This window comes from Microcaecilia unicolor, chromosome 2 (assembly GCF_901765095.1).
Source record: "Microcaecilia unicolor chromosome 2, aMicUni1.1, whole genome shotgun sequence".
In the NCBI taxonomy this organism is placed as follows: Eukaryota; Metazoa; Chordata; class Amphibia; order Gymnophiona; family Siphonopidae; genus Microcaecilia; species Microcaecilia unicolor.
In genome coordinates, this window is record NC_044032.1 from 278,911,976 (window position 1) to 278,984,064 (window position 72,089).

Here is a 72,089-nt window from a genome sequence, read left to right on the forward strand (position 1 = left end):
GGTGGTGGGAGGCGGGGCTGGTGGTTGGGAGGCGAGGATATTGCTGGGCAGACTTATACGGTCTGTCCCAGAGCCGGTGGTTGGGAGGCAGGGATAGTGCTGGGCAGACTTATACGGTCTGTGCCCTGAAAATGACAGATACAAATCAAGTAGCACATATGAGTTTATCTTGTTGGGCAGACTGGATGGACCATGCAGGTCTTTTTCTGCCATCATCTACTATGTTACTATGATACTATGTTTCTGCTCTGGCTGTGGTAGAGTGGGCTTGCCTTGAGGGTCCTCTGGTGTATGGGCTGTCTTCCTGCTTCTGCTGTCCTCCTCCTCCTTAGCTACAAGTACATGCCGCGGCCCATCATTTAAAGGGTGTCACGCCTGGTCTCCCTTCCAACCAGGACCTGGGTGGTTCCTGCTTGGCTTGCTTCCCTGGGGCGTAGCCGGAGTTCTGTGCTGGGGCAGAAGGCTCTGTATTACACTCTCTCTGGGACAGCAAAGGAAACCGGTGGAGTTTTGCAGTTAACAAAACCAGAAGGCGGCAATAAACTCTTCAAGCAAATTGTTCTTTAATCAATTTATTTTCAGGAAAACATCTGACACAATCCTGCTTCACATCAGCATTGTTTTAACTCCATCTCATTCCTTCTCTTCAGGTTTTAAGATAACAGTCCATACTCAAGGTAACAGTCCATGCTCAATATCGCTACACATAGAGTTTTCAGGCACCACAGTAATCCTAGCTTTCAAACTCTGGGTCGACTGCACTCTGGTTCACTTATTACAGTCCACTCCCCTAGTAATGCTTCTTGCCATATGCCTTAGGGAGTTTGTTAGCAAGGCTCTTCCACATCTTCCTCCCAAACTTTATTATGCTTTCTTCCCACTTCTTACACCAGTCTGGCCACACCTGACCCATAAAGCTTTTACTTTTCCTTGGAGGCTCGAGCTAGAGCGGAGACATCCATCACTCTACTCCCCCCTCTTTCTCTTCCTCTACCCCATTCTTATCCTACTCCATAGCCTCCTCCACCCCTGACTCCTGCAGCTGTTGCTCATCACTTTGATTAGATCACATTTCCCAATCATTCCCTTGCCCCTCTGCTTCCTGCGAGTCATGAGTTTTACCTTGCCCTGGTGGTTTCTGGGGACTACGGTTCTGTCTCCTATATTGCTCTCTTATCGAGTTTTTCTCCACCAGAGGGCGAACATTTCCTCCAGGGGGAATCTGGGACTTGTGGTCCCTTACCCTGGGAGGAAAACTCTCCTCCTGTCTCCTCCTCCACCTGCTCACTGTAGTGCTCTTGCTATCCTGCTCACAAAGGCCAGCAGCGCGGGACCAATCTGGAACCAGCCAGTGACAACATCTGCCAGGGCCTACTTAGCGCATTGTTGGATTTCCCCATGTTGCCCATGCAACACTGCTCGTGCTGCCTCTGTTGGCCTCCAGTTCCTGCCAAGTCCACCTAGTCTCCAGTTTCTGCTTCCATTTCCTGCCAAGTCCGCCTTGTCTCCAGTTACTGCCTTCAGTTCCTGCCAAATCCACCTTGTTTCCAGTTCCTGCCAAGCCTGCCTTGTCTCCAGTTCCTGCCAAGTCCACCTTGTCTCCAGTTCCTGCCTTCAGCTCCTGTCAAGTCTGTCTTACCTCCAGTTCCTGTCTCCAGGTCCTGCCTCAGCATTTCTGGGTCTTCCCTGGTCCCAGTTCTGCCGGGCCTGCACCCAAGGGCTCTTTTAGGGCCATCAGCTTGTCTACCCTACTCCAGAATGACTCATCTGCCATCTGTCTGAACTTCCTGGGTCTGGGTTGGGGACCCAGCAGCAGTCCAAGGGCTCACCATCTAGACTTGTGACAATTCTAACTTTCCATTCATGTTCAAGGTTGTAGAAAAGCTGGCTGCCACGCAATAAATTGATTTTCTTGATAAAACCAACACTATACACCCCAAGCAAATTGTTTTTTGTACCCAGTACACCGAATGTGCACTCCTTGGCCTAAGTAAATACATTTAACTTACCTTAGACAGTGGTAGGGATAATCTCTTTGTTTGGATCTGTCAGCTGCCTTTGACTTGATCAGGCATTCTTTGTTGCTCTTTACACCTTCTGAGCTTCATAACCCTAGGGTTAAATTTCTTGGTTCCACTCTTATCTCGCTAAGTTCCTTGTTCACTCATCTCAAAAATCCTCCTTTCCCTTGCTTGTTATCTCCAGAGTTCCTCAGGGTTCCATTCTGGGCCCACCCTTCTTCAACAATTTCATTATACCACTTGCTTTCTTGATTCAGTCACTCAGCTTTACTTTTTTAATCTATGCAGATGATATCCAGATCCTCCTCCCCCCACACCCTTGATGCACACTTACCACATACTATGGCCACCATGTATTCTATTCTTGATAAAATTGCTAGTTGGCTAACTTGAATGAATTGAAGCTAAAAACAACGTAATCTGCAACCATTACCCTTATCTAAATTACACTTAGCTGGCTATATCCTTTTGGATTACAATTTTCTGTTGGAACCCAGACACAAGGAGCTCAAACAATAGCAGAGGGTTGGAGTGCCCTTTTGGAGATGGGCCGCTCAGATCTTCCTGCATCAGCAACCATGAACTAAGCCCCGAGTTCGCCTACTAATTCAAAATCGACGTGGCAGAAGGTCTGCGAAGGTGGGGGCCGCAGGCCTGCGGGGCCACGGTCGGAGACGAACTCTGCTACCTGATCCGACTAGAGTTCTGGATTGCTTCACTCTACAGTTATTTTTTATAGTGTCATGATACCTTGTAGGTGGTACAGAGATGACACGAACTCATGAAGGGGGAGGTTTGATGTCTTATTGAATGCGCAGAGAATGAGCGGAATGTGAGAGTATGTGTGTGTGAGATGATTAATACAGTGTGGGTATATTGCTGAGTACATGGAAGTCAGGGTGAATATAAGCCAACAGTTGGTGAGCCATTCTCTGGTAATGGCACACTTTCTCAGGGAGTTCACTGGCCAGTAGTAGAAGGGGCCAGTCAACCGGGGATAAGGGGAGGGAGAGCGAGGAAGGGAGGTGAGTTGGGCTTGTGGGTGGGGGTCATGGAATGTTAATGGTTTGAATGATCCAGGGAAAAGAAGTATTATTTTTAGAGAGCTACGGTGTCTCAAATGGGGCGTGGTTATGCTCCTGGAAACTCATTTGAGGAAGAAAGACATACTAATGCTTCACCGTAGGGAGTATGGCGAGTTATACACCTGCTGAACCCAGACAGGGAAAAAACGGGAGGTTTGATGATTTATATAAGATCGGGGATTCCTTTTACTAAAGAGAACACCTTTTTGGATGACTCTGAGAGATGTTTGTCGGTCAAAGGCCGTTGGTATGATGAACCAGTTACCTTTGTAAATTTGTATGCACCAAATATAGGGCAGGGGAAATTATTTGAGTATTTATGTGGGACTGTTTCCCATTTTGTTTTGGGGAGGGTGATTATGGGTGGTGACTTTAATTTAACCCTGACATCTTTAGATCACTCCAGTGAGGGGGGGAGTACTGCCTTGGCTCATAGAAAGAAATTATTGCATTTGGTTAAAGATCTAGATCTGCTTGATTTATGGAGACTTCAACATCTGGGTCAGCGCTCATACTCCATTTATTCCCATGCACAACAGACGAGAATAGACACCCTCTGGTGTGGCAAAGCCTTGTGGGGTCAAGTGCAGGATACAGAGATTGGGAGCATACATGGTTCTGATCATGCTCCAGTGTGGGTTAACTTACTTGGTTTACATGGAAAGACACATCACACTTTTTGGAGGTTGAATGAGTCGGTGCTGGGGAATGTGAAGATCTGCTATGAAATTTGCGAGCTGATAAAAAATTATGTGGAACTTAATGATACAGAGGAAGTTTCTGATGGTATCCTGTGGGATGCTCTCAAGGCAGTAGTTCGAGGGCACCTTATAAAGTGGGGAGCGAGGGGTAAGCAAGAGAGATATATTAAAGAGCTGGAGCTTCACATGAAACTAGTGCAGCTGGAATCTAAGCATCGGGGGGGGGGGGGGGGGGAGATACCAAACCATTACCTCAACTGTTGGCCTGTCACCTAGAATTACAAAAATTACAGGTAGATCAGATGGAATTTCATAGACGGCTAGTTCAACAGAGATTCTATGAATTTAGCAATAAGGCGGGAAGAATGCTGGCCCGACATCTTAAAAAGCGCCAGATGCAGCATACCATTACTAAAATCAAGGGACCGAGGGATGTTTTATACTATCAAGACAGGGAGATTAGAGAACAGTTTGTGCAGTTTTGTACTAATCAGTATGCCAAACGGGAGGAGGCCTCATTGTCAAAGATTTAAGATTATTTAATCAGGGATGGGCTAAAGGGCTTAGTTGAAGCTGATAGGGATGGGCTGGAGGCCCCAATAACTGTTGTGAGATCTTGGGGGTGATTAGAGGCCTCAAGGGAGGAAAGGCTCCAGGGATGGATGGTTACACCGCAAAGGTTTATAAGATTTACTCTACAGAACTAGTTCCTCTTTTGTGGAGGGTGGGCAATTCTTGTTTTGCAAATCACTCACTGCCCCCTACTACGCACGAGGGCAGGATCTCTGTAATTTTAAAGCCTGGGAAGGACCCTATGGTGTGTGGTTCCTATCAACCAATTTCTCTGCTCACACATACACGTGAATTACATATTGTAGTTTTGATTTTGGTAGTACTTTCTATTAATAATAGTAATCAGAGATAAGAAACCAAGGTGCCTTTTTACTACAGTGTGCTAAGATCTGGGCGCAACGCGCTGTAATGCAGGATTTTACCATGTGCAAAGCCAAAATCTAATGAAGCACCTAGAAGGGGGTGTTCTTTAGGTTTTCCTATTCAGGCAGTGCACTGTTGGCATTTATGTAGGCATGAATGCAGTGTTAAAATAGGAACAATTACTGCTTCCTATTTACGAGGCAGTAAGTGCTCCCATGTTGACTGTGTATTAACCAGAGTGCGGTAAGTGTAACACACTAGCTGGCTAATGATGGACTTGAGAGAATCCACTGCTTACATCTCGGATAAGCAGCATGACATCTGTTTTATTCTTTTACCAGCTATTTGGACCTGGATTGGCCACTGTTGGAAACAGAAGACTGGGCTTGATGGACCTTCGGTCTGCCCCAGTATGGCAATGCTTATGTTCTTACGATTCCATACCAACTCCCTACCTTTGGCATTCTCCCTGACAGAAAAGTTCAGGAAAAAAAGCTGTAATGGGCACTTTAACACATGGAAACAGGTAAACTACTGCAAAACCCAGTGCCGTTCAAACCCGGTAAGCGGGGTAAGCACCGCAGGGGGGCGCCTACCTTCAAGGGCAAAGCTGCGGCACTGCGCTGCCATACCGCGCCGCCCTTGGTGCTTTAAATCTTTAATTTACCTCCGTTCCAGCAGCCACATCATTTGAAAGCCCTGCCCCGTCTCTAGCCTTCCCTCCCTTCATGAGTTCGTTCCGCAGTCCCGCCTTCTGACGTCATTTCCTCGAGGGCGGGACTGCAGAACGAACTCACGAAGGAAGGGAAGGCTAGAGATGGGGCAAGGCTTTCAAATGATGCGGCTGCTGGAACGGAGGTAAATTAAAGATTTAAAGCACCAAGGGCAGCAGGGGATGGGGGCGAAGGAGAATCGCTGGACAGGGGCAGGGTAGGAGAAGAGAGAAAGGAGATGCTGGGGGGTCGGGGGCGTGCGGGTGCCGGAGGGGGGGTGCGCGGGCACCAACTCATAGTCTGCAGGGGGGCGCCAGAGACTCTAGGACCGGCCCTGGCAAAACCCCTTAACGTGGGCGCACAGTAGCCTGTTTCTGTGCATTTTCCATGTGTTAAGAGCTCACTGCCTTTTAGTAAAAGATCTCTTAAAGAACAAGTTTCCTATTTGACTTCTCAAAGGAACAAATGAGTCCAAAGCATCCGCTCTTCTTAATGCACAAAACCCTGCTAATTTACAGTTCCTTTTCTCACTTAAGCATGTATTCTTTTCTCACATTTTTCCTGATTAGCAAACAACCTAATTCAGGCTATTTGAAAGAAAAATCTGTAATCTGCACTTCTAGTGCACATCTGAACAATAAAACTTTTCATTGTGCTTTATGTTGCAGTTCAGCTTATGGAGCATTAACTAGAACTGAGAGGTTTAGCGTCATCATACACTGTCTTATCCTGATTTTAAACCCCCCAGATGAATAATGCCTGAGCAATGCCACCCAAAGTACAATAAAGGTCTCATCAAAGCAAATTAGTTTGATGTAGATAAAAAACACTCACTTTCTTAAATCCTAAAGATTAGGTTTCATGTATAATTTATGTTAAATTCATGAATATTTCATTGTAGTTAAAGTTTGATTGAGTCTTTGTGGTGCCCTTAATTGTAATTACTTACTAAACTTGGATATCCAACCTATTTTGACTGAGGGAATTAATCTCTCTTCATAAAGTACGTATAATCTTTAGCTCATGAAAACATAAACCGTTCACAAAGCGTCCCATCAATTTCTTCTAAACAGGCAACACTTTTCAATAAGTTCAAGTCACAAAGTGAAGTGTTTCATGGATTTCGCTTCTCAGAACCGCTGTGCATATTAGCTGAAGACATTTTGTTTTGTAAGATGATAACTGGAAAAAAAATTGAGAAAGCTCAAAACATATTGCATAAATCACAGGCATCCAAACATGATAGCCCTGTGTGCAAATCCACTAAATTAATAGAAGAAAAATGTAAATGCCACGAGAATGAGAGTTCTCAGTGCTTTAACTAAAATGCAGTCAATTAGATAGCTAGGGGGAGACTTTATAAAGCATTATGGTATATGCTTGTGTATGTAAAGGGTTGTCCATTTGATGCCATATTATAAAGAAGAATAGAAGTATGTACCTGCAAAAGGAATGTGTTCTGGGCAGAAAATAGACATACACAGGTATCTACATAGATTTTATAATATCAATATGACACTGTTATGGAATAAGGTCCCAGGGCAACTTAGGTGTTGTCCAACATTGCAACAGATTAAGAAGTTATTAAAGACTCATTTATTTATGTAGGCTTTCCTTACAACGTAAATGACTTTGTGGGGAGTGGTAGATGGTATCAAGCATTTGTGATGGAAGATAGATGGTAGGGAGGTCTTTTGATATATTGTGATAAGTATGAGGCTGTCCTATCCGGGGTCGGCCACTAGAGGGCACTAGTAGAATAGATGGAGGTCGCTAGGACCGGGGAGAGCCCTGGGAGGTCCACAGGTGTAGGAGGTTATGGGCTGGGTCCTGTGTAGCTAATTAACCACTTTATACCCCACCTGAGGGGGGAAAGGAAGAGAAGTGAGCTGGCAGCAGAAGAAGGGAGATCCCCCTGGAAGATACTGGCTAACCCTATGGACTTGTGGTGGACTGTGTGTCCAAAGGAGATCAGCAGGCTGGAAATCCTGGGGTAAGAAGTCCCTAAAGCATTAGTGTTTGACTGTGTGTCCTCAGTACTTATAGGAACTGTGTGTTCAGTGAAAGGACTGTGTGTCCAAAGAAGAAAGGACTGTGTGTCCAGAACTGTGTGTTCAAAGAGGGGGGGACTGTGTGTCCAGAACTGTGTGTTCAAAGAGGGGGCTGTGTGTCCAAAGAAGAAAGGACTGTGTGTCCAAAGTACTGAGAGAAGCAGGCTGCAAAGCCTGGGGTTGAGAGTCCCCAAAGTATTGGTGTAGTACTGAGCCCAAGTATCTGTGTGGGGAGGCTCAGTGTGAAGATCTATGAAAGCATAAAGTATTAAGCTAGAAGAAGTGTGCCCAGGGGCTGGAATAAAGAGTTGCCTGAGAAAGATGCAGTTGGTGAGACCTGTTTAATTTGCTTAGTGGGAACCAGGTCACCCTGAGCGAGAAGGGGGATATCACATATGTTGTGTCATCTATTGCATGTTATGTATTTGTACCTTTTTTGTTAAATTATATATGTGGTCATTTTTGTAAGCTGCTTAGTGTTAGGTGGTGGTATTTGTTTTTTTAATAAATAAATACATTTCATAGAGTAGTCACACCATATATGACATGTTTTGTTTTATCAGGCTACATCAGGAGTGGATATCACATACATAGCTTTAATGTGCTCTGTTGATGTAAATGTCGTTCTTTGTAGAAGGTATTTATTTACGCATACAGTAGAAGAGGTTGATACAATTTTACAAGTGCTTTTATTGGTATGTTCTATTTATGTGACACTCACCTCTGATGCAGATTTTAAATTAAATCAGAGCAACAAATTTGTGACCCGATATTCAAAGGCATTTATCTGGATGACTGCAGTTTATGTCCAAGCCTTAGCTGTCGCTGAATATCCTTACAGACTGCGTCAAAATTATCCTCGTGCCAGGCCAGTGCATGGGTGGAGCAGTGAGTTATCCAAATGGTGGCAATATTCAGCCCTTTTCTCAGCTCACACATCTTCCTATCCCATCTCTATAAAATTACCCCACCCCCACCCCCTCCTTTCCCACTGCATTAAAGTGGATATACTTGAGGCACTAGATTGCGTTCAAAATCTGTACCTTAGTCCACAAAATCGTTCATGGGGAAGAACCAGCCTACATGTCAGATCTTATAGACCTGCCCACTAGGAACGCAAAAAGATCAGCACGCTCATTCCTCAATCTCCACTACCCCAACTGCAAAGGATTAAAATATAAATCCATATACGCAACCAGTTTCTCCTACATCTGCACGCAACTATGGAATGCACTACCGAAGGCCATTAAAACAACGCAAGATTTAACTATCTTCCGAAGGCTACTGAAAACTGATCTATTCAAGAAGGCATACCAATAATACTCATTCTCAATACATAATAATAAAGACTACACATGAACTAGAAAAACCGAACTCTTATCACTTGACTGACTGACCTCTTTCACTTTAACCCTTATGCTGAATATAGTTTCACTTTAACCCTTATGTTGAATAATTTCTCTACAGTCGATGACCTAATGTATGTTACATTCCTATTTGTCACATAGAAATTAATATGCACTACCACAATGTATTCCTCTCTATCACGTATGCATGCACCTTAATGCAGCGACTTTTGTATTCTGTGACCCAGAAATGGCAATCGCCATTACGGCAAATGTAAGCCATATTGAGCCTGCGAATTGGTGGGAAAATGTGGGATACAAATGCTAATAATAATAATTATTATTATTATGGTATAAGAAGCAGAGTAATAATGCTCAAGGCAAGGTTGACTACAGGGGCAGTTACGTTTGTGGCATTAAGCATTTGGGATGCAGAAATCTGAGAGATCAGCATTTGATTTGGGATGAGGAGCTACCCAAACATCTCATGGTGATTATATCCAGTGATTTCAGGGTAGCAAAGTAGTGCAAAGTGATGGTGGTCAAAGTTAGGGGAGTGTTAGTTTGCACAAGGAAGGCATTGCTTACATAAAAAGGAAGTGGTTATGCCGCAGTGGAGTTCATTTGGGAGACCTCACCTGGACTATTGTGTCCATATTTGGAGGAAAGTATAAGGGACCACATACTGGAGAAAAAAACCCCTTCCCTTAGACTGTTATGATAAAGATTTCAAAGCTACTAAATGACTGATCTAGTGTAATACCCACTTTTGCCGACAGGTTCCCTTTATCACAGCAGTGTACAGACATTCCTATCTGTGGTGCTAATGCTTTTTTTTTCCACTTCTAATTGTGAGGATCTGTCAAGTTACATATTTTCATACATTATCTAAGTGCATTTATTGTCATTTACACTTTCATGCTTTTTGTACAGTAATAATAATAAGCTTGATTAATCAAGGATTTTCTTCCGTTCTTTGCCTACTGGAATAATTCATATAAATTAGGATGAAATTTGAAGCTCAAAACACTAAATGGTTTTACTTAGTTGGAAAACAATGGTTCAGAACAACTCATAGAAAATTCCTTATAAATTGTGCGATTATCAGTTTGAGCAGAAAATATCTGATTCTATACAGGTCACCCTCATTTAGGTGCAGATCCCAGGTTTGTACGCAAACTAATTATTCAATAATTGGTGTCAATTGGAACTGATTTGGAGTTACGGGTGAATCTGTCCTGCGCCATGTCCTATAACATGCATGCCTACATTTTATGGCACGCAAATCCAATGGGAGAGTGGCCATGGGAGGGGCATGGGCGGGTCACAATTTAGGTGTGATGTGGTAGAAGAGTGTAGTTTATGCTCCCAGTCGCCATTAGTTGCATGCCAGCATTTACACCAGGTTTCAGCAGGCATAAGTGCTCGCTCCTGAAGTTGGGGGCCCTTTTACTAAGGAGCACCTAAAAGTGGATTGCGCTGGTGTAGCTGCGTGTTTTGGACACGCGCAGGTCCATTTCCTCAGCACGCCAAGGAAAAAAAGGATTTTTTTTTTATTCCAGAAAATGGACTTGCGGTAAAATTACAACCAGCACGCGCCCATTTTCGTCCTTACTGCCACCCATTGACTTAGCGGTAAGGTCTCACACGCTAACTGGGAGGTAAGCGGCCAACACACATCAACTGCCAACTACCGCTGGGTAAGCGCCATGTGGTAGAAAATAGAAATTATTTTCTACTGTGTGTTTTGTGCAGGCATCAAAAATGGAATAACCGTCTGGGGCACATGGTAGCCGGGTGGTAGTGCCAATTTGACGTGCATTGGATGCACCTAGGCACCTACAAAGTTTGTAAAAGGGCCCCTAAGCTAGTATTCTGCAAAGAGCGCCCTCTGCAGAGCGCTCTTTGCAGAATACTAGTTTAGCGCAGATCTTCCCAGCGCATAACTTTGGGCTCCATTTACTGAATTTTCCCCTTAGCGCCTCTTGAACAAGTGAGTTGGAAAGTATGACCAATGCTGGGCAGACTTCTACAATCTGGGTCCCCTCAATGGCAAAAAAACAGATTGGGATCAAGGCTGGAGTGGGCTTCGACAGCAACTCCAGTAAATGGGAAGTAGGATCAGTGCCGGGCAGACTTCTATGGTTTGTGCCCCATAATTGGTAGGGAGAGACAGAGATTAAGTATGCCAGTGTTAAAACATGAAGAAGTGGAACCTGTGCGGTGTTGCCAGATTCAACTCTGACCATCTTGTTGGGCAGATTGGGTGGACCGTGCATGTCTTTATCTGCCGACATTTGCTATGTTACTATCAGGCTTATTTTCGAAAGGGATCGCCGGCGATCTCCGGATCCCGGCCAAATTAGTATTATCGAAAGCCGATTTTGTCCGGCTTCAACTGCTATTTTGTCGCGGCACCGGCCAACCTTCAAGGGGGCGTGTAGGTAGGATAGCGAAGGCGGGACAGGGCGGGGTGGGGGCGTGGGTACGAGATGGCCAGCTTCACCTTATAATGGGAAAAAAAGAGGCCGGCTCGAACGAGCATTTTGCCGGCCGGACTTGGTCCATTTATTTTTAGGACCGTTTGGAAAAAGTGCCCCAACTGACCAGATGACCACCGGAGGGAAGCGGGGATCACCTCCCCTTACTCCCCAAGTGGTCACCAACCCCCTCCCACCCAAAAAAACAACTCTTTTGCCAGCCTGTATGCCAGCCTGAAATGTCATACCCAGCTCCTTGACAACAGTATGCAGGTCCCTGGAGCAGTTTTTAGTGGGTGCAGTGCACTTCAGGCAGGTGGACCCAGGCCCACCCCCCCTACCTGTTCCACTTGTGGTGGTTAATGTAGAGCCCTCCAAAAATCCCCAAAACCCACTGTACTCAAATGTAGGTCCCTCCCCCCTTCACCCCTTAGGGCTATGGTAATGGTGTAGAGTTGTGGCGAGTGGATTTGGGGGGATTTTGGGGACTCAGCACACAAGGTAAGGGTGCTATGCACCTGGAAGCTCTTTTTGTTTTGTTTTTTACATTTTTTTAAGTGCCCCCTAGGGTGCCCGGTTGGTGTCCTGGCATGTGAGGGGGGCCAGTGCACTAAAAATGCTGGCTCCTCCCATGGCCAAATGCCTTGCATTTCGCCTGGTTTGAGATGACCGGGCCCGGTTTCCATTATGGCTGAAAAATGAAGCCAGCCATCTCATATAAACCCGGCGATCCTTCTCTAAACCCGGCGAGCGATTTGGCCGGCGCCAAGCGTATTTCAAAAATATGCTTGGCTCTGCCCGCTTACGGCGCTGGCCCTGAAGATAGCCGGCCATCGATTTGGCCAACGCCGTTCAATTATGCCCCTCTATGTTAACCTGTACTAACTGCCCAGGTGATACAATATCATGGAAAAAGCATATGGGGATGACTCCTACCCCCTACATGTCTCCCACTTAGGCACTGCATACTTCTAGTAGCGCTATAGAAATGATAAGTAGTAGTAGGACTGCATTTGGAAGGGGAATCCTAGACATTACCCAAGCCCAGAGTGCTTTATTTTAAGAGGGTGATGCTAGGCATATGGAGAACAGCTTTGATAGGGATCACTTTTTTGCATTTTAACAGCAAGGTAATGCTGAGAGAAAGAGAGAGTTCGGGATGCCACTGAAATTGGTAGGGGCAGATTCACACTGGGCAGTGGAAGGGGAAATGTAACTGGGCCACCAGGAACCTGTGGCTTTTTTCAGGGGGCCTTGGATATCAGGGACCAATGGATAAGAGGTGCCATTTTTTTAAAAAGCGTTTCTCATATGTTAATTTGGCTGGGAACATACATTGTTCCTGATCATGGCCACACATGAGAAATTTCTCAGGGAATGTAGCTAAGGGATTTAAATGAGCCAGGAGATCATTTGAATCCCATAGCTAAATTTTCAAAAACAGCTGCTAAGCCATGGATTTTTTTTTCACAGCTCTGTATATCAGCCCCTCTGGGAGTAATTCTATAACAGTATGCTTACTTACATATGGCTGCCTAGGGCACACCTGAAATGAAGTAGAATATATTTCTTTTATAGAATGCTAGAACTGGGTATATATGCGAGTAGGTGGGCATATGCTTATCTGTGAAAAATGGTCTATGAAATTTATTTATTTAGTTATTGGTATCTATATTCCACATTATCCCAAACATATATCAGTTCAATGTGACTTACATTATTAAGTAACAGTATTATAATGCACAAGATATCAAGGAGTTAAGATTTCAGAAGTGCATTAGGGCAAAGTTTGACCAAGTGTAGTAACAATAATGGATATGAGGTAATGATTGAGATCTTTAGCCCATCTTTTGCCTTTTGAATAGGAAATTATTTGCAATAATTTTCAGAATAGTACTTAAGCAGATTTTTGGCATTTACGTGCAAAAAGGCACACATTCGCACATATATACTGCAGCTCCTTGTGACTCTGGGTAAGTCACTTAACTCTCCATTGCCCCTGATACAAAATAAGTACCTGAATATATGTAAACTGCTTTGAATGTAGTTGCAAAAACCTCAGAAAGGCAGTACATCAAGTCCCATTTCCCTTTCCCTTCCCCTATATTCCAGTATTCCAAAACATTTACATGCGTAAGCGGTGTGTAAATGGTGGCGCCTATGTCATAGAATTTCATAACTCTATAACACAGATGCTAAATTGTATGCACCAATGATAAAGGGAATGGAACGACTTCCCTATGAGGAAAGGCTGAGAAGGTTAGGGCTCTTCAGCTTGGAGAAAAGGCGGCTGAGGGGTGATATGATAGAGGTCTACAAGATCATGAGCGGAGTGGAGTGGACAGATGTGAAGCGTTTGTTTACACTTTCAAACAACAACAAAACCAGGGGACACAAGATGAAGCTAGAATGTGGTAGATTTAAAACAAATAGGAGAAAGTTTTTCTTTACTCAGCGTGTAGTTAGACTCTGGAACTCGTTGCTGGAGAATGTAGTGACAGCAGCTGGCCTTACGGAATTTAAAGGGGGTTTGGACAGATTCCTGAGGGAAAAGTCCATTGAACATTATTTCTTTGGGGGGGAAGGGGGATTGCTGGGTTCTTGAAGCCTGGATTGGCCGCTGTCGGACACAGGATGCTGGGCTTGATGGACCCTTGGTCTTTTCCCAGTGTGGCGGTGCTTATGTACTTATGTACTAATTACACTCGTAAATGTTTAGAATAATAGCATTTATGTGGATATGTGGATACATACACATCTAAATTCTGCCTAAGCACTATTCTGTAACATACGCTTAACTTGCAGAGCGCATATTTGCAATGGAGGAGTACACATGGGTGAAATATGGGCAAAACTCAAATTTATATACATAACTTATAGAATTCTATATGTTGTGCATGCATTAGCAACATTAGGCACTAATACTTGCACCAGTTCTATGGCTAGTTTAAATGTTTGTGCCTAATTCAGTGTTCTTCAATGCAAGGTCAATGGGACAATGGCGGCCCTTGGGGACATTTTTGGCAGCCCGCGTAGGAGCTTTTTATTTTTTTTAAATGGGAGACCATGTGATGCACTGAGAGGATTAGACATACTGCTTTTCCTCTCTGGAGTTCCTGCGTCTTGTCAGCCCTAGCCCTGCTGTAGTAAATTCTGTTTTGGGGCGTCTTGCCTCCATTTCACTCATTGGAGATCTTATGGAAAAATATTTGAACTTTTCGGGAGGTGAGATGTATGGCAAGGGCCTGAAAAGGGAGAAAGAAATATTGAAAACAGCCAATGGCCTCGCGGCGGGACCAGCATTTACGGAACAGCAACTCACCCAGTTAACGGAGGTTGTTGACCGGGTGATTGAGCCGCACCTTGGGCAATTGTCGGGGGAGATTGCACATATTGAGGCCCTTCTGGCAGACACAAATCGAAGGACTGGAGAGTTGGAAAATTAGATGTCTTCTTTTGAGAACACCTCTACACGGGTGGATAAGACTATTGAGGTGCTGAAAAAACAGGTCAGAAAATATAGTGACAAAATTGATGATCTCAAGAATCACTCTCTTCAAAGAAACTTACTGATTGTGGGGCTTCTGGACCAAATTCCTCAGTGGTCCCTGTAAAACTGTCAGATAGTGCAGAGTCACTGTGCTTAAAAAGTGTGCATAGAGTGGGCCGCATACAATACAGATGCCAGTAGTCATCATTAAACTGCACAACTACATACACAAGGTGGAAATTCTCCAAGGCTATTGACAGAAGTGGGATACCTTAAAATATAAGTATGAGCACATAAAAATCTTTCATGATTATTCAGTCTCCCTGCAGGAACCTCAGCAGAAATTCATTGTCCTTTGCACTGTGCTCCACGAGAGTAACATCCATTTTATGTTTCTTTATCCAGCATTGCTTAAAGTCTATGTAAATGGACAATGGAAACTGTTTGACACCTACAATGCAGTACAAGACTATGTTAACCAATTGCAGGGCCTGAGTAAAGAACAAACTTGATGCTAGATTTTGTAGTTGTATGAGATTATTGGATCTCCTTGGGCTGAATCCCTTTGTTAAAATGCTGTAGGTTTGACATTGGTGGGTCTGGGACTGGATGAGTCATGGTGTCATTATTTCCACATATCTTCCTTATTATCCATGATTGGAACTGTGGTATGGGTGGGGTTTGGTGGGACATGGGAAGCCTTGCCTTAAACATGGTTTCTATCTTTCTACCAAATGGATATGTGGTGGATGTGGTTGGGTGAGCATGAGGGAGAGGGAGGTGGTGGAGAAGGGGGGCTAGGTTGTAGAGTGGAGGGGGGAAAGAAGAACAGCAGCACAGCAGTTTGATATGGTTGGGCGAGGCCTTACACACTGAGTACATTTTGGCAGTTTGTCCTGGGGACCTTTTGTTCAGTAGGTTTAGTTTGGGAACTGGAGTATTCTGGAATGGGAGGTGGAGGCTAGGCAACCCTTGTTCCTTTTATAGATTGCAATTGGCTATTTAACATCTGATCTGAAGTAGCGGCTCTGACTACTAGTGCTTGCAGAGTGTGACCTGGAATGTGGAGGGCATTATATCACCAATTAAGCGGACAAAGATCTTCACCATTCTCCATCGTAAAGGCATGGACAAAACGTGCCTACAGGAGATGAGGCTCACGGATATAGAGCACCAGAATCTTCAGCGTCAGTGGGTTGGAGATGTGTATTTTGCCTCGTCTGAAATTCGTAAGGGAGGGATGGCGATATTGATAAGAAAAACCTTACCCTGCACGGTTACTGTTATTTGTAAAGATGAGAATGGTCATTTCCTTTTATTAAAAATTGGGGTACAAGGTAGGGAAATTTAACTTTTGGTGGTATATAGACCAATCCCCTTTGAAAAATCTTCTTACCCCATGTTGCTCAAGCGGCTGCTACCCTATTCTGATAAACTGCTGGTAGTGGTGGGGGCATGAATCTAGTTATGTATCCTGGGCTGGATAGCACATCAACAGTGAGACTAGGAGGCTCTGGGCCCTTGCAGCAAAGAGTTCTTTTCTTTTTGGAACTGCTTTAGGAGTAGACGCTTGGCATTTGTTTCACCCAACAGAGAGGGATTTTACGCTTCGCTCTCGGGCTCATGGCACACTGTCCTGCCTAGATTACATTTTTGTGAGTAGGGAATTGCTTGCTTCCATCTGGGCAATGACAGTGTACCCTAAGACTATATTTGCAAGGGAGGTGCTGTGTATTAGTAGCTAAAAATTAAACTCTGGTTTGTATGCTCACTTATCAGAGTGCTCAATGCTGCCTGAATGAAAATCAATTGTTCTTTAGTTGCGGTGACAAAGTCCATATGTATACCTTCTTAGCCTAATGCAACTGTTTTTCTAAGTTAACAATCTAGGCTGCTATTTTTTTTCTTTCGCATACTGGTGTAGGCAATGATCTCACCTCAAAGCAGTGCCTTAGTAGTGTCCCAAAATAACTGGGGTTCTTCCAGGTGCTGTGTATTAGTAACTATAAAGAGCTCCAATTTTTCCTTTGGATATTTCTAAAAAGCCCCATCCCTGACCGGGTAGGTAGGAAACCGCCACTCTGTAGCTGCCTGATAATGAGATGGAGTGGGCTGAGCTAGACACCCCATCCCATTATCAGGCAGCTACAGGATGGCACTTTCCCACCTATCTGGTCAGGGATAGAGCTTTTTTTTAAAATATCTATAGTTTTGTGCACAGTATTCAAGTAAACCACAATGGTGACAACATGCGTTTAGATAGCATTATGACGTTTTCGTGATGAAAGCATTTTTGAAAGTAACCTTTTCTTTGGCAGGTTTTAAATGCTGCTTGGCAGCAATGCACATATACTGCTCATAGGTACCATTTAAAGAGAAGTGACCCCTAAGGCAGGCAGTTTTCCACCAAAACACAGGCCTGTGTCAGGTCCTTCATTTTAGGGCTTAATAAAGAGTTTGTGTCTGTATTCCCCCAGCTTGAGAGTCTTGTGTCACCCTCTGCTCACCTTTGAGCTTCATAATACTCATAGTGCAGCACTTCTTTCTTGAGAGCAGCAGCAATCCCACCATGTAAATACACGTGGAGGGGCATTTTCAAAAGGGACATCCTTGCAAAATGGCAAAATCCATGGGCGGGGAAACCTGTATTTTCGAAACAAGATAGACGTTCATCTTTTGTTTCGAAAATACTGTCAGGGACGTCCGAATCCTTAAATTTGGATGTCCCTAGACATGGATGTTTCTGACTTTTGGCGATTTTTGAAACCAAAGATGTCCATGTCAAAAATATCCTAATGCAAGCCATTTGGGCATGGGAGGAGCCAGCATTTGTAGTGCACTGGTCCCCCTGACATGCCAGGACACCAACCGGGCACCCTAGGGGGCACTGCAGTGGACTTCATAAATTGCTCCCAGGTGCATAGCTCCCTTACCTTGTGTGCTGAGCCTCCCAAAATCCCCCCAAAATCCACTACCCACAACTGTACAGCACTTCCATAGCCCTTAGGGATGAAGGGGGGGGCACCTAGATGTGGGTACAGTGGGTTTCTGGTAGGTTTTGGAGGGCTCGCTGTTTCCTCCGCAAATGTAACAGGGGGGGGGGGGTATGGGCCTGGGTCCGCCTGTCTGAAGAGCACTGTAGTACCCACTAAAACTGCTCCCGGGACCTCTATGCCATCTGAGGCTGGCACGATATATTTTGAAAGATGTTTTATGAGGGTGGGAGAGGGTTAGTGACCACTGGGGGAGCAACGGGAGGTCATCCCTGATTCTCTCCGGTGGTCATCTGGTCATTTCGGGCACCTTTTTGTGCCTTAGTCATAATAAAAACACGTCCGGGTGAAAACATCCAAGTGTTCATCAGGGAGATCCTTGTTTTTTTCGATTATGGGTCAAGGATGTCCAAGTGTTAGGCACGCCCAAGTCCCGCCTTCGCTAAGCCTCCGACACGACCCCTTGAACTTTGGCCGTCCTTGCGACGGAGTGCAGTTGGAGACGTCCTAAATCGGGTTTCAATTATACTGATTTGGATGTCCCTGGGAGAAGGACGTCCATCTTCCGATTTATGTCGAAAGATGGACATCCTTCTCTTTCAAAAATGAGCCCAATAGTGAATCTGTCTATCTTTCTACAACTGCATTTATTTCCAGTTGGGTCAAAGGTCAGCTCAACAGCATCATTTCTTAATCCCATGGAGGAATGTTTTGAGCGTCACAGAAGCCCAGCTGCAAGAGTTGCTGCTGAAGAAATCAAACGAAGTAAAAGAGTAGTTTGCAAAGGTCTACACTCCTTATCATTATTAGAATATTGTAGAAATGAGATGATACCTAGAGGTATTAGAATAAATAAGGAACCTAAAATGTATAATGATGATGAGGATTTTATGATGAAATGGGATGCAATACTTAACAAATGCTCCCATGATTTGATAATTTTAATAGTACAAACTGCTCCCAAAAAAAAGCTGAAAAACTGAAAGAGAATTTAAATAAAGAATTGATTTTTTTTAAAGAAAATGATATATGTTTTAAAGAATTATATAAGGATTTTAATTTAGAATTAGAGTGATTTAAGAAGGATGTATAGAGCTTTAAATATGAGAAATATAAGCATGATGAGATGAATTATAAATATAAGTCGGTGTATCCATGGCAACATAAGAAAAATAGACCAAAGTTTAATGAAATATGAGATAGAAATAGGAATGCACCTGGGACAGAACATAAACCAGTAGCAACAGCTAAAATTCCAGGCATAGAAAGGAAATATAAAAGAGTAAGAAGTGATTCAGAAGAAATATTTGTCCCTTTAGCATCACTCTATACCACTTCCCACCCCCACCACCACCACCACTCTGTCATAATCTTTCAGAGCAGGTTTTTCAATTAAGAAAAATTTGGAAGAAAGGTTCAACCACAGACACACCCTTACAAAATCCACCACAAGTACACAAGGAAAACTATTGTATTATACAGGGAGAGGGAGAGGAGGAAGGGGAAGGGGAGGCCCAGGAAAGAATCAATTCATGAACTTCCAGAACAAGGAACTGGAAAAATATTAGAGATAGAATCAACTCAGAGTAAAACTTCACTTCAGAGAGCATATAGTTTGTCCAAATGAGAATTAAACACAACAGAATTAGCAATATTGGAAAAAGGAATGTCTTTTTTACCTACACATAAGTACAATGCAATGAACACTAGAGTGGATTTGTTCAAATTAACAGGAAAATTAAAATCATGGACTATTTATTACATCAAAATGCTCAGTATTGATATATCAATAGTTAAGAAAAACAGTAAATGGAATCCCCCGGGGTCTATAAATCCAATGATTCAGACCTGAGAAGTTCTGAGAGAAGAGGAAATTTCTCTGGTAAGTGAACACAATTTTGCTTTGTGCTTTGGGAACTTAAAGATTGGGGTTTAAAGGAGGAATTGTAGGTTAGTGATAGACAAAATAAAAATATAAAAAAGCAAATTTTATCAACTAATCTCCATAGTCTTTTCCCCTTAGTTTTAAAAACTGTGTACCACAGCATTAACAGATAGATTCTAGCAGGCACTGCAGGATCTAGTATGACAGTTGAGCTTTTGATCAGCTGCAGCCAACACGTCTTCCTGGATATTTAAGACGCCAGTTTTTTGAGGCACTTCGTGCAGCGGCTGTGCTCGGAGCCTGTAGCTAGGCAAGTCTAATTGAGTTATATGCCTGGCCTCATGTCGTTTTTCAGTTCTCATGTCTTTATTAAGCAGGGAAATGGATGATTCATGCAAGGATGATGATTTATTTTGTTATTCTTGCATTGTGTTATAGGTTTTTACAGAGCCCCATTGGAGTAGGGATTACCAGTTTAGAAGTGGCGTCCTCATCCCCTGAAGAAGCCCTTAGGTGAAATGGATCCGTCGAGTGTGGATACTTGTCCTAGACACTGCAGTCAGCTAAGTGGTTTTTCTCTTTCTCTTATTTGAGACCTTAAGACATTATTGAGGCACAATTGAGTGAATTGCAAAAAAACAAAAAATAAAAATAAATTACACATTGGAAGGATAGGGGGGGGGGGGGGGTTTGAGACCAATGATTAAAGAATTGATGGTGAAGTCTCCTTTTTGAATATTTCAGCAGTTTTGCTGTGTCACCCTTTCTGGGGTCTTTTCCCCCATTTTTTTTCTTTTTTTCCTTCCCTGCTGAGCATGTCTTTTTAATCAAACCACATTTTGACACTAATCTGTTCTTGGAGGCCCTTTGTGCTTTTTCCCACTAGTTGGTTTGTTTTGCTGTGCTCTGATTCCCTCTCTTTCCTTTGCTGACTTTATTTGAAACAATCTGTATTTAATATGTAAACCACTTTGGTTGTACCACAGGAAGGCGATTTATCAAATGTTTAATCTTTAACCTTATCTGATTGGCTTGGTTTCTTTCACATATAATTGTACCTTAAGACCACAACGTTGTTAACTTATAGACCTGACGATAGTGGCCATCCCTAAATGTATGTCCTTCGACGCTAACTTCTAGTATTCTATAAATAAATCTTGGTACCAAAATGCTGTTATAGAATTGCATGTTCTCTCGCCTCTTTTTGTCATTCCTGCTTTTGGGTGCTGTGTAGTATGAAGGCCAGAGTCTTCTTTTCAGAAACTGTCATAGCACTTGCATCAGTAAGGGGTCCTTTTTCAAAAGCGCTCTGAAAAATGGCTTGCGGTAGTGTAGGTGTGGATTTTGGTCACGTGCAAAATCATTTTTCAGTGCACCTGTAAAAAAATGCTTCTCCCCCCCCCCCCCCCCCCCGAAAATGGACATGCGGCAAAATCAAAGTTGCCACGTGTCCATTATGGGTCTGAGACCTTACCGCCAGCCATAGACCTAGCGGTAAGGAATTTGGGCGGTAATACGTGCATCAGATGCCACTTGGCGCGCATCCGCTACGTGTGACAGAAAATAAAAAATATTTTTCAGACGCACGTAGCGGATACATACCAAAACTGAAATTACCGCAAGGGCCATGTGGTAACCGGGCGGTAACTCCAATTTGGTGCGCATTGGGCACACGTAGGGTCCTACGCGGCCTGATAAAAGGGGCCATAAAAGAAAAGATCAATGCAGTTTGAAATATGACACAAGAAAAATTCTTTTTCTGCCAAAGCTCTTTCCCCGAGATCAGTGCTGCAAGGAATAACTGCTGTTCCTAGGGTTAGAGTTTTCTGTCTCTGCTTCCCTAGGCAAAGGCACAAACTGTGTGAGTGTCAGACTTGGATCAGATATAGAAATGTTCTGCCACTGTGTTGCTGTCAGCAGACAAAACGGGACACGCTTGATGGTCTTCAGGCTTGCTGTTCTGTGGACTGACTGGAACAGGATTTCTTTATGTGAAATCTCTGCAATTACAGAAAATGTTTCTTTCCTACCTTGGGATATGTATTGAACTCTCTCTCTCTCTCTTTTCATAGCAGTTCACTATCTTCTTTTTTGGTGGGTCTTTGGTAGGTTCTATGTTTGTTTTCTCAGTATGAGGAAAGTATAGATAATGATCTTTAGGTTTTTTTTTTTTTCATTTTTAATTTCTAGTTTTAAATAGATATACTTACAATTCTGACTATGCAGAGAAAATCTGCAAATGCACTAGTCAGAAAATAAGAAATGAACTCATACATCAACTCTACAAGAAAAAGAGAATAATACAAACCCAAAAGGATGAAATCATGAGGAACAAGGAGGAACTCCATCCACACCATAGGAACCAACTTAAAGAGGACCTACATAACATCCAAAGAGAAAAGCAACACATGGCTATCTGCAAGAAAGAAATAAAGCTATCTTTTCTCCTGCAGGATCACAGAGAGAAAAACAGCCTATATTTGGATAACCACAGCTCTGCAGAAACAACATCCCCAGACACCTTGGAGACACTTGGATATACATCTGAGGCATGTGAAAATCAGAGCCCAAACAAACCAAGGAATACTGATCACACCTTCAGCAATGCAGATCAGATGGGTATAATAAACCTCTCGAACCATCAATTAACACAGCATGAAGTCTCTGTACTCTCCAAGGGACTTTCTTTTTGCCCATCTAGCAAACTTGATGAAATCCAACTATATTCAGACCTAGAAGAATTCTTCAGAAAAATGTGCCTTAGAGCACATTTCCACAATAGAGGGACACCAAACAGACCGGAATACAGTCTTAAACAAAAGAACACTTATTTCACCCCACAGGAGGGACAAAACTACAAGCTGAATAATTACATAGAAAGTTTCAGACATAGGGTTAAATCACAACTCTCCAACAAACAAAAAAGAATTCTGTACAATCTTACCCCACCAGAAAGAGCGGCCATAAGAACTCTACAAACTAACGAACGCATTATCATCAAACCCGCAGACAAAGGAGGTGCAGTGGTAATTATGGACACATAAAAATACATTGAAGAGGGACACAGACAGCTCTCAGACAACAAATACTACAGGAAACTAACTGAGGACCCCACACAGGATTATACAAAGCAGCTAAAAGATCTTATCAGAACATTTCCTACACAAGCACAGCCACATCTGAAGAAACTCATACCAAACCAGCCTTCTGTGGGCACATTCTACATGTTACCCAAAATCCACAAACCTGGAAACCCAGACAGACCAATCATATCAGGTATTGGCACGCTCACGGAGGAAATATCTGGACTCATAGAGGGAATTCTGAAACCTCTCGTGCACAAAACTAACAGCTTCATACAAGACACCACAGACTTTCTGAATAAATTGAAAAATATCAAACAATTACCACCAAACACCCTTCTGGTCACGATGGATGTAGAATCACTATACAGCAACATTCCACATGCGGATGGCATAGCTGCATGTGGAAGACTCCTAAAAAAATCCACACTGGACCATCAATACTCACCAGAAACTATTACAAAATTAATCAAATTCATTTTAACTCACAACTACTTCTACTTTAACAATGATATCTATCTACAAATAATGGGCACTGCAATGGGCACCAGGACAGCACTACTACTACTAGTACTACTTAACATTTCTAGAGCGCTACTAGGGTTACGCAGCGCTGTACAATTTAACAAAGAGAGACAGTCCCTGCTCAAAGAGCTTACAATCTAATAGACAAGTGAACGGTCGGTCCGATAGGGGCAGTCAAATATGCCAACCTTTTTATAGCTGAGCTGGAAGAGACATTTCTGAATACATACCAGACCAAACCTCTAAAATACTACCGGTACATCGATGACATTTTTATGATTTGGACGGAGGGGGAAGAAACTCTGAAACAATTTTACTATTCCTTCAATACATACCATCCTACAATCAGATTCAAAATTGACTACTCCCCAGAAAAAGTCAATTTTTTGGACACCACAATCTCAATCAGTGATGGCTGTATACAAACATCTATATACAAGAAACCCACAGACAGATGCAGCTACCTCCACAACTCCAGCTTCCACCCTTCACATACAAAAAGATCCACTATTTACAGCCAAGCCACAAGATACCACCGTATCTGCTCGGACCCAGAGGATAGAGACAGACACCTTGAAACCCTGACTGCATCCTTCAAACAGAAAGGCTACAACCCCAAAATAATCTCCAAGAATATTGCCTCCTCCCTCAAAACACCCAGGGAAAATCTGCTACAGTACAAAGAAAAAAAAGCCACAGACAGAATTCCCCTTGAAGTGACATACAACCCAGAGCTGGAGAAACTGAGGAAAATCATAAGAGACCTACAGCCACTACTTCAGGAAGATGAATTACTGAAAGAGATATTCCCATCCCCACCCGCGCTGGCCTTCCGACAGCCACCAAATTTAAAACACAAGCTGATCAGAAGTAAACTCCCAACGCAGATGGAAAAAGAAAAGGGCACGTTTCCCTGTAACACAGCCAGCTGCAAACTATGCCAAAACATTTCACAAGACCCCACAGTCATTCACAAAGGAAAAATATTCAACATAAAGGACTATTTTACATGCTCATCTTCCAATGTGGTATATATCATTCAGTGTAAAAAATGTAACGAAGGATGCTATATTGGAGAAACAGGCCAGATGCTTAAGACAAGATTCAATCTGCACAGACATCACATGAAAATAGCCGGTGCCAGTCAGGCCCCCACCCCTGTGGGCCAACACTTCACAAGACCAGAACACTGCACCAGTGATTTCACAGTAAGAATACTGAAAGGTAATTTTAAAACAATATAGGAACGTAAGACCTTTGAAATAAGAATGATTGAATATTTTGACACCCAACAAACAGGACTTAATAAGGATCTGGGTTTTCTAACTCATTATAAAACATAAAGCTGTATTTCTCTGTTTATTTCTCTGTTTATTACCCTCCTCTCACCTACCAACACCCATTCTGATAGAATATCAATGAAATGCTTTGATGTCCCCATGCATACCCCCACCCTCCCACTCTGTCAGACTGTCAAAGTAATGCTTTGATGTTTCTCTCATATATACTATCTGCTACCACATTTGCTTATTTCCGATCTGAGGAAGAAGGGCAACCTTCGAAAGCTAATCAAGAAATGTATTAAGTTATGTCCAATAAAAAAAGTATCATCTTATTTTCTTTTCCATGTTTTATTTTGTTTGATTTCTAAGGATGAAAGAATGAAATTATGAGATAAGGGAGGATCTTGTCTTTCTTTTCTCAAGAATACAACAAGTGGGTTACCCCTGGGGCTCACAGGAGTTATGGCTTCCAGCTGTAGGGGCTACGGCCTGCAGAAAGTTTACTCATGAGAGTGCTTTTTTCTTAAAGTCTCTAGCTTGTGAAATCCGCTTCCACTTTCTGTTTGGTCGGAGCCAACTGTTACTAAATTTAAGAACTTATTCAAAGCACATTTCTTTAATCAGGCATTCGGGTTACCAGAGGTGTAAGATGCTTGGTGATGTTCTATCTACAGTGGTTCTTAGAAAATGTTATTTTTTTGGTATTTTTACTATAAGTCAAAGTGCATTCGCAATTCTCATCAGCATGGAGTGCAGACTGTGGTGTGCCTCAGGGTTCTCCTCTGTCGTCTATCCTTTTCAACCTTATGATGGCCCCACTGGCAATCACATTAGCTGAATTGGGACTCAATCCGTATATCTATGCTGACGATGTTGTAGTATATACATCATTCTGTTCTAAAGTATCCAAGATTATTAAGTCCATCGAACACGTCCTGCATGTTATGGACTCTTGGGCAAACGCTTTTCAACTAAAGCTTAATACAGAAAAAACACACTGCCTTGTTCTGTCTTCCCAGCGCAAGTTAAATTCACCCAACTTCTATTGTTGTTAACAATCTGATCCTTCCTATCTCTGATCATTTGAAGATTTGAAAGACAAGTAACGGCGCAAACACAGAAGATGTTCATCATGATGTGGAAGCTGAAGCGGGTACGCCACCCCTTCGCGAGGCATCTCTTTAGAAATATGATACAATCATTAGTGCTTTGTCATACAGACTACTGCAATGGTACGTTAGCAGGGTGTAAAGACTTTGTTTTGAGGAAATTACAGACTGCCCAAAATACAGTGGCAAGACTTATCTTCAATAAAGCCCGGTTCAATAGCGCAAAGCCTCTTCTTGCTAAACTTCACTGGCTTCCAATCAAGGAGCGAATTGTATTCAAGGTTTGCACCATGGTACACAAAATCATCAATGGGGTTGTGCCAAATTACATGCTGACCATGATCAACTTGCCTGCCAGAAATGCTGATCCAACATCGCGATTATATCTCACCTTGTATTACCCAAGCTGGAAAGGATGTAAGCATGGCTCTATTCAGGCGCAAGCTTTCCATTCATCAGTGCGCAAAACTGGAATGCACTTCCCAGAGCCATAACCAGTCTGAGTGACTACCTTCTCTTTCGCAAGGCACTAAAAATACATCTGTTTGCACAAATATTTTCTACAAGACCTATGTAGGACTGTAACCCCTGCAAGCATGCAAACGTGGATTCTGGTTGGACCCATTCTTTTGTACCGTTCTATGTAAAGTGTCTTTTCGTTCTTGCACTTTTGCTCTTCATTTCTAATTTGTCTCTGATATCACCCAGAGAACTCTCTCTCTCTCTGGTTTTGTAAGCCACATTGAGCCTGCATGTTTGTGGGGATAATGTGGGGTATAAATACATTGATAAATAAATAAGTGGTGTGCTCTTATGGAGTTCCTTTCAGATTGCATTTTTGTTATGTTTTTATTTATTGTAAACTGCTGTGAGATAGATAATCAGTATATGAAGTTTTAATAAAGTAAACTAAACTAAACTAAACATCAAGGGTGCAAATACAAGATGTGTGTGTTTCTAGGATTCAACTAATCCAGTCAAATTTTTCAAACAGTTCTTTTAAAGTAGGGTTTGACACACAGAAAGAGACATTTCTAAAATAAGATGCCAGATACATATATACATTTATGTGCAGCCAGCAATCTTTTTATTTATTTATTTATTTATAATTGAGTTATACATCTTATCCAAGAAGCATAAAAAGAAACTAATTCAATTTTTAAACAAAACAATCTATACTTGAGACAAAAATAAATGTCTCAGTAAAAGAAATAATCATTGTTACATCGACCTCAAAATTGGAAATACTTAACTAGATCCTAGATAAGGTAACAAATTAAGGTAATTAAATATTTTTTCAGACCGTTACATATTCCGGGTACATTCTCAAACTATCTTTCAGTGCCCATATGAGATCCTAAACTTTAACATTAACATTCTCAGCCTCTTTAGCTAACAAAAAATCTTCGAGTTGTTTTGGATCCATAAACTGATAACTATTCTGAAGGTAAATAAAACGACAAATACAAGGAAATTTTAGGGTAAACGTTGCCCCCAGATTTAAAGCAGCCAGCAATCTTATGCATACTTTCAGATGTTGTTGAAGTGAGCATTTCCAGGGGTAGAGTTGGGCATAGTTAGGGTTGATGCATGTATTCTGCAAAATGCATGCATTTTTATGCCTGCTGCTGCTTTATACAGATATAAGCAGCAACTTAAAGTATATATGCATTTTCTCTTTCTAAAGTTAAACCAAGCTGAAGTAGAGGGTGACACAAGGACCAGCCAATGCAAGAAATGTTGCTTGGGATAGTTAACATTGGCACTTGCACTGCATCTGCTCAAAATATTCACACCTGAATAAATCAAATGACAGCTTGTTTTGTTGGGAAATTAATTTGTCCGTAGCTTTATTAACAAATCAATATTATAATCATAACATATAAGATTAACTTGTCAAACTCAGTACGATCTTCATTTCACTTTATTGACTTCCCAAAGTTAGTCTGTGCCGACCTAGCTTTACATAATATTTTATTAAATTCTCAACACTCCACTTATAAAGTGTGACCTGTGATGACATCAAGACCTCACTAGTTGCTTATAGTAGTTCTGCACATAAGCAGATTACATCATGTTAGTCCACCAATTAAGTTGAACCATTGCCCTTGTGAAGGTTGCTTAAACCCACATCAAACTTTTCCACTGCTGTGACTAAAATCCTTTTTTTAAACACCTTCAATAACTCCAACCCCAAAATATACTACTAAACCCCATTTACCCACATCAACCAAAATTAGGGAGGGATAGGGTGGTGTGACGACCCCGAGAGGTGGTTGGGTGTGGCCAGAGGAAATAATACAGAAAGACAAAAAGGGTAAAATGCAAAAATAAATATTCACAAGAAATGCAATTCCCAGGCCTGTTTCTTCAGAGAGCCGAGTAGTAGTAGTGAGGGTAAACCCCTATGGTTCAAGAGCACAGTTATTAGTATTTATTGCCATACACTCTTGGGCCTGTTGCATAGCCAGACAACAGATTTTGGATGGGCCTAGGCAAGAAGTGGGTGGGCACCAAGTGTTCTCCCTCCCCCCCCCACCCCCCAACCACCACCAAAACAATATCTCGGCTGGCGGGAAAACGCTTCTTTCCACCTTGGTAATCTGCAGCAGGTATGCGCTGAAAAATGAGCATGCTCAGGTGCCAGTATCATGGAGAGTAGCATTTTCGTTACCATCAGGGGGAAGTCTTCAGCTGGCCGAGCTTGGGATCCCCACCAGCTACCACTAAACGTGTGCTACTGTTGGGTGGGCCTAAGCCCTAAATGGTTGGGCCCTGGCGCACCTAGGCCCACCTGTGGCTACACCACTGGCCTGTTGCTTCACAGAACCTAAGGCTTAGAATGTGGAAAACTCCAGTGGTTCACAAAACAGCAGTAAGCCAACCTCTGGCAGCAGCTCACATAGTCCACAGCTATAGCATGCTATACCTGTGGCAAATTATAAAACTGAAATGAAATTCCTATTAAGCCTGTCTAATATTAAACCTTAAAGGTTAGAATTCCTAGACTACTACGTCCAAATTCAGTTCCCTTATTTCTTTTTATTTAGTCTCACACCTGATTCAGGTACTTTTTTCCCTCTGTCATAAATAGTGTGCAGTCTTCTGAAAGAGTGCACATTATTAACAATTGGCCCAATATTCAGCTGGCAATGACCACTGCTGGCGTTATCCCTGGAAATTCAAACACAGGGTGAAAACATACCCTATTAAGAGGCCCTTTTACAAAGGCGAGATAGGCTCTACAAGTTTTCAACATGCACCAAAACGAGATTACCCCCAGGCTAGCATGCCCCCCCCCCCCCCTTGGTGATAATTTTCGATTTGGCATACACCCATACAGCCAGAACAAATTATTTTTTTTATTTTCTACCACGCGCGGTGTTTCCAGTATTAATTGGAAGTTGGCGCACGCAGACCGCTCACTGCACGTGTAGTGTGTGAGCCCTTACCGCTAGATCAATGCGTGGCATTTAGGGCTCAGGTCATAAATAGACACGTGCTGGTTTCGATTTTACTGCAAGCCCTTTTCCCAGACGCAGAAAAACTGGTCCGGTGCGCACAAAAACATGCACTTACACTACCGCAGGCCATGTTTTTCCACGGCGTAGTAAAAGGATCCCTATGTGCAATATTCAGCACTTAACCAGTAATGACAAACTGCATAAAGACAGGACTGAGTTTTATGAGGTCCTATTTATGCAGTTACCTTGGCCAGTAAAGTGCTGAATATCAGTACTTAACCAGTCGAGCGCTAAGTCTGCCCCCGGAACATCCCCCAAAATAGCCAGTTTTAAGTTGGTTGCCCACCGGACATTTTCAGTGGTACAATCCAGTTAAATGCCACTGACTATGACCAGCCCCGAACAAACAATTTAACTGTTTTTAATATCAACTCCAATACTGCTTGTTAAACGGGGGGGGAAAAGTATGTAACGAAATCAAAACAAAATGAAAATTCCCATAAATGACATGGGAAACTAAGCAAAAGGCAAATTTTTGGGTTACAGACCTCTAATACATATCTCATTTCCTAGTCTATTTCATTTTGGGGCACATTATTCAACTGTATTCGACAGTAAAGTTCAATTCATAAAAATGTTTCTTTATGTAAAAAAAAAAATTAAAGCAATATTTCTTTAAAATGTAAAAACTATTCCAATGCCGACTGCACATTTGTGTCAGACTTAAAGGCCATTTTACTAAGCTGCATTAGGCACCAACACTCACCTAATGGGATGCGCTAAAGCATTCCACGTTAGTTTTGCCATGTGCGCACTAACCCCCCCCCCCTGTTTACTAAGCCACATTAGCGGCTGCCACGCGGCAATGCTGACACAACCCATTCAAGGTGGCTTAGTAAACAGGGGGGGGGGGGGTAAATATTTTTTTATATTTTTTTCAGGAGGGGGCATTCGAACAATCAGTGACCATATCCCTTCCGGAAGTTGCTAAAAACTTACCTCTTCAAGCAAGCCTACCCAAATGACCCGACTTAATCTATGAGCCCATCCCATACCACCCCTTCCTCCCTTACCTCTACCTCCCCTACCCATTTCACTTATCTCAACCTATTCTATGCAACCACATCTTACCTCTACCATTCTACAGCTATGTTCTTTTTATGATACTTTGTAACCCGTACTATGTAAGCCGCACTGAACCTGCTATCAAGCGGGAAAGAGCGGGATATAAATGTAACAAATAAAATAAATAAAAATGGTGAGTGGGCATCATGTGCTAACCAGTTAGTGCATCTATATTACTACATGGTAACTAGTTAGCACACAGATAACATGGGAGCCCTTCCCACCTCCTAAATAGATGTCAGTAAGTGCTCCCGTGGTAATTTTTAAAAATGGCCATACCCTAATGGTGAGTCACACAGCTCCAAACGTGTAGGGAGAACAAATAAACTTGATTCCAAAGCACCAAAAAGAAGACCCAGCACGAGTCTGTGTTTCAGCGGAAACACTGCCTGCATCAGGGGTCTAACAGAATTGCTCTCTATAAGAGCAGTCTTCTATATATAGTGCAAGATTGATAGAATCTATACTGATGCAATAAGTAAAGCGATCGCAGAGGGGCTTTTTTACTAAGCTGCGTAAGTGTCATGGAGTTACCACCCGGCTACTGCGTGGCTCTTGTGAAATTTTCATTTTTGGCGCACATCTGATGCACGCAGCCAAAAAAAAAAAAATTTCGGACACGCGTATCGGACGTGCACCAAGTGGCATTTGATGTGCATAGGTCATTACTGCCCGGTTACTACGTGAGACTTTACCGCTAGGTCAATGGCTGGTGGTAAGGTCACAGAGCCAAAATGGATGCACGGCAATTTTGATTTTGCCCCACATCCATTTTCAGCAAAAAGTTTTTAAAAAGGCCTTTTTTACAGGCGTGCTGAAAAAAGGATCGGTACACACCCAAAACCCGCACCTACACTACTGCAAGCCATTTTCAGCGCACCTTAGTAAAATGCACTCTCTATCAGCTGGGGTCCACTTGGCAGCAGAGGCACCTCCCGAGTCTTCCCTCTCCTCCTCCCCATCATCACATAGAGAGTGTATTTCTGATCGCTTTATTTCTTGCATCAGTGTAGATTCCTCAGTATAGAAGACTGTTCTTATAGAGAGCAATTCTATTAGACCCCTGACGCAGGCAGTGTTGGGTCTTCTTTTTGGTGTTTTGGCATAAAGTTTATTTGTTCTCCCTAAACGTTGACTTCCTCTGCTCTTTTGGAGTTCTGTCTGTCTGATTCGCCTACTACTACTACTACTTATCATTTCTAGAGCGCTGCTAGGGTTACGCAGCGCTGTACAAATTAACAAAGAAGGACGGCCCCTGTTCAAAGGCGCTTACAATCTAAAGGACGAAATGTCAAGTTGGGGTAGTCTAGATTTCCTGAGTAGAGGTGTAGTGGTTAGGTGCTAAAAGCGACATTGAAGAGGTGGGCTTTGAGCAATGATTTGAAGATGGGTAGGGAGGGGGCCTGGCGTATGTGCTCAGGGAGTTTGTTCCAAGCATGGGGTGAGGCGAGGCAGAAAGGGCGGAGCCTGGAGTTGGCGGTGGTGGAGAAGGGTACTGAAAGGAGGGATTTGTCTTGAGAGCGGAGGTTACGGGTAGGGACGTAAGGGGAGATGAGGGTAGAGAGGTAAGGAGGGGCTGCAGATCGAGTGCATTTGTAGGTTAGTAGGAGAAGCTTGAACTGTATGCGGCATCTGATCGGAAGCCAGTGAAGTGACTTGAGGAGAGGGGTGATATGAGTATATCGGTCAAGGTGGAAGATAAGACGTGCAGCAGAGTTCTGAATGGACTGAAGGGGGGATAGATGGCTAAGTGGGAGGCCGGTGAGGAATAGGTTGCAGTAGTCAAGGCGAGAGGTAATGAGAGAGTGGATGAGAGTTCGGGTGGTGTGCTCAGAGAAGAAGGGGCGAATTTTGCTAATGTTATAGAAGAAGAAGCGACGGGTCTTGGCTATCTGCTGGATATGCGCAGAGAAGGAGAGGGAGGAGTCGAAGATGACACCGAGGTTGCGGGCAGATGAGATGGGGACGATGAGGGTGTTATCAACTGAGATAGAGAGTGAAGGGAGAGGAGAAGTGGCTTTGGGTGGGAAGACAATAAGTCTTCTGTTGTTTTGTTTGCATGCCCTAATGGCAACATCAGCGCATAGCCATTAATGGGAAAAAAGGAAAATCTGGGTTTTTATAGTCGCAGTAAAAATGACCTGCACAAGGGTGTGCTAAGGCCAATTCTTACCGCAGCTGAGTAAGGGGATACCTTAGTAAGAATACCACCTGCTGGCATATACCAAAGCACAGAAAGATTCTGCAGCTGAGAGATAACAGGCAAATTTGTAGAGCTAAAATTGCTGGTCTTGATATGGAACAACGTAGCTATTGGGTCAATCCGATGAGCTGACCTTCTCTACCTTGAAAAGTAAATACAGAGCAGAAAGAAAAGAAATGTTGGCACACAAGTAAATTGTGAACTTTGACAGTAGAAAAGTTTTATTTTATTTGATCAGCCCACACAAGAGATTTTAAATTGCCCTCAGCAAAGACACGCTGCCATTCTTTCATAGACTCTTGAAGGCTGTTCTTATTTATGGTTTACGAGCTAACTATATTTTATATGTTCAAATGAAATGAAACAAAATCTCTTATGACCAAGCTAGGGATAAATAAATACACTATCACCTTATCCTTGAATTATCCTTCAAGAATCTCATCAGAAGCCTGCTACACTAATTCAGATGTAGAATTTGCTCTTTGAATAAAGTGATTAGGAAAATATATTTCAGTTTACAGAGTAGTCATAATATTCATGGTTTTCATTATCATTTTCTAAAAGAACAGGATAAATATATAATCTCAAGTTATACTGGGCAATATTGAGCCTGAGCTGGTCAACATTTTCTCAAACACTGGCTGCCATGGACATTTTGGGCCAGATTCTATATATGGTGCTTAGTGTTCCACATTAACAGCACGCATAACTTGATTGGCTTAACAAGCAATAATGAGCACTAATTGGCAATAATTAGAATGTACGTACATAACACGCTAAGTGTATGCTGTAATGAACTACACCTAAAGTCTAAAGTGCGTAATTCAAAAGGGGAATGGCTGTAGGTGGGGAAATGGGTGTTTCCAAATTTATGCTCATAGTTACAGAATGTGGCCCAGACCACGTAAATCTATGTAAAAGGATTTATGCCACATTTTCATGGATGTAAATGGAGGCATGTAGCTTTAGGCACTGAGATATCAACTAAGCGTATTCTATATACCACGCCTAAATCTTATAGAATATGCTTAAACGAAAATGATTTTCGCACGGATTTTTCAGGCACCATATATATAGACTCTGGCCCTTATATATATAGACAGCCTGGCACTGCATACCTGAATATGCAGTGCCAGACTGTCCCCAACGGGTGCTGAATTCTCAGGGACAGGTCAGCCACTGCCACGTATCTGGGTACCAATGATATTCAGACTGGTACCACTCGGGTAAAGTTAAAGCAGCCTTTGATGTCTTAACCTTATCCTGGTAGGTACCCTGTTAGTGGACAGAAAATTTACACCTAGAATTCACCACTAGACTGCCTCCACATTAACCAGATAATGCCAAGGCAGCCTGAGCAGGTATTTTGCAACATTATCCAGTAACTTCCACTGAATATGTGGAAAGGACTGGTCAGTGTGAGCTAACTGGATAGAAGTTGTTCCTACCCAATGAACTCATGCTAAATATTAAGCACATTCATTTTATGCACTATACAAAAGTAATGTTGTAAAAAGTATTTTGACCTGGTCTTATGTATGAGATTCAAGTCATGTGATCTACCATAAATGCCTTCAGGTTACCTTTTAGATTTCAGTATTAATCCCTCAACATTTTTGACAACATTTTAATAAATCAGATGCCTTTCCATCTTGAGCACTAGCAGTCCTTCTGTGTACCTTCATCTCTTCATCTTAGATACTGTATACTCTACTCTCCTGTTCTAGATTCTTCTTTCTTCATGTAAAAAAAAGATACAGCATATGAGATCCCTGGCACTTTCTAGGTCGCTCCCTCTGCCCACATGATAAGTTGACATGTTACAAAGTTATGCATTTTATTATATTTAAAAAGTCTATTTCCATCAACTGTAGTTACATAACAAAATTGCATGGCATTAGCCACTATTATTAACCACGTATTATACATTAGTAATATAATAACATTATAATGGAGTCTGTAGGAAGCTACCTTCCTTAATGATACTCACTCACAATGGCAAAACTACCTTAAACCTCACATTCCCACCCAGAGGGAAGTGACATGGGAGGGATGGAACCAGGAGGGTGTGATCCAGCAAATATAAAAGGTCAGGGCACAGCTAAGTTGGGGAGGCCTTAAGGGAAGCAGTGAAGCCTCTCTGCATATGCCTCCATCATGTACGTATGAACTGTAATCACAACAGTCAGGTAGACCAAGTTCAACTTGAGACCTTGCGGAACTGTACCTTTGACCCAGTAGGATGCCGGCTGATTTATGTTATTTGCTAAAGATTGTACTGGTAATATTGCCACCCCTCTGGGGACCCAGGCCGGAGTCAAGCGGAGTGGGTTATCTTGCTCAGAGACAATAGTGCACACTGTGGCCCCGCAGGGGCAGGTCACAAGAGGAGGTTCCTTTATCTAAGGACTAGTTTATGTTTATGTTCTCCTTACCTGGTACCTTTAATAAAATATTATTTTGTGTTCTCCTTTAACCTGTTATGTGCCTCTGTTTGTCAGGGCTCCAGGTCCATCCTCGTACGTTGGTTCTGGTAATGGGATTGGAGCTTACCCTGCTAGAAGAAACCAGAATCTTTAGTCTCCTGGACTCTGGGCCTTGTTGGACTACCACACAGGAAAATCAGGCTAGCTCTGCCTAGCTAGGGATCAGAAGAAGTATAGTAAGTGCCAGACAGGCAAACTTTATTTTTGATTTGTCCTCCTGCTCAGTATGAGCTAGGGTTACAACAAAAATATGGAAAGGCTACTCCAGGCTTCAGTTGACGGTCAGCAGAAGATGCAACAAGAGGTGCAGAGGAAATGGGAACAACAGACTTCCCAGAGATTTCTGGAAGCACAACAAAATTCTCTTGCTCAAGTGGCACAAGCATTACAGGTACCCTAGCAACACATTCCAGTTCCAATGTTACCAAAAATGGTAACAGAGGATGGCCTGGACTACATTTTGACAAACTTTTCAAGAAGCCTGGTGGACTGTTTGGTTAAGGAAACTACTGACTTGTAGCAGCCAAATTGCATTTCAAGATATCAACTCCAATGGCATGGCCACCTATGCAGAAGTTAAGCCTGCCATTCTGGAGAGGGCAGGCTGCACACAAGAAGCCTATTAACAATAATTTTGAAATGTGTCTCTACAAGTGAAGCAGATGCCCCAGAGTTTCTTTTACAGGCTTAAAGAAACCTGGAGATGACTGCAACTGGAGGACAAGACTGACCTGGAGATAGCAAGAGTCATTCTCTTCAAACAGATTTTTGAGAGGCTGCAACCATCTATGAAAGAGTGAGTGAAGCAACATCCTAAATTGACACTGAAGAGCACCTTGGAAGTGGTCGAAGTCTTCTATCAAACGTAAGAGGAGTAGTTTTCTCCTGCTCAGACCCTAGCTAGAACCTCTCCAGCTTCACATCCTGCTAACAGACATTAGTATGCACTGAGTGACCCATGGCCCATAAGTTTAAAATAGGACATGCAGTATTTAGTACACCCTAATTCTGTTAGCATGTGCTAAACTTTAGTGAAAGAGCCCCTCAAAGACAGCAGAAAAGATTTATTGGCATATCCAGTCTTCCCAATCCCAACTGAAATTCTTCCTTCCTGGTTCTATGTTATCACAGGAACACTAGCACAAAAATTCCCATATACAAATTAGCCCCTCCTCGTGCCTGTCACCTGACCTCCTAACCTATCCATTCCATCACTCGCTATCATCTGTCCCAAGCATGACCAAATCCTAGGAATACATTGGCTTCTAGTACCTCTGCTAGCAAGCTACTATAGGTAATGTCAATCCAACACCTTGGTACCACCAAACACTGCAACAATCCAAACATTAAGAACTGTGATGCCATTGTCTTAAACATCTGACTTTCCTACTCACTGATATATGGATTTCAACTGGGGTTGCTCTGTGTACTTCAATCTTTTCTTTTATGTTATGCTTTTTTTTTTTTTTGAGCTGGATTGATCCCACATTGTCAGCTTTCTTAGGCCCTCTAGATCATGTCTCTCAGGCTTCTCCCAGTCAGACCTGTATTCCTACTATTACTACTACTACTACTTAGCATTTCTATAGCGCTGCCAGGGTTACGCAGCGCTGTACAAGTTTAAACATGGGGAAAGACAGTCCCTGCTCAAGAGAGCTTACAATCCAAAGGAAACAAACTATGTAGTCAGTGTAGGTATCATGAATGGGGAAGGTGGTTAGGCGCCAAAAGCAAGGGAGAAGAGATGGGCTTTGAGTAAGGACTTGAAAATGGGCAGGGAGGGCGCATGGCGTATGGGCTCAGGAAGTCTGTTCCAGGCATAAGGTGATGCAAGGCAGAAGGGGCGGAGTCTGGAGTTAGCGGTGGTGGAGAAGGGTACAGATAGGAGTGATTTGTCCTGAGAGCGGAGGTTACGGGTGGGAACATACAGGGAGAGGAGGGTAGAGAGGTAATGGGGGGCTGCAGATTCAGTGCACTTGAAGGTCAATATGAGAAGCTTGAACTGTATACGGTAGCGGATCGGGAGCCAGTGAAGCGACTTGAGGAGAGGGGTGATATGAGAGTATCGGTTCACACGGTAGATAAGACGTGCAGCGGAAGTTTGGACAGATTGAAGGGGGGCTAGGTGGCTAAGCGGGAGGCCAGTGAGGAGAAGGTTGCAATAGTCAAGACAAGAGGTAACGAGCGAGTGGACGAGGGTTCGGGTGGTGCTTAAGGAACCCCAAAAGAAAAACTGTATCCTATTCACTGATTAACCTTCATTTATTTTCTTATATCCTGCCTCCAAGTGCCCAAAAGCTATCAAAGCTGTGTACATTCTGGTGTATGTTTTGCTCACTGGTTAGGATACCTACTATGAGAATAAGTACCTTTCAAAGGAAAAACACATAAATTCAATTCAATTCAATTCCATTTCAGGTGTGTTCAAAGTTGCATGTCATATCGTTTTGGTTTGATATTTACAATCCAAGTGTTTTTGTGGCAATTATTTGGCATCTTCAGATTGAGCATTGTCCCAGTGCTATTTCATTCAATTTTTGGACATTGTTTACTTTTTTAAGACCCCTGATGCAGGCAAATTTGCCTAAACACAGGTCTGTTCAATAAATTTTAGTTGATGTCCCCTGTCTTTGTGCTTTTGTTCTTCACAAAGAGACGCTCCCATCGCTCTGCAGACATTTTAACTGCAGGGTAGGTGGGAGAAGGGGGCTGGAATGGGGGGAATAGGTGTAAAAAGAAGGAGCTGCAGTCTGGGGAAGATGATTTTGGTGGAGCAAAGCACATGCCCCTATGCCAGTGGTGCTGTGATGCAGGGTCAGCGCAACAGGGGGTAGCAATTGGCGCCCCTGAACATCAGCACCTCCCTGCCATACTTAGCTCACTTACCGTGTTGTGCCAGCCCTGGCCCAGCCTTTGCACATATTGAGCATTTATTTTTGCTGTTAAAATGCACATCCTCTAATTCTAGAAAATTGCATGCCCAAATTTGCCCATTCAGTTTATAGAGTAAAATCAGTTGCGTGGATAATGATTTAATAATGGTAACTGGTGTTAGCAAGCAATAATAGGCTATAATTAGCCTTAAATGGTGCTAATTGGCCCTAATTAGCAATTACGTGTACCTGCCCTTAGTCTCTATTCTATAAGTTGCGTGCTCAAACTGCAGAACATGGAACTTTGAGGAGGGCATAGACCTAGGATGGTCATCTCATGAAGAAACATTTTTGCTTTATACTCTAGCCATTTGATTCCACATCTCTGTGCTTTAGTTACCGCATCTTTTAAAGACTGCACATTATATTTGGTCCATATAAGCACTATCCCATGGAGACCTTTTGAACAGACCCCTGAGGTAGGCACTTTGCCGAAACACGGTGTCATGTCGGGTGCCACCAGGAATAAAGTCTTCCTCTCTCACTTAGTTGTCCTACTGTTTTTCTTTTGGAAGAGCTGTGTTGGTTACACTACTTTCATTTTTGATCTCCATGCACATAGTGTTTCAGTCCTCCTCTTTTCTGGTACTCTTTTAGTTTAGGGGCATGTCAGGCAGTTACACACATGGGTTCTAGACAGCAGCGTACTGAGGATGGGGCAGAGGGGGCAGTCCACCCCAGGTGCACGCTGCAGTGGGGTGCAGGGAGCAGCCATGCAGCTGTTGGCTCCGCCAGTTCCCTGTTCCCTCTGATGTTACTTCCTGTTCCGGGGCAGAGGGAGCAGGGAACCAGCAGAAATAACAGCCATGCGACTGCTCCCAGAACTGCAGGAGGTAAAAGCAATGGCCATTTCGGGGGGGGGGGGGGGGGAGCACTTACTGCCACCCATTAAGGGCTCCTGTGCTAACCTGGTGGTAACCAGGCAACGCATGGCACTGCCCAATTAGCGCTGGGAAACTCCCATGCTACAAAAATAGAAAATATTTTTGTAGCACTGGAATTGGCGCATGCTGGGGGTGGGAACTACCACCAGGCTTCTGCAATAGCCTAGCAGTAGTTCCTCTTTGGCACGCGGTAAGCCCACAGTGGGCTTAGCGCCGCTTAGTAAAAGGGCCCCTAAATGCAGACTTACACTAGTATTCTGTAATGGCAGTGGTGTGCACAACTGCAGTTGCAGAATTCGCACTTGGCCCACATCATCCCTGCGCCAATATTTTGCACCCTTTCAAGAATTACCCCCACCCCCAGTAAATGCAAAAATTTACAGCATTTTAGTACAAGGGCCCCTTATTCTATTGAGTACTTTGAAAGAATGCATAGACCGTCTTCTTATATAACAGCAGCAACAAAACACCCTAGGCCAAAGGTCATTCCCACCTTATGATACCATCAAGTCTGGGAAAAGAATGCTGAAGAAAAGTAAAAGCATAGACATTGGTACTGTTGAAAGGCAATGTGTTGCATGTTAGAACTAAGATAGCCAGATCTGGATTATTTTTATTCAAAGACATTTTACTGACAATAAGACCAAATACATTTGAAGATACAGAACTGCAAGGTTGTACTAATCTCACTTTTACAAAACAAAATAAAGGCTTGGTCATTCATATGTGCAGAAGAGAATACTAAAGTGGGACAATGAGTGTTAGTGTTGTACTCCTAGCTAGAAGGCTGCATGCTGCTTTTTCATTTGCACTGCTGTTAAGTCTGAAAGGGAGCAATTTCAAAACTGTCAGCTTTGGTGCAAAATCCACAGGTAATGTTTTTTTTTTTAAACTGTGGATTTTGCATCAAATTTCAAAGAACAATATAAACATATATTCTGTTTGAAAACTGCCATGACTAAAGAAAGCACCCAAGGACTTTGGGCCTGTATTTTGTGTTGGTAGAATGGTTATGAAAAATAGCACACATAGATTATAAAATAAAATCCATGCAAACTGCTGTGGGTCCTTCCTGCACTTTGGATTATGCTGGCAGCGTGACATTTCTGATTATGTTACTGGGTAGAATGTTGTGTGGACTCAGTGAGTAGACTCACATAATGGGAGATTCTATATAGATTGCCCAAAGTAAGGTGCCAGGATGATCCACGCTAAACTAGTATACTAGTTTAGTAAACATTCTCCCCTGGATTCTATATATCGCGCCTATTGTTCCACGCCAAAATCCAAGCGCATTCTATAACAATGAACATAACTTAATTGGCTTAACAAGCTAAACAGCATTGATAACAACACTTAATCAGCAATAATGAGCTCTAATTGGCAATAATTAGAATTTACACGCACAACTCGCTAAGCATATTCTGTAATGAACTGCGCCTAAATTCTCATGCACGCAGTTCAAAAGCGGGGAAATGGGCATTTAATGGGCATTCTAAAATTTACATGTGTAGTTATAGAATATGGCCCAGTGCGTGTAAATCTACGTGCAGGGATTTATGCTATGTTTTCTTGGTGTAAATGGAGGCACATAGTTTTAGGCGCTGGGATATCAACTAAGCATATTCTATATACCATGCACAAATCTAGGCACCGCTTATAGAATACACTTAGTCGGAAATGTTTACTGCGTGGATTTCTTACTTGCTTTATATAGAATCTGGCCCTTTCTGTCTAACTTTGGGCACGAGCATATATGCCTGCCAGAGGCTGGTGTAAATGCTTACGCCCAACCAATGGCAGTTAGGTATGCAAATGCAGGAATTCTGTAATACCACTTCTAAATTCTGAGAATGCCCGTAACACACCCATGCCCTTCCTTTGGCCACTCCACCTTTGGAGTTACGTGCTGTGAAAATTAGGCAGATCTGTGCATAACTCCTAATTACTGCCAATTAAGTTCTTGTTAATTATTGATTGTTAGTGTAGGTTCTCTTCTACACTAGAGAGTTGCACGGGGACAGAAATCTTACCCATCCCCGCCCGTCCCTGCTGGAATCTTACCCGTCCCCACCCATCCCCACTGGAATCTTACCCGTCCCCACCCATCCCCGCAAAAATTTAAACCATCCCAACCCGTCCCCACCCATCCCCGCAAGAATTTAACCCATCCCCACCCATCCCCGTAAGAATTTAATAGTACATAAAAGAAAGTTCCAGTCAGCTCCCTCAGTCTCTCTCTGGATTTGAGCCACAGCACTGTAGGCAAGGAAGGAACGGAAGTTGGAACTTGGAACACTCTGGTGTGCACATGTAAGATTTGTCTCTGATTCACTGGCAGTGTGTGCTGAGAGGTCGCCACATGCACGCGCCAGTAGGTCAGGTGACATCTGATTCTCGTGCCTGTGTCAGAGCTGAGGTCTGTGCACCAGCCTGGGAGCAAAGAGGATTAATAGTAACATAGTAAGTGACAGCAAATAGACCTGAACGGTCCATCCACTCTGCCCAATAGTCACACTCATGATCAATTCATCATTAAATCAATGAGTGTGATATTATATACTTGATTATGGTCTTTCGTGTTTCTGGAACAAAGACCACAGAAGTCTATCTGGCCCCATCCTTATGTTCCAACTGTGGAGTTGCCATCGAAGCCCACTCCAGCCTATTCATGTTCTCATTTGTGGGACACAGACCGTAAAAGTCTGTCCAGCACTGTCCTCATGTTCCAGCCACTGAAGTTGCTGTCTAAGCCCTTTCCAGCCCATCCTACACCAGATTGCCATGTATGAGACACAGACCATACAAGTCTGCCCGGTATCAGCCCTAGTTCATCACAGCCAGAGTCGCCATCTAAGCGTCACTTGACACATCCACACACATGCAGCCATTTAAGGTTAGCATGCCTTTTTGAATTCCATCATCATTTGTGACTCTACCACCTCCTTAATGGAAGACTTTCCACATTTATGCTGTTAAAGCAAGGAAGAAGAGGAGGAGGAGGAGGAGAAGACAGCACTCAAATAAATTGGCATTCGGTAGATGAGAGGCTGGTGCAGGTGCAGCTTACACTTCCACGGGAAGCTCACAGAACTGGTTCCATCCCCGCGGGAACCCCGCAGGAACTGCCTCCGTCCCCGCGGGAACCCCGCAGGAACCCCGCAGGAACTGCCTCCGTCCCCGCGGGAACCCCGCAGGAACCCCGCAGGAACCCCGCAGGAACTGCCTCCGTCCCTGCGGGAATCCCGCGGGTTCCGCGGGATTCCCGCGGGGACGGAAGCCGTGCAGCTCTCTATTCTACACCCACATCTGAAAGTCAACCCAATTATCTTCCCAGATGATGTAAAAACACAGGCAACCGAATCTTTGCGAAGGTTGTACCAAAATCAGATCAAAATGGAAGGCTTGAGTCCATCAGCATCCACAGTCCCAGAAAGCATCACATCTGTGGAAGAGCCCCCTTCAAAAGAATGAAAATGGATGTTAGCAGTTTTCTGAGCGACTTTTATGGAACAGTGCCTCCTATGAAGGCTATTATTAATGAACTAGTGCAACCAAGCCTGTTTCATTAAAAATGAAACGGGCCCTAGGAAGGCTCTAGCCTAAGTCATTTCTCCTCTCTCCCTTGTCCTCTCCTCAGTGTCCCGCGATTCTTCCCTCCCCTCCCATTCTCCCCTCCATGTCCCGCAATTCTTCCCTCCCCTCCATGTGCAGCGATTCTCCTCTGCCCTGCCGTCCCCTCCGTGTGCAGTGATTCTCCCCTCGCCTCCCATCCCCTCCATGTCCAGCGATTGTCCTCTGCCCTGGCCTCCCCTCCGTTGGGATCGCGTCCCCTCCAGCGTTCCGTTGCCTTCACTTGCTTGCGTTCGTAACATCCTGACGTCAGCTCGCCTCCAGCATTCCCTTCCTTCTCACTGTTCTGCCCTCCTCTGACGTTATTTCATCTTTACACGAGGGCGGGACAGTGAGAGGGAAGGGAACGCTGGAGGCTTGCTGACGTCAGGATGTTATGAACCCAGACAGCCAGACAGCCATAGAACATTGAGGTACAAATTATTATATTAGATTGGACAGTTATTTATGCTTGAGTGATGCAGACGATGATGTTTTGATTTTTTTTTTAAACAAGCAAAAGTGCTTGCCAAAACAGGCAAAATTTGCATGGAGGATCCTATTCATTCTTGCTACCAGCACGTCTTGTGAGAGGATATTTTCTGTTGTGGGAAGGACTGTGGAAGACAGGAGAGATAGACTGAATCCTGAGATTGTTGATAACCTATTATTCATCCATAGATTTCAAAAATCATGTCAGTACTTCATAGAGCATATTTCTCCCACGTTAGGGCACACGGAGCATGGTAGATTAGGGTTCCTTGGGGTAGTAGAAGTCAGATATTGTTGGGGTTGGAAGGGTGGATGATGGCCAGGGGGGTATTTCAGTTGCCTGTTATTATTATTGTTTTCTATTTGTGATTTATAAACCACAGTTGTACTGAATATTGTTCCTTTTTATACTCATAAGTGCTTGAGGCTTGTGTAGATGGAGACAAGGCGGGGACGAGGACAGAGCCGTGGAGTCAGGGTGGGGATGAGGACAGAGCTCACGGGGACGGGGCAAGAATGAGGATAAACTTTGTCCCCGTGTCATTCTCTGTTTTAGAAGTTAGTGTTGTAATATTAGATTTGCTGTAGGTGTTGATTGACTTTTTTTGTAGAGGATTGTATTTTACAGGTAGATCAGCCACTTAAAACAGCCACGCTGTTCCCTGGTACTGAGAGAGCTTATGTTGCTGTTACTGAAATGACACTAAAATCAGATATTTTTTTTTGTATGGTAAGATTTATAGGGAAATGAGAGCTGTTGATGTTTTAACAGTTCCCTACATTGATATAGTCAAGAATTCTAAAACATCTGTCTCACCATATATATGGTGATTCCCATCTGTGTTACCCTCCCTGTTGCTACCTACTATATAAACAGCTCTGTTGGATAATGCAAAATCCTCCCCCCCCCCCCCCCCCCCCCACCACCACCACCACCTTGGAGAAATCCCTCTCTATGCCCATAGTGGAACTCTATCTGTTCTACTGTGGTTTGCTGCTACTACTGTGAGGGTGAAAACTGTTGGCCTAGAACCTCATTGGGTTGTTGTTTTACCTATATATATTTATTTATTTGTTACATTTGTATCCCACATTTTCCCACCTTTTTGCAGGCTCAATGTGGCTTACATAGTACCGTAAACGACATTAGCCGATTCCGGTATGAACAAATACAAGGTATGAACAGTTATAAGGTGATATTGAAGTACATGTATGGTAAAGACCATTGAGGGGAACTTACAGAGGGAGAGGAAGGATTAAGATATGTCCAGTTACGGTCTTTGGTTACATTATGTTGCTGGTATCCATGTTTTTTATGTTGGGTCGGTGGGGTATGCTTTTCTGAACAGATCTGTTTTTAGTGCTTTCCGGAAATTTAGGTGGTCGAGCGTAGTTTTTACTGCTTTTGGTAGTCCGTTCCATAGTTGTGCACTTAAGTAGGAAAAGCTGGATGCATAAGTGGATTTGTATTTGACTCCTTTGCTGCTTGGGTAATGGAGGTTTAGGTATGATCGTGCTGATTTATTAACCTCACTGGATAAAGAGGATGAAAAACAGGTTTGGGGACTGACTCCCTCTTGTCTGTGGCTTTCCTAATATTACTGCTGCTTTTTTAAAACTATTTATTTATAGCTTTATAGTATATTGTCCAACATGTTTTTGAGTATCTCCAAATGTGAGGTTTTATAGACATCCCACCCAAGTGCGTTACTAATAATTGCTAAGATTCAACAATGTCCAAGTGCATTAAAAGAAACAATAACCTCATTGGGGGTGATTTGGGACTCACCACATTCATTCTCTCCCTATTCTCAAAAATAGTTTGTAGCACTTTTTTTTTAACTTATGAAAATTCATTCACTGAAGAAATTTCTGGATTCAAAATCAAGTAAACTTCTGTTACATTCTTTAGTTATTAGAACAATTGATTATTGTAATTCTCTATTAGTAGGATGACCACAATATCAGATAAAATGACTGCAACTAATTCAATAGCAAACCTTTGATCATGTTACACCTGTTCTGCAAGAACAGCATTGGTTTCCCACTGTCACGCGGTTAAAATATAAGATCTTGATTCTGGTTCATCAAGCTTACTACAAGGTATCCCAGTTTATCATCATTCTCTTTGCTATATCAACTAGTTCATGCTCTGAGGTCGCCAGACACTAATCAATTATAGTTATTTCATCGCATAAGGAAATCCGGCTTGATTCATCCTGACATACAGCATTTAGCTGCGTTGCCTCCAACATTGGAATTCTCTCCCGACCGATGTTAGACGGGAACCCTCTTACCAGAAATCCAAAAAAAGGACCGAAAACATGACTATTCAAGCAATCTTTTAACATTTAGGGTTTTTTTTAAATCTTAGAATTATGTAACTTCTTAACTTATTATACTGGATCACTCCTTTTGTTTTTTGGCCTACCTGAGTTTTGGAAATTTATTGTTGTACAATTTCACTCCCACTCCTTTTGTTTTTACGTTTTTTCCCCCGATATTCAGCAAGCGGCGGACAGTGCTATTTTCTCCGCTGCCAGTGTTAAAAACCAGAAATTCAATGCCGGTGTAACAGGCCACATTAACCCCCTGCCCAGACTATACCCAGGGTTAAAGTGGCCTAGGCCAGAGTATACCCCGGGGTTAAAGTGGCCTAGGCCAGAATATACCCCTCCAGGGCAGAATAGAATATACCCCTCCAGGGCAGAATACACCAGAATATACCCCCTGGGGTTTACTCTGGCCTAGGCCAGAATATACCCCTCCAGGGCAGAATAGAATATACCCCTCCAGGGCAGAATACACTATATGCCCAGGGGGATAAAGTGGCCTAGGCCAGAATATACCCCCCCCCCCCCCCCGCCCAGGGAAGAATGTACCCATTTTTGCCTTGGGGTATATCCTGCCCTAGGGGGTACAGCCTAGGCCAATTTATACCTAGTAACATAATGTTTAATTAATTTGACAGTTCATAATATAATAAAAGTCATAACATCCTGAAACTTCATCTTCTAAGACTAGGAGCATCTCACTTTAATATAAACGTTCAAAGTTAAACACTGATAACAACATTAAAATGACCCCCCCCCCCCCCCCCCCCCAGGGAAGAATATACCCATTTTTGCCTTGGGGTATATCCTGCCCTAGGTCCTGAAACTTCATCTTCTAAGACTAGGAGCTCCTCACTTTAATATAAATGTTCAAAGTTAAACACTGACAACTACATCAAAATGATCATGCTTGTTTTCAAGATAAAGTGCGTGTTCTGTTGTTGACTGCAGATTGAAACTTGCGGGATAGGTCAACCAATCCATGGAGTCACCAACGTTTGTGTGGATGACAATGTCACAACTCAGCAGATTTGCTGTGGCCATGATCTCTGCATCAGTTGCCCATACTCCATCACGGGAGATGCCAGAGATGTTCACATATTCATTCACCTTTTGGTTCAAGTAGTCCTGTAGTTTTCTTCTTAAGTCATTTTTCATGTGGTGGATGACTTTCTTTCTGAGCAGGGAGTGGTTGTCCTCTGTTCCTGTCAGAAAGTAGCTGATGGCCCGGAAGTAGCAGTTGCCATCACCTTTGGTTTTATATGTACGCCGTGGTTGTCCAAGGTCCCTTGTGCATCCACAATACACAACCTTACCAAATGTAAGGCCAAGAGTTGTGCTAAGATACTTTCTTTCTGAACTTGGTAGTGGGTTGAAAGTCTTGGTTTGCTCATGTTTCTGTGCAGCAGAGTCACTGAGACAATCATCAGAGGACTGAGGTGGTGGAGTAGTCTCTTCATCCTGGTAAATCTTAAGGTTGCTGGCATGGTAGGTGTTCTTCAGCATCTTGCCAGTCTTATTGTTCTTAAGTTTTACTTGTCCCTTTTTCAAGGATTCCACAACAAAGTAGGGTCCAATCCAGCGTGGTTCCATCTTTGAACCCATGTGATGAATACGTTGCTTATTCTTGATGTAAATGATGGTTCCAGCAGTGATTTCTTTTTGGCTGTTGTGTCGATGGTCAAAGGCACGCTTCTGGTGTTCCTGGGCAGAGTGAATGTTGGTACTGACAGTTGAGCAGAGCTTTTTATGAATGGTTGTCAGTGTATTTAGCACATCAGGGTTGGCATCATCTGAAAGGGGCATGGTGTCCATAGTGTCATATTCTGAGGGATTGAGGTCCATAGGAAGCTTGGCCTTCCGTCCATACATGACCTCAAATGGAGTGCACTTGGTTGAGGCATGCACAGATGTGCAATAGGATGAACTGGTCCCAGTTGTTTCCTTGTTCATTGACAAGCTTACTGAGAGATTCCTTGAGTGTTCGATTGTCACGTTCCCGCTGGCCATTTGTTTGTGAGTGGTAAGCAGATGAAATGCGGTGATCTGTTTGAAAATGCTCCATCAGGTTGTCGATAATCGAGTTCACAAACTCTCGTTCCTGGTCACTTATGACAGTGTCCATACAGCCAAGGCGGCAAATAATGGAGTACAAAAATTTTGCTACTGACTTGGCACTCTTATCTGGAACAGCTGTAGCTTCAGTCCACTTTGAGAAATGATCAGTGGCAGCAACGATATATTTGTTGCCATTCGATGTTTCCTGAAGAGGACCCATCATATCAATCCCGACTAAGCTCCATACTTTTCCAGGCACTGGTATACTGTTGAGTGGTGGAGCCTCCTTGCTGATTTTGGGATTTGTAACAAAACATTTTTGACAGGCTTTGACATGTTGGTGAATGTCGTTCTTCATTCTCTTCCAGTAATAACGGACAGAGATTTTGGCTAATGTTTTATCTCTGCCAAAATGGCCACCAGAAATTGGGTTGTCATGACAGGCCTTAAGGATATTTGGCAGTTGTCTTTTAGTTAGAACCTCCTTTTCCCCATGGAAAAGAATCCCTCTGTCTGCTCGATATGGCTTAGCTGTTTGTCTGAACTGGGTCTTGGCATTTAGACGTTTCTCTGGAGGTAGATCGTAGATCCACAGGGGGTACTTTTGTGGTGCTGCAGTGTAGAATGTCAAATGTTGGTTATACAGTTGGTCTTCCATGGTTGTCAACAATGGTAAAGAGTTTGGTGTTAGAAGAAGCAGCTGTGTGTATGAGGATGATAAAAAAAGATCTGCACTTTTCAACCAATTAGAGACAGGGTGAGAAAACCAGGGAAGTGACAACAGAGGAAGCAGCTTCTCAACCAATCAGAGATAGGCTGAGAAAGTGTTAGAGGAAGCAACCAATCAGAGACAGGCTGAGAAAGTGTTAGAGGAAGCAGCACAGATGGTATATTCTGGCCTGGAGGGGTATATTCTGGCCTAGGCTACTTTTATTATATTATGAACAGTCAAATTTGTTGAACATTATGTTACAATTGCATTATATTGTTTTAGAGGGAGTATGAATTGGCCTAGCCCCCAATTTATATTCCCGGGGTATAATCTGGCCGGAGGGGGTATAAAGTGGCCTAGGCCAGAGTATACCCCGGGGTGAAACTGGTCTAGGCTAGAATATACCCGGGGTATACTCTGGCCTAGGCCACTTTAACCCCGGGTATAGTCTGGGCGGGGGGTATACTCTGGCCTGTTACACCGGGCCCTGTCCAGGCTTTTTGGCGTTGAATTTCCATATTTTTAAAGCCAGAGAGCGCATGACCAGTTAAATTAATATTCAGACTTAACCAGCCATGGGTTAGTGGATAAAGATTGGACAGTTATTTATGCAGTCTTATTTATCTGCTAAAACTGGCCAGTTAAGTTTGAATATTAGGAAGTAACCGGACTTAGCCCCTGGAATGCCTCCGACATAGCCTGCTTGAAGTTCGGACTTAACGAGTCATTTTCAGTGGCACTTCCAGTTAAGTACCACTGAAAATCACTGGGTAGCCTTAAACAAATGAGTTAGCCAACTGGCTGCTGTTCCCAGGTAGTTAACTCGCTTTGAATATCGACCAGTTTGTCTTTGTTGAGTATTATTGTTTTATTATTTTCTGGTCAACTATACTCTTTTATTGCAAACTGCCTTGATATTCATTTGGAAGGTGATATAATAAATAAATAAAAATATTCTTATCTAAGTAAAGCTATAATAAATGTCACTAGAAAAAAAAGTGCAAAAAAACCACAAGAAAATATTTAAACCCCAAATGAAAAATCCACCATAAATAGAGACAGAGAAGTCCCAATGCTCAGGATGTGGGAGAAAGCTCAAAGAAAATAAAATAAAAGACAGCTTGAATAACACCTACAGTGAATTAGAAGAATGTATTAATCCTCCAGTACTGAGGCTGTCACAAAACCAGAAAGTAGAGCAGCCCTTGAACCATTTTATTACTTATAAAAGAGTCAACTGAAATTTGACAATCCATGACATTTTAGGAAATGCACAGCAGCAATTTGTAGCACTCTAGCTCACATCAGAAGAAATTGTTTCCTTGTCTTTGCTGTAGCTTCATCAGGAAAAATTATAACTTTAATATTAACAAACACTTCCTCTTTCTGTGTAAAATAAATCCTCAAAATCCAATTTCTATCTGGCTCCAATATAAAGTTCACAATCAGCTGTTGCAGAGATAGGTTGGAAATCTCCAGAACTTTCTAAAAAGGAACCTCTAGATGGTACTTCAGATAATTTATGCTGCTCCCCGGATTTAGATTCTGACTTTGGTGAAAGGAGATAAAGGGTTTCTAATGGATAGATATTTAAACTATAGCTGTTGTTCAATCAAAATTTTTGATTGCAATTAATCACAATTTTAATTGCAATCCTCATATGTACAACAACACAGTTAAACAGATAGTGGAAATGCTGGTATTCTGGTCATTTACAGTTTGTGCATTCTTGATGCCTCTATATAATGAGGGTGCCAACACAGTGATTTACTCAGGGTCACAGATAATGTCAGTAGATTTCACCCCTGATTTCCCTGTTTCTCAGCCTGCTGCTTTAACCAGTAGGCTACTCCATAAGATAAGCAGTACATCATGGCACAATAATATAGTTATTATGCAGAAAGAACAACTAAAGTATGGAGTCAAAATATGTAACACTTGCATTTTCTCTTTATTATCCACTGCGGTATGAACCACTCCAAATGACAGAAACAGTCAGTCTATTCTAGCTTAAAATGTTACTGAATGCATTTAAGAAATGCTGTATTATGTTATTGTAGCAATTACATTTCTAAAATTATGCAAATGCAATCACATTTCCAAGTGATGGGATCTAAAACATCACATGATAAATGTGAACCATTACAATGGCTCTGATTCTTAAGTGGGAATTAAATCCTGCAAGACCTGAAAGATTATTCTGAGCAAGTAAAATAAACACTGAATGACTGTGAATTATTCTTTTTATGATTATCACAGGACTACCCTATTGAAAAGGGCATATAAAGTGTAAAGCAGTATATTCTCATTGAATTACCGCTATGCTGTCATGTTAATCATACATTTTAGAATCTGACTGCAGCATTTTAGAATTTTGGTCGCCTCTAAAATGCACAGATCATTGAGGAAGAAGGGCTGGCTTTCAAATTTGGAGGGGAAAAGAAAAAAAAACCCAAGAGATTTAAAAAAAAGCTCTTTATTTTTTAGTAGTGTACTTTGGGTAATTTCCTTATGCACAAAACAGGAAAAAGTACTATATGCTCTCCCTGTGAACCCTGGAGGCCAATATTCTGTAGTGCTGTTGAGAATCTGGTCAGACCACTCCAGCACTACCTGTACAGTGCCAGGGTAGTCCTGGGACGGAGTCTGAGTGGAGCTGAGACTTACCTAGATAGCGGTAATATTCAGTGCACTAACTGGTTAATATATAGCCAGCAGCGGTCAGTGTCTTTTTTAAATGCTGACAGTCGTGGCATGAATTAGGCCACAATATTCAGTGCCGGCACCTACAATGTGCAGGTAGCAGAATGAATATCTGGGCCCTGGTTGGCTTCTGCCCACAACCACAATGCATGTGGGCAGGTGTGATATTCAGCTCACTACCTAATTAGCTAACTGGGTAGTGAGCTGAATATCAGATAGTTAAAACTGCTGTACAAAAACACGCAGCACTCTCTTCCAAACCCCCTCTGCCCCTCACACACAAGACCAGCTCCTCTCCAAGATAGACTGCCCCTCCTAAACCTCCCAACATTAAATGTGCCCCCTCCTGAACCCCTCAACACAAGCAGCCCCTCTCCCGACCCCCCCCCCCCCCATCAATACAAGTAGCACTACTTCCCGGCCTCCCACCAACACAAGACGAACCACCTCCCAAACCCCCACCAACACAAGCGAACCCCTCACCAATACAAGAAGCACTCCCACCCAAGATTAGTCACCCCTCCCTCCTCTGAGGTCCCTACTGGCCAACCTGAAAACCTACCTGGTGGTCTAGGGATAGTGTAGGCAGGAGCAATGCCCAGTCACTCCTGCCCTTGCAGTATTGGGTTTCAAAAATGGTGACCTCTAGGTACGCACTAAAGTGGCACACGTAGGTGCATGCATTTATACCTGCTACTGACTTGTAAGTGGGCACACCTAAATGTAAACATGTAGATGTCAATTTACACTAGTATTCTTTAACAGAATCTTGGTACCGTTGTAGAATGAGTGCTTAGCGCTGTGCTGCTCTAGGCAAAGTATAGTGTAGCTAAACAGCCAGCTAAACCATCCAGAAGACTTACAATTTTTAAACAAATCTTCTTTACTATAGCACTCATAATAAACAAAGAAAATCCAACTTACAGTTCAGTTGCTTAGAAGAGAATTGTTGCCTTCTGCACATAGCGTAGAGTCTGTATCTAGCCACCCCAGAGGCAAGGAAATGGCCAGAACCTCAGCCCAGCTGAGAGGAAAAGCTGTAGCACTCAAAGGAGAATAAGGGGGAGAAACTCAGGGATAATAAATGGGGAATTGTAGGAGTATTTCCCTGTGTGTCTCACCTTGCTGGTCTTGGCCTGTATAATCCTATGACATCAAAATGGAGGCTGTAAACTCTGACCTGCATAACAGTGATTTAGCTAATTCAGCTTGTGGAAAATTACAGCAGAAGCTCAAAACCAAGGACATTCTGTGGGCAAACCAGGCCCCCCCTTATCTCCCCGAGAAGCTGAAGGCTCCAGCAAGGTGGGTGAGAAACAGAAAATGCATACCAAAATGCATACCAAAATGCAAATGCAAACGGACCCTTCTTGCCATGCAGTGAGCCGAGGAAGATCCAGATTGGCCCCGGCTGGTCACCTGGGTATCAGGGACTCAGGAGAGCGGGAACAAGGAGAAATCAGTTATTCGGAAACCTTGGAAGAAGGTGGAGGTGGGAAGAAGACCAGTGAGACCTAATAAGGTCCTCACTTGATGAAGTGTGTATCTGGAGGAATATTCTATATATGGACTCAAAGTTGGGTGAACAATTTTGGATGCGCTTCCGAGATGCACAGGCTAATAAATTACATAATGAGCTCTGGACAATCAATAATTGGGTGCTAATAATCAATTATTGAAGTAAATTGGTGCTATTCTATATGGCATGATGCCTATCTCCCATGGTGTATATCTAAAAAGGAGGCATGGCAACGGGCATGTTTGGGGCGTTCTATGGTAGTGCACTACCGTTTTTCCTGTGCACTAAGGCCCTTTTTATCACAGCAGGTAAAAAGTCACTACAAAAATGGCCATGAAATAAGATAACTCTTACTGCCTGGCCATGCGGTGGGAAGCATTTACTGCCACCCATTGAGGTGGTGGTAATAGTTCCCATGGTAACCCAGTGATAATGCCCGATTACCGCTGGGTTAGCTCTGTCCTATAAAAAGTTTTTTTTTTTAATTGAAGAGCCGGAAATGGCATGCGCTCAAGTCAGAACTACCGCCAGTGGCCGCATTGGGCCAGCAGTAGTTCCAGGATAGCATACGGTAAGCCCATGTTGGGCTTACTGATGCTTTGTAAAAAGGCCCCTAGGTGTCTTACACTTGTAAGTGTACACTTATCCATGAAAATGCTAGTATTCTGTCATTTTACACTTGCAAGCGAAATATAAATGTAGGAACCCTTATATGCACGTGTTGCATATTCGATTTTGGAGAATGGAACACACAACATTATAGGATCATTGAGTCAAAAATGAGACTTATTAGTACATAAGTACATAAGTGTTGCCATACTGGGACAGACTGAAGATCCAACAAGCCCAGTATCCTGTTTCCTACAGTGGCCAATCCAGGTCACAAGTACCTGGCAAGATCCCAAAACAGTACAATGCAATAGACTTCCTGGACCTATATGTCTAGCTCCATCTCTACCTGTTTTCAAATCTATGCTGAAAACCCACCTTTTCACTGCTGCTTTTAGCTCCTAGCCACAATTGCCCTCCCCTTGTCCTTTCCTCCCTTCTCACCCATTACTTCCCTCACCCGTAACTGTCTTGTTTGTCTGTATTACTTAGATTGTAAGCTCTTTTGAGCAGGGACTGTCTCTTCGTATCAGGTGTTCAGTACTGCATGCGTCTGGTAGCGCTATACAAATGCTAATAATAATAATGCTTATGCCAGAAATAAGCAGTGGTTTTTCCCAAGTCCATTTTAATAATGGCTTATGGACTTTTCCTTTAGGAAGCTATCCAAACCTTTTTAAAACCCCACTAAGCTAACTGCTTTTACCACATTCTCTGACAATGAATTCCAGAGGTTAATTACACGTTGAGTGAAGAAATATTTTCTACGATTCATTTTAAATTTACTACTTTGTAGCTTCATTGTGTGCCCCCTAATCCTAGTATTTTTGGAAAGAGTAAGCAAGAAATTCACATTTACCCATTCCACTCCACTCAATATTTTACAGACCTCTATCATATTTCCTCTCAGATGTCTTTCCTCCAAGATGAAGAGCCAAAGCCATTTCAGCATTTGCTCATAAGGAAGTCATCCCATCCCATTTATCATTTTTGTCTCCTTTTTCTGTACCTTTTCTAATTCCACTACATCTTTTTTGAGATGCGGTGACCAAAATTACATACAGTATTCAAGATGTGGTCACACCATGGAGTGATATAAAGGCATTATAGCATCTTCATTTTTATTTTCCATTCCTTTCCTAATAATACCTAAAATTCTATTTGCTTTCTTTGCTTCCACAACACAATGAGCAGAGGGTTTCAAAGTATCGTCAACGCTGACTCCTAGATCCTTTCCCTGGTCGGTGACTCCTAACATGGAACCTTGCATCACATAGCTATAGTTTGGGTTCCTCTTTCCCACATGCATCTCTTTGCACTTCTTCACATTAAACATCACCTGCCATTTAGATGCCCAGTCTCGTAAGGTCGTCTTGCAGTTTTTCACAATCCTCTTACAATTTAACAACTTTGAATAATTTGTGTTATCGGCAAATTTAATTACCTCACTAGGTATTCCCATATCTAGATCATTTATAAATATGTTAAAAAACAGCTGTTCCAGCACAGACCCCTGGGGAACCCCACTATCTATACTTCTCCATTGAGAATACTGATCATTTAACCCTACTCTCTGTTTTCTATCCTTTAACCAGTTTTTAATCCACAATAGAACACTACCTCCTAGCCCATTACTTTCCAATTTCCTCTGGAATCTTTCATGAGGTACGTTGTCAAATGCCTTTTGAAAATCCAGATACATAACATCGATTGGCTCACCTTTATCCACATGTTTGTTCACCCCTTCAAAGAAATGTAGTGGATTGGTGAGACAAGATTTCCCTTCACTAAATCCATGTTGACTCACATCTCATTAATCAATGCTTTTGAATATGCTCTGTAATTTTGTTCTTTATAATAGTCTCTACCATTTTGCCTATCACCAACATCAGGCTCACAAGTCTGTAATTTCCCGGATCACCTCCGGAACCCTTTTTAAAAATCGGCGTTACATTGGCCACCCTCCAGTCTTCCGGTACCATGCTTGATTTTAAGGATCAATAACATATTACTAACAATAATTCTTCGAGTTCATTTTTCAATTCTATCAGTACCCTGGGATGTATACCATCTGGTCCTGGCAATTTGCTACTCTTCAAATTGCTCCATTACATCTTCCAGGTTTACAGAGATTTGATATAGACATTTCAGACTGTTTGATATTCTTATTTACATCTTGCTCAGCATTTGACAGTGATAATATGCAATCTTGAAAATCTGTCTGCTTTTTATTTAAAGACTCCTGGTCTACTATGCTCTCTATTGCAACCTCGCTATCGGGATGCCGTATCTTCCCTAATTTGGTGATATCTTGAAAGATACCTTATTCTGAACCATGCATTTTTGAGCGACTATTGGCCTTCTCCCAGTTTCTAGTTTAAAAGCTGCTCTATCTCCTTTTTAAATGCCGATGCCAGCAGCCTGGTCCCACCCTGGTTAAGTTGGAGTCCATCCTTTTGGAATAGGCTCCCTGTTCTCCAGAATGTTGCCTAGTTCCTAACATATCTAAAACCCTCCTCCCTGCACCATCGTCTCATCCACACATTTAGACTCAAGAGCTCTGCCTGTCTCTTGGCCCTGCACGTGGAATGGGCAGCATTTCTGAAAATGCTACCCTGGAAGATCTGGATTTCAGCTTTCTACCTAAAAGCCTAAATTTGGCTTCCAGAACCTCCCTCTCACATTTTCCTATGTCATTAGTACCTACATTTACCAAGACAGCTGGCTCCTCCCCATCACTATCCAAAATCCTATACAGGTGACTCGTGAGGTCTGCCAGCCTTGCACAAGGCAGGCAAGTCACCAGGCGATCCTCAGGTCCACCAGCCACCCAATTATATACATGCCTAATAATCGAATCATCAACTACAACAGCCGTCCTAACCCTTCCTTCCTGGGCTGAAGTTCCTGGAGTCACATCCTCAGTATGAAAGGGTATTGCATACCCTGGTGGGCTGGTCCTGACTACAGGATTATTTCCAACTTCACCAGGGTGATGCTCTCCATTTAGATCTCCCTCCTCCAAGGCAGCACAGGGCTGCCAGACTGGAGGTGGGACTTCTCTACAACGTACCTGTAGGCCTACTCTATGTATCTCTTTGTCTCCCTCAGCTCCTCCAAGTCTGAAACTCTAGCCTCAAGAGAACAGACTCGTTCTCTGAGAGTTAGGAGCTCTTTGCATTGAGCACACACATTTAACCTCTCACCAACTGGGAAATAATCATACATATGACACAGAGTGCAAAATACTGGATAGCACCCCTCTCGCTGCTGGACTACTGACTCCATCTTAGTGTTTTTGAGTTTTTCAATAATTTAAAACTTGCTACAGTACTAGAGATATTAGATGACTATAAAGAGCCTTAAGATTATATGGTATAATGTGTAATTTACTTAGTGCTTGCTTCCCAAGATGTAATTAAAACTCTAATGAAAAACTCCTCTTGTTATCCTAATTAGAATAATGACTTTAAATGAAGAGTTGTGCTAGGGGTGGGTGGGAAATGGGGAGGGGTGGGAATGAAGTCTGAACTAAGTCCTGCTATGCCTGGCTGTCCGTTAATGTTTTGGTACAAAGTTCAAGTTTTAAAACTAGAGGGAAAAGGGTATAGAGACTAGTTGCTAAAGTTTGCTTTTTCTTTTTTCTTTTTTAATTCTGCAATAATGTTCACTTACCAGAGAAATGTCCTCTTCTCTTAGAATTTCTCAGAAAGTTAAGTGAGATCTTTCCTCTCTATATAGTTTTGATTCTAAGGGAACTGCTTCAAACCAACCCTTTGAAGCTAACTCAGTATCAGATTTCCCTCAGTAACCTTTGCAAATATTCTACTTCCTCACACCTTAATCAACCTCTAATTCATGTCAGTAGCAGTGCTACCTCTCCAGCAGCCAAAGAACTTCAAACAGGATAGTAGCAAGGCTCAGATTCTGTCCTAAAAGACAGTTATTTTCTGTTCTTTGGCTGTTAAGTTTCTACCTCTAGAAAAAGGTTCAGTTTAAAACTATGGAAAAAGGGTTGAACCATGGAAACTAGTTAATAATGCATGCTTTTTTTTTTTTTTATTTCCCTAAGACTGTACTAAGTCTTGCTGTGCCTGTTACAGGCTATCTGTTAATGCTGTGGTACAAATTTCAAGTTTTAAAACTAGGAGGGGAAATGGTATTGAAACTAGTTGATAAAGTTTGCTTTTTCTTTTTTTTTTATTCTGCCTATCAATAACCTGCACTGCAGTTCCTCCTTTAAACCCCAATCTTTAAGTTCCCAAAGCACAGAACAAAATAATGTCCTTTTCTCTCGGAACTTCTCTGGTGCAGCATACTGCTATATATTATCCCATGACCTAGTATGGTTGGTTTCTTCACTTAGAACACCCAGAAAAAAACTACTACAATAGAAATATAAGAAAATATCAGAGAGTGCCCCTCGTAGTAACATACAATCCAGAGCTGAGACAAATCATAAAAGATCTACAGGCACTACTACAGCAGATTGTATTACTGAAAGAAATATTCCCAGGTCCATCACTGTTGGCCTTCCGACAACTACTAAATCTAAAGCAAAAATCTGCGAGCTCCAAATAGAAGCTCAAAAAGAAGAGAATGTCACAATATATCAGAACATACCACAGGATCCAACAGTTACCCACAAGGGGAAAGAAAAAACATTCATTCTGTACCATAAATGTTGTATCTATTGTTCAATGCAGGGAATGTGAAGAAGGGTGCTATGATGGGGAGACAGGTCAGATTAAATAACTGCAATTTATACAGAATACAGTGGTACGGCTGATATATTCAGCCTGTAGGTTTCATTCAGCTACTCTGCTCTTAAAAGAATTGCATCTGTGGATGCCAGGGTGCAGTTTAAACTCTGCACTATTACTTTCAAAATTATAAATAGTGATGCTCCATGGTATTTTAATGGTTGGATTATATTTCTGCAAAGGAGCCTTGTTTATAGAACTCAAAATCAGATGTTGTTAGCTTTTCCTTCAGCAAGGCAGATTAAATTGCAGATTTTTTGACTCTTTGACCTATCAAATTGTTTCAGTACAGAATTCACTGACTTTATATAATCGTTTACTCTCAAATTACTGGGAATTTTGGAAAGCACTTAAAACTCCTTATTTAACAAATATGTTTTATTCAAAAATAGATAATATTAGGTTTGGAAATTGTAAATCCTGGACTATTATTGCCAGTTTTTTGATGTATTGTAATCCGCATTGGGACAATTTGGTAATTGCAGAATAGAAGACTTTCGTAACATAACATAACATGCTAAAGATAGGAATTAACTCACACAGGCAGTGCACATCACATACCAGATAGCAAACCAAAATGACACCTCTGTGGGTGAACATTTTTCGGGACCAGAGAACTGGATCAATGATGTTACAGTTAGAAAACTAAGAATACATTGTAAAACAATCCAGGAATATAAGTCTTTTCAAGTTAAAACAAGTAACTTCAACAGCAACAGAGATCTGGGTTTCCAATCACATTATATACCACAAACTTATACTGCTTTGTCACCTTCTGATCACCTCTATCTCTCCCTCTGTTCTCCCTTTCCTCCCCATCCTACGTTTTTTCTTCAGACTGTCATTGGAATGTTTTCATGTTTCACTGATATTTTGTCATCTTTTGCTCAAAGTATCCTGACCTGAGGAAGAAGGTTCTGGCCTTCGAAAGCCAATCAAAAAATGTATTGTTAGTCCAACAAAAAGGTATCATCTTAATTTTGTCTTGTTGTTGTGTTATTTCTGTTTATTAACCTTCCTTCAACAGTCTATGTCCTAGAAATGCCAAACAGAGACAATGATCAAGTATTTTATATCACATCATTATTGGTTTAATCATGAATTAATAATGAGTGTGGCCATTCGGCAGACTGGATGCACCACTCAGGTCTTTATCTGCCGTCCTTTATTATGCTACTATGGGGCCCTTTTACAAAGGCGCAGGAGGTCCTATGCACGTACAGTACGGGCCAAATCGACACTACCACCTGGATAGAGCGTGAGCTAGGTGGTAATTCTGAATTTCTCGTGCAAAATCCCACAGTAGAAAATAATTTTGTATTTTCTATCACAGGCTGCTTACCCCATGGTAAACAGCAGTTGGCACACACTGCATGATTACTGCGCAGGTAGCGTGTGAGACCTTACCGCTAGGTCAATGGGTGGTGGTAAGGTCTCATACCGAAAATGCACGTGCACTGGTTTCAATTTTAGTGCATGTTCATTTTCCAGCCCATTAAAAAAAGGCCCATTTTCCTAGACAAGGTAAAAAATGGCCTGACACGCCCATAAGACGCACTCGCACTACCTTACTGCTGCTTAGTAAAAAGGCTCCTATGTTACTATCTTGTTTGGGTCATGGTCGTACTGCTCTTTCTGATGCCTCAGGTCACAGTTGCAGTCCCTGCTGATCCCACTCAGTTTCAAAGCAGCATTGCTCTTGGCTGCTCTTCTCACTCCTAAAGGCTGTAGCAGCAGCATCCTCCAAGCCTCTGCATGCAAATCCTGCTTCAAATTTTTAAATTCTGCAAGACAGGGAATTCTGTGCAAATTCTACATTGTGTAATTGTGCATATTGTCCCCAGCAGTAGCCTTCTCTCCCCCTCTTTCTACTTTTCCAGATCAACAGCTCCCCTGTCTCCAACCCTATGACTAAAAATATGCATGGGGTGGGGACAGAGAGGTCACAGCATGAATGTTTTTAGCCATATATCAATCAGGAGAATACTACTACTACTACTTAACATTTCTAGAGCGCTACTAGGGTTACGCAGCGCTGTACAAATTAAACAAAGAAGTACGGTCCCTGCTCAAAGGAGGTTACAATCTAAAGAACGAAATGTCAAGTTGGGGCAGTCTAGATTTCCTGGGTAGAGGTGTGGTGGTTAGGTGCCGAAGGCGACATAATTGTAACCGTATCACCTCTGATCTGGCGATAGCCTATCAGTACATTGTAAGCCACTTTGAGACTGCAAAACTGTGGGAAAAACGCGGGGTATAAATGTGCAAATAAATAAAAGTGCACCTACACCTGAGATTTGCAAAAATATACATATAAATTTATCATCATCTGTCTGCATAAAAAATAGTGCAAAGTACTTTGAGCCAGCTAATTTTGGAAACGTTAGACAAGGTAATATTGATAAAAGTGCTTGTATACATTGCAAATAATGAAGTTTAATCTGAATTGTCCCATTGGTGACTTTATTTTCTATCTGAAGAGGAAAGTTTATAGTAAGCAGAGTGTGAACCCTTACACAGAATACAGAAACACAGTCAATGCAAGAAAAGCAGAGATGGGAGTATTGTCTTTACGAGATACCATCTCCTAATATATACAATACATAATACATATATAGGCAGGTGATCATATAATCATTCATCACACATTTCACCAATTGACAGCCAAACTCCACATGTCTCATTCTTAATCTTTTTGCATTCTGTTTTTCATCCATCAAGGTCAGATAGTTACCTTACCTTGCAAAAGCAAAAGCTCAGTAACCAAACCTTATCATACAAACTTTCTCATAGCAGAGTATCTTGACCTAATTACATGGTTCTGGTAGACAGTACTGTATCCATAAGGAAAAGAAGAAAGATAGGAGCCGTTGTTAAAAACACAATTTCTAGGCATATCGATAAACAAGGTTTAATGAGGAAAGGCTGGCCTGGATTTAGAAATGGGAAATTATGCTTTATTAATCTATTAGAATTCTTTAAAGGGAATGTATGACACACAGTCAAGGCTTTTTATCTGAATTTACAAAGAGGCTCGTATGATATACAGGCCTTCACAGGCAGAAAAAGTGGACAGAGATTTAATCGAAGATATTTAAAATATAGCTAGGAAAAAAGAAGTACTACTAATAGGTGATTTTAATATGCCAGGTATTGATTGGGGTATCCCTTTTGTGGGGTCTTCTAGGAGTAGGGAGACCCTGGATTCTCTACAGAGAGAACTATTCCAGCAGATGGTAATGGAACCCACACGGGATGGAATCATACTCAATTTAGCACTTATGAATGGGGAGAGTGTTTCTGATGTTAAAGTGGGTGATCAACTGACATCCAGTGTTCACCAGATGGTGTGGTTCAATATTTAGACAGGTGTGGAGAGAGTTAATTCAAAAGTGAAGGTTCTAGTCTTCAAAACAAAACAAAAACCTCCTAGTGAGATAGGGGATTATATCAAAGAGTTGGAAGACATAGGAAAACAGTGGGTAAGACTGAAAGGAACTATTTTAAGGACAAACCTTTTTGTAAGGAAAGTAAGTTTAAGTAAGAGAAAAAGAAAGTTGTTTTGATTCTCAAAAGTAGTGCTGAAAAGCCTTCATAAACTACAAGATTTTGCAGAAAGAGGAAGGCAGGTGAAAATATCTGGAAAAACTAAGAGAAGCAGATAAAGTAGTCAGGAATGTAAAGAAGGAAAAATAGTCAATACGGTATAATGAAGAGACAAGATACTTTTTAAATAAGTTAGTGGTAGGAGGAAGTGCAAAAGTGGCATTGTGAGACTTAAGGGTGAAAGGGAGAAATAAGTAGAAGCTGATAATGATAAGGTGGAATTGCTTAACAAATATTTTTTTCTGTGCTCATGGATGAAGGGTCGGGAGTAGGACTGCAGAAAACAAACACAAATAGGAATGAACGTGTGGTAGATCCTGAATGATTTTCATAGGACTTTCAGAGAGCTGTGTTCATGAGGAACTAGCTAAACTAACGATAGACAAATCGATGAGGCTGGATGGCATACATCCAAGGAAAGTTCTAGCACCTCTGTTATCTTACCTTTTCAATGCTTTTTTGCAGGCACATATTATATTTAACAGCTGTCATCCTTTTCTTGCAGGAACATATTATGTGTTTGACAGCTGTCATCCCTTTTTGGCAGGTACATGCAATGTGTTTGACAGCTGTCATCCCTTTTTTGCAGGCATATTTAACATATTGAGAGCTGTCATCCCCTTTTTTACCTTCTTGCAGTAAAACTTCAATGTGTTGATAGCTGTCAACCCTTTTTTACAGGTACATTCAATGTGTTGACAGCTGTCATCCCTTTTTGGCAGATACATGCAATGTATTTGACGGTTCTCATCTCTTTTCTCCATGCAAATTTTATGTGTTTGACAGCTGTCATCCCTTTTTTGTAGGTACATTCAATGTGTGTACAGCTCTCATTCCTTTTTGGCAGGTACATACAATGTGTTTGACAGCTGTCATCTCTTTTCTCCATGCAATTTTTATGTGTTTGACAGCTGTCATCCCTTTTTTGTAGGTACATTCAATGTGTTTGGCAGCTGTCATCCCTTTTTTGCAGGCACATATTGTGTGTTTGACAGCTGTCGTCTCTTTTCTCCATGCAAATTTTATGTGTTTGACAGCTGTCATCCCTTTTTTGCAGGCACATATTATGTGTTTGACAGCTGTCATCCCTTTTTGGCAGGTACATGCCATTTGTTTGACAGCTGTCATCCCTTGTTTGTAAGCACATGCAATATAAGTACAGCTCTCTTCTCTTTCTTGGAGGCAACTTTTATGTGCTTGATAGCTGTCATTCCTTTATGTGTTTGACAGCTGTCGTCCTTTTTTTGTAGTTACATTCAAAGTGTTTGACAGCTGTCATCCCTTTTTTTCAGGTACATGCAATGTGTTTGACAGCTGTCATTCATTTTTTGCAGGTACATGCAATTTATTTGACAGCTGTCATCCCTTTTTTGCAGGCATATTTAACATATTGAGAGATGACAACCCCTTTTTTTTTTTACCTTCTTTCAGTAAAACTTCAATGTGTTGATAGCTGTCAACCCTTTTTTTATAGGTACATTCAATGTGTTGACAGCTGTCATCCCTTTTTGGCAGGCACATATTATGTGTTTGACAGCTCTCATTTATTTTCTCCATGCAAATTTTATGTGTTTGACAGCTGTCATCCCTTTTTTGTAGGTACATTCAATGTGTTTGACAGCTGTCATCCCTTTTTTTGCAGGCACAAATTATGTGTTTGACAGCTGTCATCCCTTTTTTGCAGGCACAAATTATGTGTTTGACAGCTGGTCATTCCTTTTTGGCAGGAACATGCAATGTGTTTGACAGCTGTCAACCCTTTTTTACAGGTACATTCAATGTATTAACAGCTGTCATCCCTTTTTGGCAGGTAAAAGCAATGTGTTTGACAGCTGTCACCTCTTCTCTCCATGTAAATGTATGTGTTTGCCAGCTGTCATCCCTTTTTGGCAGGTGCATGCCATTTGTTTGACATCTGTTATCCCTTTTTTGCAAGTACATGTAATGTGTTTGACAGCTGTCATCCCTTTTTTGTAAGTACATGCAATATAAGTACAGCTGTCTTCTCTTTCTTGGAGGCAACTTTTATGTGTTTGATAGCTGTCATCCCTTTATGTGTTTGACAGCTGTCGTCCTTTTTTTGTAGTTACATTCAAAGTGTTTGACAGCTGTCATCCCTTTTTTGCAGGTACATGCAATGTGTTTGACAGCTGTCATCCCTTTTTGGCAGGTTCATGCAATGTGTTTGACAGCTGTCATCTCTTTTCTCCATGCAAATTTTATGTGTTTGACAGCTGACATCCCTTTTTTGTAGGTACATTCAAAGTGTTTGACAGCTGTCATCCATTTTTTACAGGTACATGCATTGTGTTCACAGCTGTCAAACATTTTTTGCACGCACATTTTATGTTTTTTAACAGCTGTTATCCCTCTTTGGCAGGTACATGCAATGTGTTTGACAGCTGTCATCTCTTTTACTCATTAAAAGTTTTTACCCACTGCTACCAAAGGGCCGTTTTTATCAAAGCTTGGTAAAAGGACCCCCTAGTATTCACTCATTAGCAAATGCATTTAACTATAGACTTTCCTGTGTTTGGTTTGGGAAATCAGTGTGGGTTATTTCGTACTGCCACCTGCCATGTTCTCTGCAACTATATTTGTGCTTCATGTGCATATGCAGTGAGAAGAACACTGATTCATCCCTCCAAAGCAAAATATGAGCATTTTTATAGCATAGGACATAAGATGTTCGGTGAAGAATACTGAGAGCTTAGTTTTTAACCTGAAAGAGCAATGATCGTTTTTGAAAATGTGCAGTGAATTTAAGAGATCTTTAAGGGATGAGATATGAAAAAATAACAAAGAAACGGATGTAGAGCTGTGATATGGAAAGCAGCACTTTGCTATGACAGGCTTAGAGGATTACTATTCCTGCGGGGCCTGCATATAAAGCAGCATTTGGCTGAAAAGATAATAGCTTGAATATTTTCTTACCGGATCCTATCTTTCTCCCTGCACACACGGTAGATAAATGCACATACTAGTATAAAATCCTGTGTACACAAGAAGTTGAAAAGCTGTAATGAAAAGAAATCACATTTCTATTGACTCTGTATCTTCAAGTCTGTCTTTCTGCCTAACTCCTATAGTTTTACTCTTGCTTCCATTATTTTCTTCTAGTCTCTTTTCTTCCTTCTACAGTCTGTACACCTCTTTTTCTTTCAGTCATATCTGCCTCCCTCATGGGCCGATGACTAAAACTCTGGCTCAACAAAGAGAGGGTGCAAAGCACAAAACAAAGTCCAAGTAGCAAAAGAAAGCACTAAGACTTCAGAAAACAGGACAAGATTCCTTTAATCACACAACTTAGGAAACAATCTTCAAACAATAACCCGACACGGGCCCATGTTTCGGCACACAGCGCTTTCATCAGGGGTCACAAAAAGTGTAAGGACCGTGTGCAGTGGCAAAACTTGCTCCTCCGCATGGTGATCAGAATGAAAACGCTGTTCCTCAGTGTCGGGTCATTGTTTGAAGATTGTTTCCTAAGTTGTGTGATGAAAGAAATCTTGTCCCGTTTTCTGAAGGCTCTTGGTGCTTTCTTTTGCTACTTGTCCATTCTGAATAGTGCCATAAAAATACCATTGGAACTGCGCAGAACAAACCCTAAGGCTCAAAGCTAATGAGATGCAAATATAGCGTTGTGCATTAAGGAGTTCTGCGGGAGGATTATGCTTGGCACGTGTGCAAAAGAGTTCAGCGGTAAGCTCAACTCCTGAGTGCATGCACCTGGTAAAACCCGAATGTGAAATACACATTGGCATCTGTTTTCTGCAGCCTAAATATGAGCGTTTTTAATTTTTTTTTCTAGATGCTTATATTTAAATGCAAGTAACAGATGCCAAAGAGTGGTTTGGGTTTTTTTTAAGCCTGGCCACTTTAAATTTACAAGCAGGACAAGAACGCCAATGAATGTTTCACGCAATCAAAACCAGTAGATTTTGCAGAAAGAATCATGGGGAATCCTCTCTATCGACACTCTAATGCCTGTTCAGAACTGACATTATTTTTTTTACAGCAGTAAGGCACCTTTGTTTCGTTAACTCTTTTGTGATCATTAGAGAGGAATACAAAATGACCTCATTTAAATGAGCTTGACTACATTTGCATGTTATCTAAGATATGGCCTGGAGTGCTTGTTACTTGCACTGCTAGACAACTCTGATCATTCTGCGCTGGTAAATGCAGGCGCTAGTACAGTGCTAACGGCCTTTATTGTCCGCATTTAATTTGGTCATTGGCACCTCAGTATTCTCGTCTTCTGTTTCCAGCTCACAGGCTAACATCTTCCTTGCCTTTTTCATTATTCTTTGTTATCCAAGAGTTCCCTTTCATAATCCCCTTTCTTTCTTCTTCATAGCCCCTCCTTTCTTTCATCTGGAATCTTTCATACCCATCCTATCTGTTCTCAATCACTCTTTCAAATTCTTCTGTTTGCCTTCTTCTCATTGTCACCTCACAATCACTTCAACGTTCTTATTGGATTTGCATTGGCTGCAGAATGAGAGAGTACTATTTAATATTATGGATAAAACTAGTTTTCGTTGTTTGCTAGACTGACTTGTAATATTATAGACACCAAAATAGTGGGAGTTGGACTTTGGCTTCCACAGGACAAACAACAAGAACTCCAAAATGTATGAATAGAAAATTTATTGATAAAAAGTGGACTCAACACAGCACTGTGTTTCGGCTGTAAGACCTGCCTCAGGAGTCTAAATAAACATAAAAAGCATAAAAACACGTGTTACATAAATAGTTAACAATAAAATATGCATGTTAGCCAATATTTGAATGACATATGTACAATATGTACAATAATAAAAACATAAATACTTTGAGCAGACAACCAAAATTATTTGGGCACTTATACAAATTAAAAAGACATACTGAGAATAGTGAAGAACATTGGAGGAAAGGAGGGTTACCAACTGATTCTAAATCTGCAACTTGATATAGTTCTGGGTTTACTCTGTTGCATTCAGAGACTGTAGTTCTGCTTTCACTATTGTATTCACTTTCAGATTTGTTGGGTTTCTATTCAGGGATTAAGAAAAGGGACAATAGAAGTATGGGAGATAAAACTGAGCAGGAAATATAAAGCCGAAGAGGTTATAGAGGGAGAGAGATTAAGCACAGGAGGACCAGAGGTATGTGCACAGGAATTCAGGCCCGAAAAGAATACAGAAGAGATAAACAGAGAAAGAGTATAGGACAAAAGAGAGGAAATCAAAGAAGAAAGAAGATGTCAGAAGACAGAAAAAGGGTAACAAGGAAAAGAAGGAGAAAAAGAGTTATAAAAAGGAGTAGAAAGAGGAAAACAAATGTATTGAAAGAAAGAAAAAACACTAGGATCAGCATGCCAAATGTTTTGATTGGGTTCATCTTCAGGTCAATCAGCTATTCATTTTGTCTTTAGACTCCAAATTCAGATTACTGTACTTAGATCAATGTTGAATGCAATTTGTCTTTTAAACGGTAGGATTTTTCTTCAGTTTTAATCACTCTACTACTACTACTACTACTACTACTTAGCATTTCTATAGCGCTGCCAGGGTTACGCTGAAAATGTTTGCCACAGAGGTAAGGTAAGATAAGGTTAAAGCATTTGTTATATCGCCTCAGAGGTAACAACACTCAGATTTCAAATATGGCCTGAAGACACTCCTCACTCCTCACTGCTGAATCCCTCAGGCTACTACACTCTCTTTAAAAAGTTTATTGCGTTCTTTGAGTGAGAGCCAGTGCAGTTTCTCTCGTAATGGTTGTGCACTTTCATATTTTGGCTTTCCAAAGATTAGTCTGGCTGCTGTATTCTGGGCTGTTTGAAGTTTCCTCAGTATTTGTTCTTTGCAACCTGCGTATAGTGAGTTGCAGTAATCCAAATGGCTGAGCACGAGGGATTGCACTAGGCTGCGAAAGACGGATCTTGGGAAGTATGGTCTTATCCTTTTCAGTTTCCACATGCTGTAAAACATCTTTTTTGTTGTGTTGTTAGCGTGAGTTTCAAGCATTAGGTGGCGCTCGATAGTGATTCCAAGGATTTTTAGCGTTTCAGAGATTTGAAGGTTCAGGTTTGGTGTGTTTATGGCTGTGAATTCTTTTGTATTGTATTGGGAGGTGAGAATCAGGCATTGAGTTTTTTCTGCATTTAATTTCAGACGAAATGCATCCGCCCAAGTGTTCATGATGTGTAGGCTTTGATTGATTTCGTTGAAGATTTCGTTAATGTCTTGTTTGAAGGGGATGTATATTGTCACATCATCAGCGTATATATATGGGTTGAGGTTATGGTTTGATAGGAGTTTTGCCAAAGGGATCATCATTAAGTTGAAGATGGTTGGTGAGAGAGGTGATCCTTGTGGTACTCCACATTCAGGTGTCCATGCCTTGGATGTGGTCAAAAGTGACATTAGAGTCACTTTGGGATTTAAATTCCACAACTCTCTCTGCTTTACAAACTATGATAGTAAAGAATTCTGAAACTATCAAGGTTTTGGCTGGGTCTACATTGAAACAATTACAAATTAATGATCTCCAAGCAGCAGAGGTAAAAACCCTCTCTGGCAAACTTGAAAAAATGGAAATCGTGGAGCAGTCTTTGATTAAAGAAAGGAATTTTGCCTCTAAACGCTTGGAATATTTGGAGAATCAATCAAAGAGACTTAACCTAAGAATTATTAACTTTCCTAAATCTCCACTTGTGTCACCAGTACAAATGGTTAAGAAATATTTAGTAGAAATCCTTGGACTACCTGAAAATTCTTTACCACCTATTATAAGGGCATACTATTTGCAAATTACTGGGAAAAACCCTGACAATTTAAACCCTCAAGGTGTAATGAACTTGACTGAGTTCCTGGAATCATCTCTGGAGGTTGTCACACAAAGAACTACTTTGTTAGTGACATTTGCATTAGAATTAGATAGAGATGCTGTACTCAGACTGTCCTTGAGACATTTGAATTCTTTATTTTCAGGTTCAAAAGTAAGGGTTTTCCCGAATTTATCCAGGGAAACCCAAAAGAGAAGAAACATTTCTTTTACAGCGTCCTAGGGTAGTAGCTTTAGGAGCAAATTTTCAATTGAAATTTCCTTGTGTTTGTAGGATACTGTATCAAACAAAGCAATATCAATTTTTTGAACCTAAGCAGTTAGAGGATTTTTTATTAAGCAAAGAGAGTGTAATTGTGAAAATTTAATCCTGAATGTAACACTGTATAGTAGCTTGGATTAAGTCAACAGAGCATGATGCAGACTTTGGTTTAACAATTAGAGAATAGGCTTTGTTATATTAGCTTAAGTAGAGGAGTGTGGTAGCCGTGTTAGTCCACTCTTAAGGTTATAAATAGAAATCAAACAAAATAAAACATGGAAAAGAAAATAAGATGATACCTTTTTTATTGGACATAACTTAATACATTTCTTGATTAGCTTTCGAAGGTTGCCCTTCTTCGTCAGATCGGAAATAAGCAAATGTGCTAGCTGACAGTGTATATAAGTGATAACATTCAAGCATTACTGTTGATCACCCTCCCCTCACCTATCCACACCCACCCTGTTAGAATATCAATGATATGCTTTGATGTCCCCATGCATACTTCCTACCCACCCCCATCCTCCCACCCTGTCAGACTGTCATAGTAATGCTTGAATGTTATCACTTATATACACTGTCAGCTAGCACATTTGCTTATTTCCGATCTGACGAAGAAGGGCAACCTTCGAAAGCTAATCAAGAAATGTATTAAGTTATGTCCAATAAAAAAGGTATCATCTTATTTTCTTTTCCATGTTTTATTTTGTTTGATTTCTATTGATTATATTAGCTTATAATTTAATTTCTTTTTCTTGGATCAATTCCTAAATTGTGGTCGATAAGAGTTTTTTTTCTATTTCTCTTTGTATTATTGTTTCTCTATGATGATGTTGCATATTTCGTGTATTTTATTCAAGATTTATTGAATATTGTAATTACTAAAATTTGAAAATAAAAATAAAAATTAAAAAATATTTTTGCAAAAAATGGATGTGCAGCAAAATCAAAATTACCGCGTATCCATTTTGGGTCTTCAACCTTTCCACTAGCCATTTACCTAGCAGTAAAGTCTCACACAGTAACCAGGTGGTAATGGTCTACGTGCATCAAATGCCACTTCGCGCACGTCTGATACCCGCGTCCGAAAATAAAAATTATTTTTCAGCCGTGTGTATCAGATGATTGCTAAAAATGAAATTTCTGCAAAAGCCACGTGGTAGCCAGGCGGTAACTCCATTTTGGCGCATGTTGGGCACGCGTAGATGCTTACGTGGCTTAGTAAAAGGGCCCTTCAATGAGCAAAGTAAATACGGATTGGATATGGATTGGATTGCACACAAGATAAGTGATCACCTACATATATATATTTTGATTGAATTGCTTCATAGATATTATTTTTACTTACCATCTAAAGACATTTGTTGAAGCTCACATTAAGGTAGCACCATTGTTTTATTTTTGGATTGGATTGAATTTATTAATTTGATGTACCACAATTTACAAAATTGTCTAAGTGGTTGCACAATGAAAGCGCTATGAAAGACAATTTTTTTAAAAATCATGCTTAATGTGTCTCTTATATGAGGAATAAATGCCAGAGACAAAGACTGTTTCATTGACACAGAAAAGATGTTGAAAGAGAGATTTGTTCTGAATCTGCAGGTCGAGACCCTAAAAAGAGAAATGAAGAAGTGTACTGGAAAAAATCATGAGTTGTCATTTTCAGAAGTTCTAGAAGCTGCAGTGAGATGATCTGGGGAAGATGAGCAGGCAGAGATGGAAGAAATACCTCAAATGCTGGTTAGGAGAAAGAACAACTGTCTGACAATGCATATGGAAAGTTTAAGTAAAATGATGTTTGACCAGTGCAAGATAATGTAACAAAGAGAGGGAACTAAGCACAAATAAAGTCCAAGCAAAAAAAAAAACAGCACAAAGAGCCTTTAAAAACAAAAGGGACACAAAATTTATATTAAAAAAAACCTTTTAATGATCAAATTTTGGTTGAAGGAAGACCCAACATGGGCCATGTTTTGGTGCTACCGCACCTGCCTCAGGGGTCATACTAATGACAAGAAGGCATATACAGACTCAGAACATCTGTTGAATATCAAAGTTGTCTATAAATGTATTCCTCCATATATCATAAAATATTGAGCACATGCTCACCTCGAGAGTAAATGTCGAAATGACAAAAAAGTTAATTTGAAGTACTTTTTTCATATAAAGTGAGTCCAACTTGGAATACTCTTCCATTGCAGATTCGATCTGAACTGAACTATTTGAATTTGAGAAAAAGCTTAAAACCTTTTTATTTGATAAGTTTTAACTGTGCTGCAATGTACTAATTTTATGTAGTTTCTCATTTGTCTGAGATTCTTTTCTTTTGTTAAACGCCTTGAACTTCCCGCTGGGACTAGTGCAGTCTACAAATTGATGATTAGATTAGATTAATGGGAAGAGGCGAGACTGTGGTGCAGCCCTTAGAGTGGCTAATTTATTGGTAACTCCAAATGAAGACAAGGTTGCAGTGAGGATAATAAATGCAGGACACAAAGAAGTGTGGTTATCCCCAAGAGCCAGAATTACAGAGGTGATCCACCCATTGGAAATGCATGCAATAGTGTGCATCAGAAAAATGTGATGGAGCTGTGGCACAAAGGATATTGGAATGGAATACCAGTCCTTGGGCTTCTCCGGCTGTCATCATTTAGAAGCAGGATGGGACCATCTGATTCTGCTGTGACTATCGCAAGCTCAATAGTGTGACTATCAAGGATGCATACCCCGTGCCATGCATCAATGAGTCCCTAGATGCCTTGAATCAAGTTGCATTGCTCTCTTCTCTCGATTTGATGGCAGAGTATTTTCAAGTGGCCATGAAGCCAGAAGCTCATCAGAAGACTGCAGTGACCATACCCTTTAGCCTATGTGAGTGGACACACATGCCATTTGGCCTTTGTAATGTCCTGGCTACATTCCAATGATTAATGGAGTCCGTGCTTAGTGATTATGTATTTAATATTCTGCTTCTCTATATAGAAGATATTCTAATCTTCTCCCAAGATTTTAAATGTTATCTGGAGCATCTGGATAAGATGTTAATATGGCTATCAGAATGTGGATTAATATTGAAGTCCAAAAAAGTGCATGTTTATATTTTGGGAGGTGATTACTTAGGACATATGAGCTGGGCATATCGGTGGATAAAAGCAAAGTTGAAGTTGTCAAAAATTGGAAGACCCCACAGAATGTTTCAGAGCTGCAACAATTCTTGAGTATTATCGGCGGTTCATATCAGCCTTTGTCAAAATTGCCGCACCATTGCATTGTCTATCTGGAAAAAGTAAACAAGAGCAGTTTCTGTCCTGTGGACTCCAGAGAGTCAGGAAGCATTTAATACACTGAAGGAAAGGATCATGATAATACCGGTATTAGCCTACTTTATATTCCAGTTACCATTCATCCTGACTACCAATTCTAGTTATCAGGGATTGGGTGCTGTGTTAAGCTAGGAACAGAATAGAGAGGAATGAGTCATCACGTATGCCAGCATGGGGCTGTGTAAATCTGAATAAAACAATTCATATTATAGTATATTTAAATTGGAATTACTTATGCTGAAATGGGTTACAATGGAGAAGTTCCAGGAATACTTGTTGAACAGAAAGTTTGTGGTCGGAATGGATCATAGAATTGAAAAACAAACTGGTGGAACTATTGTTAGTAATATGTAATTTATCTTTAAAATAAAGTGTGTTACCAGAAGAGTGGAGGGTAGCCCATGTAATGCCAATATTTAAAAAAGGTTCCAGAGGGGATCAGGGAAATTATAGACCGGTGAGCC